General features: G+C 47.2%; 3 protein-coding genes, 1 long non-coding RNA gene and 2 pseudogenes across 4 annotated transcripts; all 6 read left to right on the top strand.

The window, feature by feature from the left end:
- The first annotated feature begins 22,738 nt into the window (after positions 1–22,738).
- Positions 22,739–24,746, top strand: LOC125515227. The gene is made up of 2 exons (XR_007286878.1): positions 22,739–24,010; positions 24,468–24,746. It is a non-coding gene; the product is annotated as an uncharacterized LOC125515227 (long non-coding RNA).
- A 3,125-nt stretch (positions 24,747–27,871) lies between these two features.
- Positions 27,872–30,633, top strand: LOC125515226 (calcineurin subunit B-like). The gene is made up of 6 exons (XM_048680666.1): positions 27,872–28,281; positions 28,416–28,540; positions 29,296–29,392; positions 29,532–29,641; positions 29,980–30,054; positions 30,273–30,633. Exons 1-6 carry the CDS (start codon positions 28,212–28,214, stop codon positions 30,321–30,323), a joined length of 528 nt encoding a protein of 175 aa, XP_048536623.1. The 5' UTR covers positions 27,872–28,211; the 3' UTR covers positions 30,324–30,633.
- A 1,288-nt stretch (positions 30,634–31,921) lies between these two features.
- LOC125512880 (BTB/POZ and MATH domain-containing protein 1-like) lies at positions 31,922–33,457 on the top strand. The gene has a single exon (XM_048677949.1). It carries the CDS (start codon positions 32,084–32,086, stop codon positions 33,137–33,139), a length of 1,056 nt encoding a protein of 351 aa, XP_048533906.1. The 5' UTR covers positions 31,922–32,083; the 3' UTR covers positions 33,140–33,457.
- A 5,646-nt stretch (positions 33,458–39,103) lies between these two features.
- Positions 39,104–40,168, top strand: LOC125512879 (BTB/POZ and MATH domain-containing protein 1-like). Its single transcript, XM_048677948.1, has one exon. The coding sequence runs from the start codon at positions 39,104–39,106 to the stop codon at positions 40,166–40,168; it is 1,065 nt and encodes a 354-aa protein (XP_048533905.1).
- Positions 40,169–40,931: 763 nt separating this feature from the next.
- On the top strand, positions 40,932–47,679 carry LOC125516993 (annotated as a pseudogene).
- A 3,523-nt stretch (positions 47,680–51,202) lies between these two features.
- Positions 51,203–52,458, top strand: LOC125512878 (annotated as a pseudogene).
- Positions 52,459–71,845: the final 19,387 nt, after the last annotated feature.

Below are 71,845 nucleotides of genomic sequence, written 5' to 3'. Positions count from 1 at the left end.
AAAAAATTTCTTTTTTGAAAGTGCAGAGGCAGAAAGACTTTTGCATGACGTCCCTCCCCTACAGTACTTACTGACATACTCCTTCGTCTCTAAATAGATAATGACATTTAAATTCAGTTGAAAATCAGTTATTTTAAAATTTGATAAATATATAGAAGAAATTATTAACAACTACATTGTTGAATAAATACATTATGAAAATATATCTAATGGTGGATATACTGATATTATTCTGGTAATATTTATCTTCATTTATTTACATATAGGCTCGGTCAGATTTAGAAATCATTGACTTTTTGACTTGGTTTATACACCATCTATTTGGAGACGGAGGGAGCTAGCTTGTGAGTTTAGCATTCAGCTTGGTACGATACTCACCTTTAGTCTGCATATAAGTTTTCTCTTAGTAAAAGTACCTCTAGTTTGACCAAACTTTTAGAAAAAGGTATCAATATTGACAATACCTAATAAATACTTATCATCAGATTCATTATGAAAATTAATTTCACATTATATGCATTCGGTACTGTAGATGTTGATATTTTTTAATATAAATTTGCTCAAACTTTACAAAGTTTGACTTGAGACAAATCTTATATGCGGAGTAAAAAACCTTTAGTCTGCATATAAGTTTTCTCTTAGTAAAAGTACCTCTAGTTTGACCAAACTTTTAGAAAAAGGTATCAACATTCACAATACCTAATAAATACTTATCATCAGATTCATTATGAAAATTAATTTCATATTATATGCATTTGGTACTGTATATGTTGATATTTTTTATCTAAATTTGCTCAAAGTTTACAAAGTTTGACTTGATACAAATCTTATACGCGGAGTAAAAACGAGCAGAAGGAGTACTAACACACTGCAATTGCTATTCCTAGTTCTTGCATAGGGCTGTTGTTGATCAACACACACCCCGTGAAGATTCTTCTGATTTAGGGAATCTTTCGTCCTTTTTTGTAATTTCTCTGTTGGTTTACCCCTTTTTCCTTCTTCATTTTTCTTTGTCCTTTTCATTTTCTTCCTTTTTTTCCTTCTAAACTTTATTTTCCTCACTTCTAAAATCATGAACTATTTTTTAACATTTTCCAAACATCTGAATATGTTTTAGAAGTGAACAATTGTCAAATTCATGAATTATATGCGTGAATATTTTTCTAGATTGGTAAATATTTTTTTAAAAAATCATGAACATTTTGTAGTTCTTGAATTTTCTAAAATTAGTGGACCATGTTTTTATTTAATAAAATTTATGAATATTTTGAAAATTCATGAATATTTCAAAATTTGAGAACATTTTTATAATTTTTGTTGTTTTTAATTCGTGAAGTTTTTAAAATTTAGGATGTAGATTTTTTTTAAAATGTACACATTCTTAGTTAGTATTTTTAAAAATAAAAAATACATTTTACATTAGAAAAGGCCAAACTAAAAACCTCGCTGGATAACCGTTCTGTTTTCCTTGGAACTGACAAATTTTGTTACGATGAAGATGTTATAATATTACAAACATTCAAGGGCGGACCAATTGGCCAAACGTGAAGTCCAGAAGTGCAATAAAACAATATGTCGTCAGGAGCAGTTATGCCATCTCGAGAACAGTGGTTGTGGCGCGGTAGCTGTCAAGGTTGTATCCATACAAACATAAATGTCGTCTGATCCACTCCGGGTATATAGCATGACGTATCCACGGACGCTAGCGATTAATGTGCAAGGTATTGCGAACAGGACGATAATAAGTATCAATCATGACGAGCGCACGGACGCATGTTATTTCGGCATTGCGTGGCCGCATGTGCCAAAAATCCGTGTCCCTGTGCGAGTCATCTAATCAACCCCCTCTGTGACTTGGGGTAGTTGTGCAAAATTGATACAAAGTTGAGACACTTATTTTAGCATGAAGGGAGTACTTGTGAACACATATTCCTTTCAGTGGTAACACTTATTTTACGCGAACAGATATTCTGCACTGCATTACCTGGGCTTGTATCCTGAACAGCTCATAGATATAGAGACATAGTTCGCTATTAGATGCGCCTGTCCAAGGCCTGTTGGGTCAATCTCTTATTTGCTTCAGCCATACAATTTCTTAGGTGGCCAAAACTATAATATTCGGGTGAAGGTGTGCAAAGTTCAGACGACTGAAGCTGAGTCTTCGTGTTTAATTACTGAACATCACGAAGGATATGCTCATCGTTTAATTACTGAATATCACAAAGATAAAGGTGTTCAACATTTGCTTCTCATGTTGTCTCGCAACCTGAGATCTTGTTTTGTGACAATTCACAACCACGCTAGCTTACTCCCAGATCGAAATCTTTCATGTGCTGTCTCCAAATAGGGTTACCTTTGGATGAGAGAAAAGTGGAAGAATTTATTTCAGTGGGGTCGTTTTTATTGGGAAGAATTCATGTAAGTGAGCTTATGAAAAACGAAAAGATGGGATTTTTTTTAGGAGAGATGGGATTGTTTAACACTGTATGAAACGATCTACATTAGTTGAACATGCATGAAGGCTAATCTTATGGCAGGATTTGATTTGCCGTTCTCTATTCATGGTATGTGTGAATGCGTACCAAAAGGGATGTTGGACAACGCAGAGGTGCATCGAACCTTCTTACGTGCCAAGCGAGAATGTTGCCAATATAGTTCATTCATCTTGTTTTTCATGGAAATCATATCTAGGACATATGAAGCTTTAGATTTTGTTATCATTCAAGCTCCCAACATTCTTTGCCGTGTTTTCATGGAAACTCTAGGAAGAATTGAATTAAAAAAAATGACTCCAACTAACAATGGCGCTTTGCATTGCCCACTCCACTATTCACATGCAAAACAGCACAAGTGCATTTTTAGATGATAATGAAGGTCTTAATCATCAAGGCTTCAAATGAATACGAGCATACCTCATAAATTATTTCTTTTCCCAAAACCTTATATATATATATATATATATATATATATATATATATATTATATATATATATATAGTGAGACATGCTTGCTATAACCTCACATTTCAGTTCACAAGCCAGAACAATGGCTTTAACTACCCTGGATCATTCTTAACTTGATGAAATTCCTGAAAATTTGTAACTCCCATAGTGATATGGAGTAGTTAGGCCTCTTAAGTGTAACAGATTCAGAACTGAACTACACTGAAAAACTGACAGCAAGGAAACCAAGTTCAAAAATGTGTAACCCCCATAATCCTTAACCAAATTTAGAGTACAAGCACTTGAAGAAAAGATCAAAGAAAACACTACAACTTTATCCACTTTCCCTGTACAGATTCTGCCTCTATAGTATTTTAAAATGCCAATCAACAAATACTATTGTAACTGAAACTAATTGGTTTGGTTCTTGCAGACTCGTCTTGCTGAGCCACGTCTGCATCGCAATTTGACTATATTGAGGACCAGATAAATATATTAGAGACTCATAGGTGTAAACACGTCTCTGATATGTCATTAGAGACATGTTTTAAATCAGTGTCACCAAACATGGTGTCTTCTTTGTTAGTTTCTTAGATAGTGATATTACGTGGAATAGGTGCAGAACAGGTTTCCATCGCATAAACGTTATAAGTTGCAGTAAGATGACGTATTTCTCTACTATTGCAACGAAATTGAAACATCGTACCAGGTCATATTTTTGTAGAGAACCAGTCACTAGCCGTGCATTGTTTGACCTAGTTACTCATCGGCGAGCAAACCTTGTTGGCAGAGACACTAGAAATCAATCAAGAATCTCGTTTAGTTTGTCCATCTATTATTATTCGTAGTCTATCTTTGGTGCCTTGGCGAGTAAAACACTAGCTAGAAGCTCCTTGCAAAAGTTGGTCAAGTTTGCTGTTTTGTCGAGTAGTATAAGACAACCATGTGTCACGACAAGCATATTCTTTTTGTCTCCCAATTTTGCATGGCAACATGCACTAGACGGCATCGCCTTCCGCGGTTAACTATAATTGCGATTCCTGAGAACCAATAACTATTACCTATTTTGATCGTGTGTGGCAGTGGGTCTCGTAAATCGGTGTGCCGTTTTTCGAAGAGGGCGCAACAAAGAGAGGGGCTGGGGTTCCATTATCACCATCAGATTGAAGGACCTGAACTTCATGGTACAAAAAGGAGAGGCCTACCGTATATTTTGGTTGTCACTCAGCTCGAGATCAAGTGGAAGCTGCATGCACTCTTGCACGCATATTGGTTTTCCTGTGGACCTACCCCAGGTTTGGACATAACCGGACAGTTCCTACCTTGTAGAGGTCCCAAAGGCATGAAGCATTCATGCCATTTTGGCACAGTAATATTGTTGGCCATTGAAAACGCGTGAGGAAGCGCGGGATGCGTGCTGCTTTTGGGGCGGTTGAGTGAATGCATGTAAGGCATTATGAGTACTATAAAACACGGGAGCAGAATAATGTTTTGATCATATGTGCTTACAAAATCTCAAACCATGAAACTTGTCAGGTGTCCTTCCTATATAGCGCAGGAAACCTTGACGCCTGTATACAGCCAAACAAGTGCACTAATAGTTTGGTAGTGTCGATTCTGTTCTTGAAGTAGAATGAGATAGTGGAGGCAACCAATGAAGAAAAGTCGCTGGTGAAAACAAAATTGGTTCTGGGTCTCTGAAGGGGGTCATCGATGGTGCACTTGGTATTTTGGGAACCCGGAGTGCCAACGTTCTAGCACCCACTCAACTCCCAGTGGACGGCGTCCCCCTCGGAAATTATACATTCAAGGCCATCACTCCCATCAGTGAGTCCAATAACTATGTCACATCTTGCATGCCACGTACGTCCTTTTTAGGTGCCATTCCAGCGGCTGGAGTGCCCGCATTTATACGATAGACGCACAACCCCAAACAAATGCAGCTGCTGGTGCGGGTCGAAGCACTTGCATCACTAGACTGATTTTATTTTTTTTGAAAAGCATCACTAGACTGATGTGCATGTCATCTGGACACGCAGAACTGGGCCCCGTGCATCCTGCTTTCCGCCTTCTCAAAAACTTCCAAAGTTGGTCCCATCTACCACTATTTACCATATGGAAACCTTATCTTTGGCAAGAAATAAGCACCATCGGTCGACTACAAGTGATTGTTTGTATAGCAAGATTATAGAGAACTAGTTCTAGTTAAATGCAATTTCTGTTGTAACAACCAAAAATCTTGTTTGAAGTGGGCAAGTGAGTTATTGAAAATAATACATACCAATGTATGTGGTCCGGTGAGTGTTGAAGCACGCGGCGGATATCTTTATTTTCTTACCTTCATGGATGATTTAAGTAGATATGGGTATATTTAGTTAATGAAATACAAGTCTGAATATTTGAAAAGTTCAAGGAATTTCAGAATAAAGTGAAGAATCATCGTAACAAGAAAATAAATTTTCTACGATCTGATCATGGAGGTGAATATTTGAGTTACGAGTTTTGCACACATTTAAGACAATGTGGAATTGTTTCACAACTCACACCACCTGTAACACCGCAGCGTAATGGTATGTCCGAACGTTGTAATCGTACTTTATTAGATATGATGCATTCTATGATGTCTCTTACCGACATGCCGCTGTCGTTTTGGGGTTATGCATTAGAGACAGCCCCATTCACTTTAAATAGGGCACCGTCTAAATCCGTTGAAATGACACCATATGAATTATGGTTTGGCAAGAAACCTAAGCTGGCATTTCTTAAAGTTTGGGGATGCGATGTATATGTCAAGAGGCTTCGGCCTGATAAGCTCAAAACCAAAGCGGAGGAGTGCGTCTTCATAGGATACCCTAAAGAGACTATTGGGTACACGTTCTGCCACAAATCCAAGGGCAAAATCTTTGTTGCCAAGAATGTGTCCTTTCTAGAGAAGGAGTTTCCCTCGAATTGGAGAGTAGTACATAAGAGAAAGAAGTTCCCGTGATGCCTACACTAGCCAGAGAGGAAGCTAATGATGATGATCATGAAGCTTCAGATCAAGCTGCTACTGAACTTCGTAGGTCGACCAGGATATGTTCCGCACCAGAGTGGTATGGTAATCCTATCCTGGAAGTCATGTTGTTGGACAACGACGACCTACGAACTATGAAGAAGCAACGATGAGCCCCGATTCCAAAAATGGCTTGAGGCCATGAAATCCAAGATAGGATCCATGTATGAGAACAAAATGTGAACTTTGGTAAACTTACCTGATGACCGAAAGACCATTGAGAACAAATGGATTTTTAAGAAGAAGAGAGACGCTGATGGTAATCTCACCATCTATAAAGCTTGACTTGTCGCAAAGGGTTTTCGACAAGTTTAAGGGGTTGACTACGATGAGACATTCTCACCCGTAGCCATGCTTAAGTATGTCAGAATTATGTTAGCACTTGCCGCATATTACGATTATGAAATCTGGCAAATGGACGTCAAAATAGTGTTCCTTAACGGTTTCCTTAAGGAAGAGTTCTATATGATGCAAGAGAAATGTTTTGTCGATCCTAAGGATGCTAACAAGGTATGCAAGCTCCAGTGATCCATCTATGGATTGATGCAAGCATCTCAGAGTTGGAATATATGCTTTGATAAGGTGATCAAAGCTTTTGGTTTTATACAAACTTACGGAGAAGCTTGTATTTACAAGAAAGTGAGTGAGAGCTCTATAGCATTTCTAATACTATATGTGGATGACATATTATTGATTGGAAATGATATAGAATTTCTGGAAAGCATAAAGGGTTATTTGAACAAGAGTTTTTCAATGAAAGACCTGTGTGAAGCTGCTTACATATTGGGAATTAAGATCTATAGAGATAGATCAAGACGCCTAATAGGACTTTCACAGAGTACATACCTTAACAAGTTTAAAATGGACCAGTCAAAGAAGGGGTTATTGCCTGTGTTGCAAGGTGTGAGGTTGAGTCGGACTCAAAGCCCGACCACGGCAGAAGAAAGAGAAAGGATGAAAGCAATCACCTATGCCTCGGCCATAGGCTCTTTAATATGTCATGCTGTGTACCGGACCTGATGTGTGCCTTTCCATAAGTCTGGCAGGGAGGTACCAAAGTAGTCCAGGAGTGGATCACTAGACAGCGGTCAAAAATATCCTCAAGTACCTAAAGAGGACCAAGGACATGTTTCTCGTTTATGGAGGTGACGAAGAGCTTGTCGTAAAGGGTTATGTCGATAATAGCTTTGACACTGATCTGGATGACCCGAAGTCACAAACTGGATGCGTATTTATTTTAAATGGTGGAGCAGTCGATTGGTGCAATTCCAAGCAAAGCATAGTACCAGGATCTACATGTGAAGCAGAATATATAGCTGCTTCGGAAGAAGCGCAAGAAAGAGTCTGGATGAAGGAGTTCATATCCGACCTGGGGGTAATACCTAGTGCATCAGATCCAATTACTATGTTTTGTGACAACACTTGTGCCATTGCTATTTTCAAGAAGACCAAGCACATCAAACACCGCTTCAACTCCATTCGTAATTGCTTTAAGGATGGAGACATAAAACTTTGCAAAGTACATATGGATCTGAATATGGCAGACCCATTGACTAAACCTCTTTCACGAACAAAACATGATCAGCATCAAGACTCCATGGGTGTTAGATTTATTACGATGTAAACTAGATTGTTAACTCTAGTGCAAGTGGGACACAGTTGGAAATATGTTCTAGAGGCAATAATAAAATTGTTATTATAATATTTCCCGTTCATGATAAATGTTTATTATTCATGCTAGAATTATATTGATCGGAAACTTAAATACATGTGCAAATACATAAATTACACTGTGACCCTAGTAAGTCTCTACTAGACTAGCTCGTTGATCAAAAATGGTTAAGGTCTCCTAACCATAGAGATGAGTTGTCATTTGATAATGGGATCACATCATTAGGAGAATGATGTGAAGGATAGACTCAACCGTAAGCTTAGCATCAGATCGTTTAGTTATTTGTTATAGCTTTCTTCATGTCAAGTATCAGTTCCTTAGACCATGAGATGGTGCCACTCCTGAATACCGGAGGAATGCCTTGTGTGCTATCAAACATCACTTCATAACTGGGTGATCATAAAGGTGCTCTATAGGTATCTCCCAATGTGTCTGTTGGGTTGCATGGATCGAGACTAGGATCTATCACTCCATGTGACGGGGTGATATCTCTGGGCCTCTTGGTAATACACCATCATAAGAAGCTTCATGTGACTAATGAGTTTAGTCATGGGATCTTGTATTATGAAACAAGTAAAGAGACCTGCCAGTAACGAGATTGAACTAGGTATGGAGATACCGGCTATCGAATCTCGGGCAAGTAACATATCGCCGGACAAAGGGAATTGCAATGGGATTAACTGAATCCTTGACATCGTGGTTCAACCGATAAAGATATTTGTTGAATATGTAGGAATCAATATGGTTATCCAGGTCCTGCTATTGGTTACTGACCGAAGAGGAGTCTCGGTCATGTTTGCATGTTCCGAACCCGTAGGGTCGCACGTTTAACATTCGACAGTGCTACGGTAGTATTGAGATATTAATAGCAGAAAGTATGAAGGTTGTTCAGAGTCCCGAATGGAATCCAAGATATCATGAGGAGCTTCGGAATGGTCAGGAGGTAAATATTTATATATGGGAAGTCAGATTCAGGGTTCCGGAAAAGTTCAGGCATTTTCGGTAGAGTACCCGGAAGGTTCTAGAAGGTTCCGGGGGTTCCACCGTGGGGCCCAATAACTCGGGAAGGGCCCACATGGACCGAGGGGTGGGGCTACAGCCCACGTGGGCTAGCCGCACCATTGCCCAAGGCACATGTCGTTTAAATCTAGAGATAAGGTCTTATCTCTAAATTTAAAGGGTTAAATCTAAAGATAAGATGTTATCTCCAAGTTTAAAGGGATTTCTCCCATATGGCCAGCCCTAGGAGGGTTTTGGCCGCCCTCCCTGCCCCTAGCCAATATATAGAAGGGGGGGAGCATGGGGGCAGCCACCCCTTTCAGCCTTGCCCATTGCCTCTCCCAACTCCTCCCACGTTTCTTCGGCACGCGCTTCGCGAAGCCTTGCCGGAATTCTGCTGTCACCACCACCACCATACCACCGTGCTGGTTCCTATCTCATCTACCTCCTCTCCCCCGCTTGCTGGATCAAGAAACAGAGGACGCCATCGAGTTGAACGTGTGCTAATCTCGGAGGTGTCGTCCGTTCGGCACTAGATCGGATTGGACCGTGAAGAGTACGACTACATCAATCGTGTTACAACACTAACACTTTGGTCTATAAGGGTATGTAAAAACACTCCTCTCTTGTTGCTTTGAATCTCCTAAATTAGATCTTGAGTGTTCGTAGGATTTTTTTTATTTTCATGCTTCGTTTTCCATCACATTCACGCACTCATCCTCCCTTTGCATTTCCTGGAATCTTGTCCAGTGACCAAGAGCCCAAGACGCCCATGTACAAGACATAACTAGGCCCAACTAGCTGCTGCTCCCCGAGCCAAACGACATTGCATATTTTGTACCATGGCTAGTGTATGTACCATCATAACCATCGTGGCGGGCACAAAAAGACAAGAATAATAGGGCATGTTGTTTGTGTCTTTAGTTTCCTATAGGCAAGTTTCTTGTCAACCAAAGTGTACCTTGCTCTTTGGTGAAAAAAATGTTTGAGTTATTGTTTTCCTTAATCTATAAAACCCAAGCATGCTAATTTTGTCAACTGAGCCAATGGCGTTGAAGAACGATAGATATGAACCATCTCATCACATAAAATAACGAGTTCATCCTAAAATGTCCTGACTAGGAGGATGGTGTACAAATACTAGTTATCAAACACAATTTCTTTTGTGGCTTTGGTAAACACAACAATTCTTACATGTGAATTCTACGACAGCCAAAAACATTTAAAACTATTATATGATTTTTATCATAGCATTTGTTTTTTTTAAGCCAGCCATGTTTGATGATATTTGATCTAGTTGAAAATATTAGCAGGGAAATTATCGAACTAAGCCAATAGTGTCAGGTCGTCCAATAAACTCTCAATGTGTTTGTAGGTGAAAACGGTTAATAAACATAATAGGATGGCAATGGTGTTGCAACTAAACTTACAATGGAAATGCACATGAAAAATGATAGACATCAAGCATCTCAACACATAAAATAACAACATATCCTAAAATGTGTTGACTAGGAGGATAATGTTTATAAATGCTACTAGCTATCAAACATTATTTTTGTCACCCATTTTATATACAAGATTATTCTTATCATGCTAACGCTACAAGAATTGAAATTAATTTTATGGCTATCATGTGATTGTTTATCATAGTGTTTTTTTGTCAAACCAACCAAGTTTGATGACATTTGATTTAGTTCAAAATATGTCATATATGTATAAATTCGTAGAGAAAGTATCTATACACACCTGCGACACATGACTTAAACAATCTAGAGCTTTTGTATTTGACTATTTTCTAGTGATGAGGTGAGGGTGGTCGGCGAGTACCGCGTGTGTGTTCCGGCGGCTTTGTTCTCCTCGGTTCGAAGGGGCCGACTGAGGGTCCATCAAAGCAAAGGTAGAAGCGGGAGGGGGGCAACCTATCTTCCGTTGTGGTCCGACATCCTTATTTGCAGGCCCGTCGATCGGGCAGGCCAAATTGGTTGGCCGCCTCGGGGCCCCAAAATAATAGGGCCCGGTGTCTATCTATTGTTAGAGAAAATTATATGAAAAGTCCACTAGTCCAGCTAGGAGCCTAGCGAAATGAGCATGTCGCCCGATCACTTGCTGTGGCAGATCCTATAAGCCGAAACCAGTAACATAGACGCCTCACAACCTCAACCGATCATGCCGCTAGGGCTTGTTCCATCATATGATCTCCCTATCCAATCGCTCGCCTCCTGTTGGTTGCACTCGCCGTCATCGCCCTCCGGCACTCCCCCTGTCTTCCTCTTTTCTCCTTGCCACATGGTTGTCGTGTGCTAGTTTACTACTAGTTCCCCAAGCCATGATCCCCACGTGAGTGCTCCAGACCTGTACGATGTAGGCCGGTTTGCTTCATACTTTACATAACTGATTTCTGAATTTTGTTGGCACAGAAGACCCAAACGAATTTGCATCTTCTCACCCCAAAAATCAAGAGACATATTTCAGCGGGAAATTTTGGCAGGAACTGTAAGGATGTTTAATTACTAGATGAAGTAGGTACTACGTATTTAGTAAGCTAAGTTGATGTATTCTTCATGGCATACGTCCATCGTGAAGTAACTTTTCTTTATAACATCATGAAGTAACTATCCGAAGAGGTAGGAATGCATCTGGTGTTCCTAACTATATTGATCGATGCATGCATGCAGTGAAATCAACATAGAGTGATTCGAAAAAGAAAAAAAAATCAACATAGAGTGAGTCCACGCACGTATCGTATATGCCTAGCCTTCTTTTATTTTTCATTGTGTTTTGTTTAGAGCGACCAGTGGCGAATGCAGAAATAATTTTTAGGTGTGGCCGAGCTTATGAAGGAGAAAAGCATGTAAAATGCAACTGACCAAAAACTGCCTAGAATATTAGATATATAAATACTTTGTGTTTCGCAAATACAACTAAAATCCAAATTTAAGTATCATATTCTATTATCCTGCGTGTACTCGTGCTCTGTTCGGCGGAGTTTTACATCATCCCCACCAGCTACGTACTTGTAGTATCAGGTCCATATCCAACACGTAGGTGTACTAGTACCTTTGGTTGAAATTTAGGTGTGGCAGCTGCCAGGCCTTGCCAGATAGCTGGCTCCGCCACTGAGAGCGACCATTGATCACATGGCACTATCTTTTTTCTTACAAAAGCATCTGCCATTGTCCCATCTCTCTCCTCGTGCGTCAGCCACCCTCGCCACACCGACCTCATGTTTGACAGCCTCGTCATCTGTGTTGTACTCGTCTCCTCTCCCCGAAGGTGCCTGACGAAGGGTCACCGAAGCTGAGGTAGAAGTATGTGAGTTGCGAGAATTGCGTGGGTTGACTGGCAAAGAAAGGATGTTCCGGTGAGCGTCTATATATAGGCCCGGGGTGCATTGCTCAGTTCATTATTCGGTAGCCAGTGAGTCTGAAGGGGAAATGGAGCGAGGGATGCTTAGTCACCAGGGAGGGTTCATGCAGTAATTAGCTAGTTAGGTTGATGGCTTGATGCATGCATGCTATGTGATGAATCCTATACAAGTTCATCATTGGCCAATGTAATATCAACACTAATTAAGAAGAATGATTCTTATTTTGCTAGCTTCTTTAAGGATATATTCATAAGTAAGTTTGTCAATGAGCATGATATATCCTGACATGCAGTAATTAGCTAGTAAGGTTGATGGCTTGATGCATGCATGCTATGTGATGAATCCTATATAAGTTCATCATTGGGCAGTGTAATATCAGCACTAATTAAGAAGAATGATTCTTATATTTTGCTAGCTTCTTTAAGGATATATTCATAAGTAAATTTGTAAATGAGCATGATATGTCCTGACATGGATGCATCGATCGTGACGGACGTTCTTTAACTAGCCAGCATCGTTGGGTAGACAGCGTGCGTGTCTTCAGGCATGCATGCACACACGTACTCCTACGCGTAGGTGCACTAGTACGTGACACCGGTCGGCCGGCCGGTCGGGTCGGAAGACAGCACATACGGTGCAAGACATCCATTTGTTTTGTAGAAGCAACCGTCATTAATCCCCCCTTGTCTTTCAAGGCGCTCAAGCCGCCGCCATGGCAAGCCGAGGAGGGAGCGGCGATGGCTGTCGGTGCTGGCCAACTTTCATGCAACTTTCAGTGAGCAGATTTCGAGTTGGCAAACAGATGGCGCAAGAAATTGTGCGAAAAACTTGATGATATTGCGCCGCTGAAAAAGGAGACGTTTTCTCACCTTGGCGTTGGGAACCCTGGTGCCTTGGTGTCGACTTGTTGATATGCTAAGTTTAGGGTATCACAGCGTGCATCGTTAATGGTGGCCACGACAGTGGTGGTGTATTCCGACGAAATCAATATTTTTCTCATGCTATTATTGTGTTGTATAATGTGATCATTTTCCTGTTGATTTTGTTATGTATCAATAAGAATAAGATCGATATACAATACTGGTTTACATATGTTTTGTTTCTTAGAGAGGCCATATTGCTCACGCCACATTCTCTTTCTTTTTGCAGAAGCATGTGCCATTGTCCCATCTCTCTCCAACGTGTGCAAGCCACCGTCGCGACGCCGACCCCGTGTCTGACAGCCTCGCCAATTGCGCCATGACACCCCTGAGGTCATGTTGTCCTCGTCTCCTCTCCTCGAAGGTGCCGAGGGGTCACCGAAGCTGAGATAGAAGCATGTGAGTTACGGGTTGCGAGGAACGTGAGGGTTGGTTAGCAAAGAAGAAGAAAAAAGTTCTGGCGATGGTCTATATATAGGCGGGGGGGTGCATTGGTCGGTTCATTACAGCTAGCTAGTGAGTCGATGGAAGTGGAGCTACCGATGCTTAGTAGTTAGGCTGACAGATGCATTTAGCTAGCTACTAGCATCGAGGGGATGGAAAGGAATGCACGTATGTACGTTTGTACTAGCTAGCTAGCCAGTCACGTGCGCGTTACGTGCACTGTGCACGTGCATGGCAAAGGGCATACTCTTCATATTCTTCTATCAGTTAGATTCAGTCTAATCTTTTTTTTTCAAAAGAGATTCAGTCTAATCTTTGTAGGATAGGGTGCTCATGTTAATCTGTGAGATAGATCATGCATGGAAGAATCATGCATGACCTCATCTTGCATGATACTCCCTGTGTAAAGAAATATTAGACGCTCTTATGTTTCTTTTATGGAGGGAGTAGATGATACTAGCAAGTAGCAGCAAAGCAGCAACAACAACAACTTGGGGCAGGTATCTCGACCATGCATGCATGCATGAAGTCTGAACTCCATCGATCTTTGAATAAGATCACTCAAAACTCATGCATGCATACAGCAGGTTGGTACGGTGTACAACGGAAATGAACCAGCTAGACAAATCAAGCATTCATCTTCATCCATATGATACATGCATCCATGATTGGCTCTGGGCCTCTGGCTGGTTATGTGCGAGGAAAGAAATTAAAGCCACGTGTTGTGTCAATCCGCGGGCATACTACGTAGATTTCTTTGGATCGATCGGAACCGTGGCAAGGATATACTACGGCGACCGGTCGGTTTTGGCGAGCTCGTGTCAACAGCTAGCTAGCTAGCTAGCTAGCTAGGGGAAGCGTCGATCGGCATGCATGGCATTTTGTAGTTGGAAAATACGTACTCCAAACCATGGACGGAGGCGGTGCATCAGTGCATGGGCATGAATTGCTCCGGACAGTTCCTCAAGAGACGTACGCGCGCCCTTAGTTAATTTGTCTCTCCGCCAAGCCAAAAATTAATAGAAATCTTTTTTTTTGACGCGGCGGGTGGATCGCATGCCTGCCGGAGGAGAGGAAGATGGCAACCACTCCGGCGACGGTTCGTTGGCTCGTCTTTGACGGACAGCGCGGCAGCCGCTCCTAGACCTTGTCAGCATGGAGGATCAAGCTGCATGCACTGCACCCAGGAAGGAAGGAAGGAGGGCGGGGTAGAAACGGCAGGAGCTAGCTAGTCCTCCTCGAAGTCCCGTCCCCGGTCGCAAGACGAGGTCGACGGTCCCGACACGGGGGGGGGGGGGGGGGGGGGGGGGGGGGGGGGGGGGGGGGGGGGGGGGGGGGGTTAGGTAGGGTCCCGGGCCGGCCGGGCGGGCTGGTGGGTGAAGAGCAAGCCATGCCCGCATGCATCTCTAAGATATGCATGTGTAAAGTTGGAATGCTAGATGATCATCTTCATGTTGATCGTATCTCTCATACGACTCATGCTCGACCTTTCGGTCTCTTGTATTCCGAGGCCATGTCTGTACATGCTAGACTCGTCAAGTCAACCTAAGTGTTTCGCGTGTGTAAATCTGTCTTACACCCGTTGTATGTGAATGTTAGAATCTATCACACCCGATCATCACGTGGTGCTTCGAAACGACGAACTTTCGCAATGGTGCACAGTTAGGGGGAACACTTTCTTGAAATTTTAATGAGGGATCATCTTATTTACTACCGTCGTTCTAAGCAAATAAGATGCAAAAACATGATAAACATCACATGCAATCAAATAGTGACATGATATGGCCATCATCACTTTGCTCCTTTTGATCTCCATCTTCGGGGCTCCATGATCATCATCGTCACCGGCATGACACCATGATCTCCATCATCGTGTCTTCATGAAGTTGTCTCGCCAACTATTACTTCTACTACTACAGCTAACGGTTAGCAATAAAGTAAAGTAATTACATGGCGTTGTTCAATGACACGCAGGTCATACAATAAATAAAGACAACTCCTATGGCTCCTGCCGATTGTCATACTCATCGACATGCAAGTCGTGATTCCTATTACAAGAACATGATCAATCTCATACATCACATATCATTCATCACATTCTTCTTGGCCATATCACATCACATAGCATACCCTGCAAAAACAAGTTAGACGTCCTCTAATTGTTGTTTGCATGTTTTACGTGGCTGCTATGGGTTTCTAGCAAGAACGTTTCTTACCTAGGCAAAAACCACAACGTGATATGCCAATTGCTATTTACCCTTCATAAGGACCCTTTTCATCGAATCCGATCCGACTAAAGTGGGAGAGACAGACACCCGCTAGCCACCTTATGCAACTAGTGCATGTCAGTCGGTGGAACCAGTCTCACGTAAGAGTATGTGTAAGGTCGGTCCGGGCCGCTTCATCCCACAATGCCGCCGAATCAAGATTGGACTAGTAACGGTAAGTATATTGAACAAAATCAACGCCCACAACTACTTTGTGTTCTGCTCGTGCATAGAATCTACGCAATAGACCTAGCTCATGATGCCACTGTTGGGGAACGTAGCAGAAATTCAAAATTTTCCTACGTGTCACCAAGATCTATCTATGGAGAAACCAGCAACGAGAGGAAGGAGAGTGCATCTACATACCCTTGTAGATCGCTATGCGGAAGCGTTCAAGAGAACGGGGTTGAAGGAGTCATACTCGTCGTGATCCAAATCACCGGAGATCCTAGTGCCGAACGGACGGCACCTCCGCGTTCAACACACGTACAGCCCGATGATGTCTCCCATGCCTTGATCCAGCAAGGAGAGAGGGAGAGGTTGAGGAAGACTCCATCCAGCAGCACGACGGCCTGGTGGTGGAAGTAGCGGGATTCCAACAGGGCTTCGCCAAGCACTTCGGGAGGAGGGAGATGTGTCACGGGAGGGAGAGGGAGGCGCCAGGGCTTAGGTGCGGCTGCCCTCCCTTCCCCCACTATATATAGGGCCAAGGGAGAGGGGGGCGCATCCTTGGCCCTTCCTCCAAGGAAGGGTGCGGCCAGGGAGGAGTCCATCCTCCCCAAGGCACCTAGGAGGTGCCTTTCCCCTTTAGGACTCTTCCTTTCCTTTATCTCTTGGCGCATGGGCCTCTTGGGGCTGGTGCCCTTGGCCCATATAGGCCAAGGCGCACACCCCTACAGCCCATGTGGCCCCCCGGGGCAGGTGGACCCCCTTGGTGGACCCCCGGACCCCTTTCGGCACTCCCGGTACAATACCGATAATGCGCGAAACTTTTCCGGCGACCAAAACAAGACTTCCCATATATAAATCTTTACCTCCGGACCATTCCGGAACTCCTCGTGACGTCTGGGATCTCATCCGGGACTCCGAACAACTTTCGGGTTACCGCATACTAATATCTCTATAACCCTAGCGTCACCGAACCTTAAGTGTGTAGACCCTACGGGTTCGGGAGACACGTAGACATGACCGAGACGACTCTCCGGCCAATAACCAACAGCGGGATCTGGATACCCATGTTGGCTCCCACATGTTCCACGATGATCTCATCGGATGAACCACGATGTCAAGGACTTAATCAATCCCGTATGCAATTCCCTTTGTCCATCGGTACGATACTTGCCCGAGATTCGATCGTCGGTATCCCGATACCTTGTTCAATCTCGTTACCGGCAAGTCTCTTTACTCGTTCCGTAACACATCATCCCGTGATCAACTCCTTGGTCACATTGTGCACATTATGATGTCCTACCGAGTGGGCCCAGAGATACCTCTCCGTCACACGGAGTGACAAATCCCAGTCTTGATTCGTGCCAACCCAACAGACACTTTCGGAGATACCCGTAGTGCACCTTTATAGCCACCCAGTTACGTTGTGACGTTTGGCACACCCAAAGTATTCCTACGGTATCCGGGAGTTGCACAATCTCATGGTCTAAGGAAATGATACTTGACATTAGAAAAGCTTTAGTATACGAACTACACGATCTTGTGCTATGCTTAGGATTGGGTCTTGTCCATCACATCATTCTCCTAATGATGTGATCCCGTTATCAACGACATCCAATGTCCATGGTCAGGAAACTGTAACCATCTATTGATCAACGAGCTAGTCAACTAGAGGCTTACTAGGGACATGGTGTTGTCTATGTATCCACACATTGAACTGAGTTTCCTATCAATACAATTCTAGCATGGATAATAAACGATTATCATGAACAAGGAAATATAATAATAACCAATTTATTATTGCCTCTAGGGCATATTTCCAACATATTATTCTCTGATTTAAATGAATAACCGTCTCGCATTAAACAAGATCCAGATATAATGTTCATGCTCAACGCTGGCACCAAATAACAATTATTTAGGTCTAATACTAATCCCGAAGGTAGATGTAGAGGTAGCGTGCCGACCGCGATCACATCGACTTTGGAACCGTTTCCCACGCGCATCGTCACCTCGTCCTTAGCCAATCTTCGCTTAATCCGTAGTCCCTGTTTCGAATTGCAAATATTAGCAACAGAACCAGTATCAAATACCCAGGTGCTACTGCGAGCATTAGTAAGGTACACATCAATAACATGTATATCACATATACCTTTGTTCACCTTGCCATCCTTCTTATCCGCCAAATACTTGGGGCAGTTCCGCTTCCAGTGACCAGTCTGCTTGCAGTAGAAGCACTCAGTTTCAGGCTTAGGTCCAGACTTGGGTTTCTTCTCTTGAGCGGCAACTTGCTTGCTGTTCTTCTTGAAGTTCCCCTTCTTCTTCCCTTTGCCCTTTTTCTTGAAACTAGTGGTCTTGTTGACCATCAACACTTGATGCTCCTTTTTGATTTATACCTCCGCAGCTTTCAGCATTGAGAAGAGCTCGGGAATAGTCTTATTCATCCCTTGCATATTATAGTTCATCACGAAGCTCGTGTAGCTTGGTGGCAGTGATTGGAGAATTCTGTCAATGATGCAATCATCTGGAAGATTAACTCCCATCTGAATCAAGTGATTATTATACCCAGACATTTTGAGTATATGATCACTGATAGAACTGTTCTCCTCCATCTTGCAGATGTAGAACTTATTGGAGACTTCATATCTCTCAATCTGGGCATTTGCTTGAAATATTAACTTCAACTCCTGGAACATCTCATATGCTCCATGACGTTCAAAACGTCGTTGAAGTCCCGATTCTAAGCCGTAAAGCATGGCACACTGAACTATCGAGTAGTCATCAGCTTTGCTCTGCCAGACGTTCATAACATCTGGTGTTGCTCCAGCAGCAGGCCTAGCACCCAGCGGTGCTTCCAGGACGTAATTCTTCTGTGCAGCAATGAGGATAATCCTCAAGTTACGGACCCAGTCCGTGTAATTGCTACCATCATCTTTCAACTTTGCTTTCTCAAGAAACGCATTAAAATTCAACGGAACAACAGCACGGGCCATCTATCTACAACCAAACATACATAAGCAAGATACTATTAGGTACTAAGTTCATGATAAATTTAAGTTTAATTAATCAAATTACTTAAAGAACTCCCACTTAGATAGACATCCCTCTAATCCTCTAAGTGATCACGTGATCCAAATCAACTAAACCATGTCCGATCATCACGTGAGATGGAGTAGTTTCATTGGTGAACATCACTATGTTGATCATATCTACTATATGATTCACGCTCGACCTTTCGGTCTCCGTGTTCCGAGGCCATATCTGCATATGCTTGGCTCGTCAAGTATAACCTGAGTATTCCGTGTGTGCAACTGTGTTGCACCCGTTGTATTTGAACGTAGAGCCTATCACACCCGATCATCACGTGGTGTCTCAGCACGAAGAACTTTCGCAACGGTGCATACTCAGGGAGAACACTTCTTGATAATTTTAGTGAGAGATCATCTTATAATGCTACCGTCAATCAAAGCAAGATAAGATGCATAAAAGATAAACATCACATGCAATCAATATAAGTGATATGATATGGCCATCATCATCTTGTGCCTGTGATCTCCATCTCCGAAGCACCGTCATGATCACCATCGTCACCGGCGCGACACCTTGATCTCCATCGTAGCATCGTTGTCGTCTTGCCAATCTTATGCTTCCACGACTATCGCTACCGCTTAGTGATAAAGTAAAGCATTACAGCGCGATTGCATTGCATACAATAAAGCGACAACCATATGGCTCCTGCCAGTTGCCGATAACTCGGTTACAAAACATGATCATCTCATACAATAAAATTTAGCATCATGTCTTGACCATATCACATCACAACATGCCCTGCAAAAACAAGTTAGACGTCCTCTACTTTGTTGTTGCAAGTTTTACGTGGCTGCTACGGGCTTAAGCAAGAACCAATCTTACCTACGCATCAAAACCACAATGATAGTTTGTCAAGTTGGTGTTGTTTTAACCTTCGCAAGGACCGGGCGTAGCCACACTTGGTTCAACTAAAGTTGGAGAAACTGTCACCCGCAAGCCACCTATGTGCAAAGCACGTCGGGAGAACCGGTCTCGCATAAGCGTACACGTAATGTCGGTCCGGGCCGCTTCATCCAACAATACCGCCGAACCAAAGTATGATATGCTGGTAAGCAGTATGACTTATATCGCCCACAACTCACTTGTGTTCTACTCGTGCATATAACATCAACACATAAAATCTAGGCTCGGATGCCACTGTTGGGGAACGTAGTAATTTCAAAAATATTCCTACGCACACGCAAGATCATGGTGATGCATAGCAACGAAAGGGGAGAGTGTGATCTACGTACCCTTGTAGATCGACAACGGAAGCGTTAACTTGGTTGATGTAGTCGTACGTCTCCACGGCCCGACCGATCAAGCACCGAAACTACGGCACCTCCGAGTTCTAGCACACGTTCAGCTCGATGACGATCCCCGGACTCCGATCCAGCAAAGTGTCGGGGAAGAGTTCCGTCAACACGACGGCGTGGTGACGATCTTGATGTACTACTGTCGCAGGGCTTCGCCTAAGCACCGCTACAATATTATCGAGGACTATGGTGGCAGGGGGCGCCGCACACGGCTAAGAATATGATCACGTGGATCAACTTGTGTTCCTCTGGGGTGCCCCTGCCTCCGTATATAAAGGCTCAAGGGGGGGGGGGGGGGCGGCCGGCCTAGGAGAGGCGCGCCAGGAGGGGTCCTACTCCCTCCGGGAGTAGGGCCCCCCCCCCCCCAATCCTAGCTGGAATAGGATTCGCGGAGGGGGGAAAAGAGGAAGGGGGGCCAGCCCCCTCTCCTTGTCCTATTCGGACCAAGGGAGGGGAGGGGCGCACGGCCCATCTCTGGCTGCCTCTTCTCTTTTCCACTAAGGCCCACTAAGGCCCATATATCTCCCGGGGGGTTTCCGGTAACCTCCCGGTACTCCGGTAAAATCCCGATTTCACCCGGAACACTTCCGATATCCAAACATAGGCTTCCAATATATCAATCTTTATGTCTCGACCATTTCGAGACTCCTCGTCATGTCCGTGATCACATCCGGGACTCCGAACAACCTTCGGTACATCAAAACATATAAACTCATAATATAACTGTCATCGAAACCTTAAGCGTGCGGACCCTACGGGTTCGAGAACGATGTAGACATGACCGAGACACGTCTCCGGTCAATAACCAATAGCGGGACCTGGATGCCCATATTGGCTCCTACATATTCTACGAAGATTTTTATCGGTCAGACCGCATAACAACATACGTTGTTCCCTTTGTCATCGGTATGTTACTTGCCCGAGATTCGATCGTCGGTATCCAATACCTAGTTCAATCTCGTTACCGGCAAGTCTCTTTACTCGTTCCGTAATACATCATCCCGCAACTAACTCATTAGTTGCAATGCTTGCAAGGCTTAAGTGATGTGCATTACCGAGAGGGCCCAGAGATACCTCTCCGATGATCGGAGTGACAAATCCTAATCTCGAAATACGTCAACCCAACATGTACCTTTGGAGACACCTGTAGAGCACCTTTATAATTACCCAGTTACGTTGTGACGTTTGGTAGCACACAAAGTGTTCCTCCGGCACACGGGAGTTACATAATCTCATAGTCATAGGAACATGTATAAGTCATGAAGAAAGCAATAGCAACATACTCAACGGTCGGGTGCTAAGCTAATGGAATGGGTCATGTCAATCAGATCATTCAATCAATGATGTGATCCCGTTAATCAAATAACAACTCTTTGTCCATGGTTAGGAAACATAACCATCTTTGATTAACGAGCTAGTCAAGTAGAGGCATACTAGTGACACTCTGTTTGTCTATGTATTCACACATGTATTATATTTCCGGTTAATACAATTCTAGCATGAATAAACTTTTATCATGATATAAGGAAATAAATAATAACTTTATTATTGCCTCTAGGGCATATTTCCTTCACTATTAACATTTTTATGCAAGTTGCGACATATCTGTCCATTTATCGGCCTTTTTTTAACCGAGAAATACTCTAGAAAATCCAAAACTTTTCGAACACCCAAAAACTTGGCATGGTGCTTTGAATTGGTCATATAAGGCGATGAAAAAATGGGGTCATTTCAAGAATGTTAAGAAACAACGTGCTCCCATTCAAAGCTTCTGGTAATACCCGACCCCTCCTCCCTCTCCTTCGACATGATCTGTTTTTGTACATCCTTGAAATGACCATAATCTTTTACCACCAAGTGGGCATACCCATGGTAGGCATCCATGTCAAGTTTAAACGTTTTTCAACACCGTATGCAAATTGTGAGACGTCCCGCCATTTACCGGCCTTTTCTGACCGATAAGACATAAGTTGAAAACTAAACCAACTTTTTAGGGTGCCTTGAATTGGTCCGATAAGGCCATGTAAAAAAAACTTGGCGATATTTGAAGGATGTCGAAAAACAACGTGCTCTCACACGAACCCTTCCAGGGCTCACGGCTATCCGACGAGCGGGCTGCTGGACATGGGGAAGACAATAGAGATCTACCGTGGACGGTTGTAGACTAGTCAAGGGCATCTGTGTAGTGCGATTGGATATCTGTCGGTGCCAGCCGTAGACTAGTTTTACCTTAGTCCGGTATATTTCTTTTAGTTTAAAATTTTCGTTCAGTTTATATGAAATCAGCCGTAGTTGCATGAATTTCGTCGTTTAGTTCTAACAAACAACAATTGAAATGTACTAGCGAAGCCCGCGCGGCGGCACGCCGCGCCCGTTGAGACGTAGGTATTGTATGTACTGAAATATTCTGTATGCATGCTATTTTCATCAAGTGGTGATTAAAGAGAAAAAGCTTGCATTCATAACTATTTTACACACGGCATGCATTTAAGATGGAAAAGAGACGGTACCACATTCCGGAGAAGATCTCTTTATTGTCAGTGGACACGATAGACAGTACTATGTGTATATATACATTATCTTATTTCATGCGATAAAAAATAAGACTTCTATGAGCATGAGTTTGTAGTGAAAAAAAAGCAAGACATGCACAGAAACAATTTGCAAATGATACATTTATTATCAGCATGAGTGCTTCATCTTGCCAGATGGAAATTATACATTGTCCTCTTTTTTTTTCAAACAAGACCAGACACATTACATTCATTCGTAGCTTATATCATTCTTGTGGAGTCTTCCGCCGGATTGGTACCTCCAATGAAATGAGGCAAATCATTTGCAAATTGTTCCATGCGGCCTACAAGTGCTTAGCGACACTGCATGCAACAACGATTTTGAACAAATAAAAGAGGCATCACTATGATATGCATTTGATTCAGAACTGATCAATCGACTGCGAGTTAAAAGTAGAAGTAAAAAATTTCATTCAAGCACAATTTTTCCCTCATTGCCCTCCCGTATATTTTACTCTTTTGTGATGTTACATAATGATGTTCCTAGGCATGTTTCATGTAAGTTTTCATATGGGAAGTTTCATTTATTAAAATAATAGATCAAATAATGCCATGTTGATTGCTATCGAGAATGAAAGAAAAATATGTCAAAGAGGAATGCCAAAAAAAATTGTACGGGTCCATATGATTAAAAAATGCATAAAAGGAATGATTTGATTTAGAAGTGTGCCTGAAAAGTGAAAACTAACATGTAAGCTATAGAACACAAATAAGGGAAAGTATAAGTGCTAAAATGTAAAATGACCTAAGAGATAAGGTTTTCCAGTCCTGCTCTCTCTGCTTCTGTGCGGCACACGAATAACTCCATTCAGACAGCGTTGGGCCGAGCACCGCCGTGTGTCGCCGCCCCACGCCCGGCTACCGCATGCAGCAGCCACACCGCAGGTCGCCGCTCACGGCAACTACGCGCACACACGCAGCAGCCACCGTCGCCCCGCGAGCTTCGCCTGGCCGCGCACTGCCGCAACCACACGTGAGCTTTTCTGACACCCACCGCCCACGGTCGACCTGCGAACCACACACGCACCGTCGCGAAGTGTTGATTGATCCCCTCCATGGCCTCGTGCTCGCCGTCACAGCCCGTCGCCCTGGGGACGGAGAGGGGCAAGATCCGTGGAGCTGCGCATGGGGTCAACATATCGTCCTCCTGCTCCTCAATTCTGGTCGGGTATCGTTTGGTCCGTGCGGCAGAGATGGTGAATTCCTCCTTGGGTGCCCCAGGTTCGGTTCCTTTGCTTCGCTTGCTATTTCTGGTTGTCGTGTGTTTGTTCTACCTGAATTGAGCTTCTCTGTAGAGTAATGAGTTCCTGGATTGATGGTAAGGAAGTAGAAACATGTACTTGAATACTTGACTTGTTTCTTAGTAAGAATAGTGGTCAAATTCGGGATTGTTCGCTGAAAAAATATAACTTTTTATTAATATTGTTGTCTAGGTTGATGGATTGGTGCATTTGTTGTGCCTGACAGAGAATTTCTAATTTTGATAATTTGGCCGATACATTATCTTCTCCTTTTGGATGTTTGTGAATTCCGACATGTCCAATGGGAAAACAAATGCTCAGTTTAGTGACTTCACCTCAAATTCGGTTTTACCTGTTGAATGAGCAGGTTGTGATTTATCTTCAATTTCTCACAGTGGCCACTTACCTGCTGTAAAACTCTTGTTTCCTTTGTGCAGGGTGGTGCGGCCTTATATTTCAAGAAATAAAATCTTATGGTTACATGCTATCAGTTAAGGTGAATCCGTGAAAGGCCGCTTGAATTGTATGCCTCGCTCAGGTAATGATTCCTTTGTGCAGAGAGCTCTTCTTGATGGCCCCATAAGTAGTAATTAATTTGCTACTCAGAAAAAGCAGTGGCTATTTGTGTTATGGGACACTGATTGCTTCTTGTGTTAAAATGACGATATGGCTTTATATATGCGAAATAATCATCCATGTATTTAAAGGTCATCCAAGTACATATTTAGAACCTGTTAGGGCCCTTGTGTGTACGCGCTTCTCTAGTATGACCAGGTATTAGTTGACAAATGAATATACATCAAAGAGCGCCACTTTACTTGCAGTGCTTCGAGCCTTGTAGGCCTCGACATAAGTCCCTTGGCCAAGCTTCACTGTGATGCCTAACAAACTATTTCACAAACATCTTTGTTAAATGATAAAAGCAACAGTGCAAGTAAATAAAGTCATTTTCCCATGTATAAACTGACTTCTTCCAACTGCCCAAAAATGGAGTACTAATACACAGAGAAGGTGTATAATTGTTAAAGCCACTTTACAAATTATTTTGGGAACAGATTAAACATAACAGACGATATACACCGGTTGAATGGGTATTATACATGTCAGGAATTACCAACAGTACTTCTTCTTCTTCTCTCAAAGCTGTCAAGAAAATACAGCCAAATAGAAAGTTAGAAGGATTTTGAGCTCTAAACTCCAGGTATCAATCCACTTGACTGTCTACCGATCTCCGGCCAATTAATTTATGAATCAACGGATTTATCTATAAGGGAGTAACTATCTGTAAGATAGGACTTGTTTGCATTCATTTCATAGATAATAAATCTGTAAAGAGAAGTTAGGAGGCAGCATACATATCTGAATATTCACACTTCATATACAGCCACAATATATCGTTGATTCAGAGGTAGGACAGAAGACCGCCCGGCCAGATCTCCATATAGCTGCAAAAAGGTTGAATAATTTGTGAACTCCGTCAGACAGTAATATTAAAAATTCCTTGTTTTATTGATATATTCACATCTAGAGGAAGGAGATACATGTCAACAGGGGAGGAAAAGCAACCATCAATTGTGCAAAAGTTACCTCTCTAAAGTGGCCTCAGTCCAAAGACACTGTCTGTAGTAAAATTTAGAACACAAAACTGATGAATGCTCTGTGAAGTAAAATCTAAAACACATAAAATGGCACGGGAGGTGTGGAGCCTGTCCATCTTATTTAGATGATCTCCAAAAGAGTAGTGTTTTCGTCCTCTTGTGGAGATTTAAAATGCAATTACCCTAAAAAGTGAAGTTAACTGGTGGGTGAACACGTGCATTAAGTAGATCCAACTTCATTAGTTTTGAAAAATAAACCAATTCCCTTTTATGATAATTTTATACTTCATATTTGTTTAGACATTGTCAATTCAATTTTTGGTACGCAATAGAGCTAAAAAAGAACTGTTTGTACATCATACATATATGCATGATATTATAAACCATTGCGAGATTTCTTTTGTTATTGAAATGCTCCCTATTGTGAATTTAATAGCAGTTTAGGATAAAGTAGTGGATCCCTAGCTGATGGTGAAAAAACACACCCTATTCCTATTGAGCTGCCTAGAAAGAAGCAGCCCCAAACACACATCATAGACACGTAATGTAGGGTACACTTCATAAGTCAAAACCAGTATTATACGCGTGCTAATACATTAAGTGCTAGAACAAATCACATCACATGTCACCAAAAGCAAAACCTATTCATCCAAGGACCTTTTCTATTGATCTTGGAAGCGTCTCCCTGCTTGCGGAGATATGCATGATGGAGAGTGGAAGGTTTCTTTTTAAGAAGTTATAGAGAGAGCAGTGACCCTCACCTAGCTAGCACACACACGGACTAACTGTACATACCCACCACACAGCAGCAGCATACTACTGCTCCTGCGCATGCAGATGGCGCAACAGCAGGCTGCGCGAGCACACACGCAGGCAGCAAGGTGCATAGACAAGAGAGGGATGAGCACACAACCTTGGTGCGCTTGCCATCGAGGTGTTCACCCGGGGGCGGAGAGAATCTCCTCGCGTCGCCTTCAGCGCTAACCTACCCGAGGCAACAGTTTCCCTGAGCAAAGACGTGGACCAGAGACTTCAAGGTGCCAACGGCAGGCGCGAGGTCGCAGCAGTCGTGACCTCGAAGTGGCGGCAGGTTGGGAGGGCCACCGCTGCTCCACCGGAGGAAGCCTCGGTCATGTGGCAATGGAGATCCACATGAGCAATAGCGGTAACCTCCATGTGGTGGTGATGGCGATTCAGGTCCTCCCTAATACGCGGCCTAGTGGAGGCTCGCCGCAGCCGCGCCCGTGCCCTGATGGCGCACGCCAGTGGCCTGGCCTTGACAACGGCGGATGACGGCGACCGAGCGACGAATGGCGACATAGCATAGCAAGCATGCATGCCGTGCGACGAATATCGATGTGCCTGGAGCAAGCGACGAGAAGAGTAGTTTTTATAGGCTCATACGGCGACGGAACGGTGGTTGAGCCGTGCACGGTTTTGACGGGAGCCTTCCAGAAAAATAGAGAGAAATCGAGAGGAAAGAAAACCAAAATATCTTAGAGTGGATAGGAATAAAATGGTATGATGCCCACGATTTAAGCGGCGGCCGTCCATCACGCATGCATGCAGATCCTAACAGAAAGGAAAAATAAAACCATCTCCACCGCGGGATGCATGCATTGCATTGCATGTGTGCTGTTCACCGCCCGACAATACGGCAGGTTTCACACCGTATTCCACCGAAATCGTTAGATCCACACGCGCAGCAGAAAATCACGTTAAGAAAATTTACAATAGAAACCTACAGCCACATGCGATTTCTACCCCCAGCCTCCCAAACTAATTCACGTGTCAATACTTCATAGGTTCCTCAGTCCCGATCGGCCAAGTGGTGAGACGTGAGGGCGAAAACTTTGGCTGGAATAGATGCTTGGGTAAGTTCATGGACTGGTCTCTGTTCGCGGATGGATGCCAAAGGCAGAGATGCGCCGAGTGGGGCGGAAGGAGGGGAAAAAAGTCGCTGGCGCAATTCCCAAATCAACCACAAGTCAGGGTCCGTTGCGGGACGCGCGACCGGGAACCGCCCACCCACTTTGCCTGCCTGCACCGCGCCGCACCGGGGCCGGGTCTCAGGTGGCGTGCCGTGCCGTGCAGCGCAACAGGCAGGGGCCATCCGATCCGATCCGACGGAGACGGAAACCCGCACCAGCGCGACCACCACGAGGACAACGACGCCCAAAATCAACGACAGCCGCGATGATGGTCAGCCCCCCCCCCCCCCCCCCCCCCCCCTGTCCGCTTGGCACCGGAGCTCGTAAATGGGCGGCGGTCCCGGTCCCGGGTCGCCATCGGGCGGCGTTGCGGCGATCTTGACGAGATCACCGGCAGCGGCACCACCGATCCCATCCCCCTCGGAGAACTCATCAAGAAGATCGATCGGTATAGGTGACGGACACATATGCGGCCGATATATACTCCCTCCTCCGCACGTCTCCTTCCAAATCAACCACTCCAACCAGGCCGGGCCGATCCCCTGCTCCAATTCCTAGAGAAGCAGTCCCCTTCCTCACCCCCACTCGGCCTCGACTGACGCGGCGAGGGAGAGGGGAGGGCGAGTCGTCGGAGGAGCCGGGGACGGCGGCGATGGGGAACGCGTCGTCGATGCTCACGCAGTACGACATCGAGGAGGTGCAGGAGCACTGCAGCTACCTATGTGAGCGCCCGGGATTCCCCCATCAATTTCCTCCTGCTCCGTCAATTTTGGCTTCGATTTGGTGGTGAATTGGTCGATTCCTGACGCGTCTGAGTGTTTTTCTTCCCCCCAAAATCGAACGAATCGAATCCAAGTCTCGCAGCAGGAGATCGTGTCGCTGTACGAGCGCTTCTGCCAGCTCGACCGCAGCGCCAAGGGCTTCGTCTCCGAGGACGAGTTCCTCTCCATCCCGGAGTTCTCCACCAACCCGCTCTCCAAGGTCCGTCCCTCCCCCGTCCTCCCCCCGTCGCCGAGACGCCGAATTTTGTTCCCCTGCTCGCTTTGTCCCTGTCGTGCCACCTCCAGATGACTGACTGACTGACTGTAGAGTACTAGCGCGTGCCCACGAAGCAGACCCTTCTTGTTTTTATGCGCTGTCCTTGGATTTTACACACAGCACTTGCCTGTACTGCTATTTTCCTAGTAGTATTGTATACAGCTCTGTCCCCACTCAATCAAGGAACTAGGTGCATCTGAAAATGTTATTCCCACTGCCTCGCAGAACCTGTACGCAATCGATGGGCATAGCGAGTTTTACCGCTGTTTAACACATGTGAAACCTGAATATCTCTATGAAGCGAACCATCTTCCACGTCTGCTTGGAAAAAGCTCTGGCTATCTTCGATTTTGGATACCAATGGAATCATATTTTTCAGTAAACAAAGGCTTATCAAAGTTCAAAGACTGGTATAATGCTTTTGCCAAATACGTAACACTTATCATAGACTATGAAAATCCCGTATAAATCATTTCTACTGAAGATTTGTAGTTTGTTTTTCTTCCCCAGTAAAATTCACTGTATCTGATTTGTATATATAGTGTAGTTATTCCAGCAAAACACAACCCTCCTTGCAAATAACGTAGTCTGTTCACTTTCTTTACTCAGTTTGACTGTTTTAGCTATATTTCGGGGATTCAGCAGTGTCAACTATAGACGTGAGACTGATTTTGAGCTTCCACGTCTTCTGTTTGCAGAGGTTGCTACGTATGGTTGATGGATTGAACTTCAAGGAATTTGTTTCTTTTCTCTCTACCTTCAGCGCAAGGGCCAGCCTTCAGCAAAAGATTGAGTGTAATGCTCATCACGTTTCTTTTCCTCTTTTTGCTGTCTATCTTGAAAGGAGTATATGTTGGTTTGGGTCTCTCTGATCCTTATGATGACTACTAATTTGCTGGTCGGGTGTTGATTTGCTTTGTGTTTCATTGAACAGTGATATTTAAGGTGTATGACATTGATGGCAAGGGGAAAGTATCCTTCAAGGACCTGGTAGAGGTTTTACGGGACCTAACTGGCTCATCCATGTCAGAAAAACAGAGAGAGGTTCTCATTTGATTCAATCCTGTATTTCATTGCATAGTACATTCACTTGCACGTACACTTTACTAAATCAACAAGAACAAATGTGGCTCTTTCCTTGTTTCCTTTTCAAATAATTAGCACCCTGCCATCATAAACACATCAAGTGTGCAAAACTTGTTTCCAAAGTGAAGGGGACCCTGACACTAAATTGTTGGTTTCTTCATAGCAGCAAATGCTCAAGAGAAGCATGCTTTGCAGTGCAAATTCCTATGTTGATATTTACTAGTATTAGCTTATTTACAGCACTATCTATAATCTCATCAACAAGTACTGACACTATTTGAGTTGATGTGTTTCAGCAAGTACTAACAAAGGTGTTGGAAGAAGCCGGGTACACACAGGATTCCACGCTATCATTAGAAGATTTCGTGACGGTACACAACTAAACCTTGCTTACCATTCTTATCATGATGTGGCATATTCATCTGAATAAGGAAATGATAGCTGATGTGGTTGTACAGTTATCCAGTGTAGCTACCACTAGTACTTCATCTAAGACACAGTTCTATGGCATTTCTTCACTCTATATTGCTCTTGTTCCGTACTGCTGGACCTAAAGCGAAACCGAACTACTTTTGTGACGTGATTTCAGATCATCGACCACCCCGGCCTGAAGATGGAGGTGGAAGTGCCCATCGACTAAGTGAACGGCGAATGCGGATTTCAGCAGATGAGGACGCAAGAAGCTCTCCTGTCTGCTGGAAACAAGTGTCCATAGCCAATAGAGCGTGCGACAAAATAGAGTGGGAGCTCACCGTTTGAGCTCTTGTGTGCCTGTCCACACACATGCCCAAATCTTACTAGCTTTGTTAATAGTGCAATTCAGCGTCAGTTTAGTCCATTTTTCTTTCTGGTTTGAGGGGATTAATTATTGCATGCAGTGTCAATGTAGAGTGAATCTTGTTGCAGTTTCCAGACTTTGAAAACAGACTTGGGACTTGTTTGTGGGATCACTGATGCCATGGTCTGGTCCTTCAGACCTTCACCACAGGAGGCCAGAATCTATACGGAAAACCAACCGTCTTGGGTTCATATGAACCAGATACTTGTAGGCTTCGGCCAAAGTTCGTATATAGAATCTGAACTTTTGTGAGAAAAATCATGAATGGCAACGCGCAACATGTGAAAATTTATTACTTAAAATATAACTTCTGCAGAACAAGTTATGCTACTTCTTTTCCCGGCTAAAAAAGGGTCACATGTATGCGTCTTGATATCCTCAAATTGTATGATTGGTTCGAAAAAAGGATCTGAAACTTTTTCATATGCATTCGCTCAGAAATTCGTTTCAGCCATTAGGTCATCTCCAACATGGACCCCTACTTTGTCCTCAAATGTTTGAATTGGACGGTTCGAAACATGGGCCCTTAATTTGGGTGGGGCGTCCGCGATTGACCCCAAATCGACGGGCGGAGTAAGGGAGCCTGGATGTACTCCATGTCAGACTCTTACAACCCGGACCCATTCATTTTGATCGAGAGATGCCTTGGTTTTTCACCGGCTACCTCCACTTCCCAGTGCTTCCTCTTACCCTTATCTCTACTTTTTAAGTTGTCGCAAACCTCCCCTCGACGCCCCCACCTCACCCTGCACAAGCCACGGTGAGTTGGTGACTCCTTAGCAGCGATCCCTCCACCTTAGATGCTCCTACTTCCTCATCGCCAGCACCGCAACGTGCTCCAGCCATTGTGTACCCCTCTCCGATGCGTAGATTGTATTCATGCTACCGCCGCCGTCAATGAAGAGGAAGCACACACCGCCCCATGCCAAGAAGGGCCAGACTCACCGCTTCTCCTCCAAGCAAGCGCACTGGAGGAGTGTGCCGCTCATCTCGCCAACTGTGCAATGAAGGAGGAGGCGCTCGCCGCCTGGTACACAACACGAGCCAAGGGCGCGAGTTGCAAAGCCCATGACACCCTCAAGCAGAAGAAGGTGGTTAGGATTAGCAACGGTGACACCCGCTTCTATGCCAAAGAGGAAATCGCCGACGCTCCAATCCTAGCCGTGCCAGTCGCCGCTTCAGCCAACACCGACGATGCCGGCTTTGATGTGTCCGAGAAGGAGGTGTCTTCCATGGCTAGAACTACGATGATTTATTAATAAGTTTAGAATAATTATATTATATTTGTATGCCAAATGCAATGGTGTATTTGCATTTTAAGGAGAAAAAAATTGAGGGTGTCGTTTGAGATTTACCCTTAGAAGACTTGCAGACGATGCCTTGTGGGCCCCGGTGGCGAGTCTTCCAGAGTAAGGCATCAGCTCCATCTCCTTCCTCCGTTCGTCCGTCCCCCTTTCCCCTTTCACGCCGCAAGAAAACCCTCGCCCAAATCTACAGCAACCAACGCCCCCGTTTCGTCTACGAGAGCTGCGAGCTCACAATCCCGCGGGAGCAGCTCGGCCATGGCGTCCTCCGTCGCCGGCGGGGTGCCGTCGAGGTCCGCCATCGTGGCCGACACGACCAGCGGGCACCACCTCCTCACCATCCACGGCTACTCCCGCACCAAGGACATACCCACCGGAGAGCGCGTCAAGTCTCACCCTTTCATCATCGGCGGCCACCGCTGGCGGATCGACTACTACCCCGGCGGCGTGCGCCCGGAGGTCGCGGACTACGTGTCCCTCTCCCTGATACTAGAGGAGGATGGCCCGGCGCCGGTGAAGGCCCAGTACGACATCTGCCTCGTTACCAAGGAGGAGGAGGCGGAGCAGGCCGCGTCGATGGCGTCGGCACCGGTCGACGAATTCGCTCCCCGGAAGGGCTGGGAGTACTCCAAGTTCGTCAGGAGGGTGGAGCTGGAGAGCTCAAAGTATCTCACCAACGATTCGTTCACCGTCCGGTGCGATATCGTTGTCGTCCATGGTTACCGCGCCGCGGGCGGCATGGCGGCCCTCGTCTCTGTGCCCCCATGTGACCTGCGTGAGAACCTTGGCAGGCTCCTCGACACCGGGATGGGCGCCGACGTGGTGTTTGAGGTCGGCGGCGAGACCGTCGCGGCACACCGGTGCGTGCTCGCGGCCTGCTCTCCGGTGTTCGCCGCCCAACTCTTTGGACCCATGAAGGAGGGTAATGCCGGCGTCGTGCGCGTGGAAGACATGGACACGGAGGTGTTCAAGGCGTTGCTCCGTTTCACATACGCCGGCTTGTTGCCGGAGGAGTTCAAGGAAGACGTAGTCGTATGCCAGCATCTGCTCGTTGCTGCAGACAGGTATGGCATGGGGCGGCTGAAGCTGATCTGCGAGCAGAAGCTGTGCGAGTACATCGACATCGGCACGGCAGCAACCATCCTGACGCTGGCCGAGCAGCACCGCTGTGAGGGGCTGAAGAAGGCCTGCTTCGATTTTCTTGCCGCTCCACCAAATCTGAGGGCTGTCGTGGCCACCGACGGCTTCCAGCATCTGATCGCGAGCTGCCCTTCTCTTATGGTCGAGCTCATGGCTATGTCCCCTACACATTAGCTGAGTGATGGATATGCCTCTGAGTGTTGTAGCAATGGTGAAACATGGTTTCTAGGCTCATGTACTAATCTGGGTACCTCTCTCTTGGTGTATCCCTGGCTCTACCTAGTTAACAACCGAGATGCAAAAGTTAGCCTCATTTCGCCCCTGTTTTATCAGTTCATTGCATCTCTAACTATGCCTATTAACCAGGAAGTGCGTTGGAATCAGAGGTGATAAAATGCTCAGGTTTTTAGGCAATGGTAGCTTGTGGTTTCAGGTCTTTGTTATCTGATATTGTGCTTGTGGTTCCATGGTTTCTGAACCTTATTGAGATAATATTATTATGTTCTTATTATCACCTACTGTGCTACATGATTTCATCTGCATTTCTCAAGGAGATGTCAACACATTCTTTTATCTACTCTGCTTGTTAATCAAATGGTATTTTGTTATCAGATACTAGCTTGATCATGCATCTACACTGGCCCTGTTATTTACTCCATTTTGCCCTCTCCTTGTTTGTCAAAAAACAGGGTTGACACTCACACTAGTTGGAAATGAATTTATTACCAAGGAGTTCTGCAGCTATAACAATTTATACACATACCTTTGAGGTTTTGGTGATGTGGGAACAGGGGGATCATGGAAATTCTGTCGATCTTGAGGGAGCAGCAAAGCCATTTCATATCTTATATTGAAAGCGGGACAAGTGCTTCATTTGTAAAAAAAGGGGGGGGGGGGGAGCATGTGTTTTGTGTTGGTGATAGGTAGCGTCAACAGAAACACAACACTCTGTTCTAATTGATGTGGTGTTGCGGTTTCCCAATAGAACTGAAGTCTCGCAGCAGGCATGAATAGTTCTGTTGGCTGGACCGCTGCGCCAAGAGGTTCTTCTCCGAGGACGAGTTCCCCTCCATCCCTGAGTTATCCACCAACCCAGGTACGCAGACTTTTGGTTGCATTGTCCCTTTTTGTACTAACTGATTGATTGCATGTGCCGATTGATGGAGTGATCTCTTTTTTATGTACTGTCCTTGGATTATGCTGTTGCTACAATGCTACTTAGCTTAACTGATTCCCTATGTTTACCAAGAGGCGCTGATTTACATAACCCTCAGCGCTCCCCTGTAAATTATGGGAAAACTTAAATTAGGTTTTATACTATTTTCACACAAACATGTAGCCCTGAGACCCAACACAACTACTCCCTCCGTCCCATAATATAAGAACGTTTTTGGCACTAGCTTATATTTTGGCATGTAGCAGACATGTCAGTTGTGTCGTCTAGACATCGAGTGTTAGATGCTCCATAATTTCTGGAAATAACCATCTTGATTTGAAATCAACTGACAGTCACTTAGTAGCAGCCAGTAGTAATAGCAAGCTAACTGAATCTGATTCATTGTAGTGATATGCCAACCTCCTTAATTCAACTCAGTCGGTGAATACCTTCTTGTTGATGATCATGGTCTACGTCAATGCTAGTCACTTCAACCTTTATGATATGGAAGGATTAGCATAAGAAGTCTTGTCATGGTTTGTGTCCGGTCATGTGGAACCTGAAAATGTATTTCCTGAACATCACTATGAATGAAAGCATCTTCCACATCTGAAGGCATCATAGTTTTCCTTGCTCTAACTTTGGAGATTCTGCAGTGGCAACTATAGATATGGGTCTGGTTTTGAGTTTCCATTTCTCTTTCATGCAAAGGTTGCTACAGATGGACAATGGATTGAACTTTACGGATTTTGTTTCCTTCCTCTCTACCTTCAGCCAGCGCAAGGGCCAGCATTCAGCAAAAGATTGAGTGTAATGCTTAATCATGTTTGAATTTAGCTTCTTTTTCTATCTTTTGATTTTCGAAATGAGTACATGTTGATTATGGACTCATTGCCCTCATGATAACTCATTTTGTGGTATTGATTTTGTTTTATGTTTCATGGAATAGTGATATTTAAGGTGTATATATTGATGGGCAAGGGGGGAGGAGGGGGGGGGGGGGGTTGGACTCATTGCCCTCATGATAACTCATTTTGTGGTACAGGTTTTATGGGACCAAAACTCTAAGGGCTTGTTTGGTTATCCGATATCCCTCCGGGATCCCCGTCCAAAACCAGGGCGCGCCACCCATGGGGCAAATCAGCCCGAGGAAAGCCCACGACGCATTTGGTTGCTCTCTGCCACGGGCTTTCCTTCCCCATCCGCGTCGTTTCCCCGGAGAAACAATCCACGCCTGTAGGGGTCGGAGAGAAAACCCTCGAGGCGATGACGCAACGCTTGTCGATCTCCTTCGTCACGGATCGAAAGCAGCGCCTCCACCTCCTCCCACCCCCGGACCACCTCTTTCTTCTTTTTCAGCTTGTTGAAATATTGGCATTTCTCCCCACTATCATCACCAAATAGGAACGGGTGATTTCCCGTGGTGGTCGTTGGGATCCCAACTCCCAAATGCGCAGGGAAAACCCATCTGGGGGTCTACTGCCCAGGGCTAACCATCCCCAAGAACCAAATGAGCCCTAACAGGGTCATCCATGCCAGAGGAACAAATATGTGACCGTTTCCTTGTTTCTTCTTCAATAACTGCCATCCTTCCATCATAAACACATCAAGTGACAATAAATACTTTTCTGAAGCGGTCCATGCCACTCAATCGTAGGTTTCTCAGTAGCTGCAAATGTTTAAAGTAGCATGCTTGGCAATGCAACATTGTCAGAGCAGCAAACAGAGGTTCTCACTTCATGCAAATCCTGTATTTCCTGGCGTAGTGCATTAACTCACAAGTAACTAAGTAAATAGACAAAAAAGTGTGACATTTCCTTATTTTCTCTTCAAATAATTAGTATCCTCCCATGATGAACGCATCAAGTGAGCATAATTTCTGAAGGGGACCCTGACACTAAGTCGTACTCCCGCCGTTCCTAAATATAAACCTTTTTAGAGATTTCAATATTGACTACATACAAAGCAAAATGAGTGAATCTACACTCTGAAATACGTCTATATACATCCAAATATAGTTTTGTATTGAAATCTCTAAAAAAGTCTTATATTTAGAAATGGAGGGAGTAGGTTTCTTCATAGCTTCAACTGTTCAAAGTAGTGTATGCCTATGCTGTGCAAATATAATACTCGGTGTAATGCTGCCTTTTACTATTCGTTCAAAAAATATAATTATTTAGGAACTCATCCTTTCTTACTCAAGAGTTCATTATCACTTCCATCCTTAAGACTTAGCATGTCGTAAGCGTTTGCTCTGACCATTTACAAGGAAGAATTTCAGTGTCACATCGAACTTGTTGTGTTTTGTTCTTTTCGAGCTCATATACAGCAGTAGCCGGGTACGCATGGGATTGCACGCTATCTCAAAGTAACACGATTTGAATTTGCGCTTTTCAGCAAGTACTAACGAAGCTGTTGGAAGAAGCCGGATACGCATGGGATTGCACACTATCATTAGAAGATTTTATGACGCTACATAACTGAACCTTGCCTACCACTCTTATCCGAGCTGTAATACCATGGCAGGTTCATATGAACAAAAACAAACAATAGCTTATGTAGTTATACTGCTATCCAATGTGGCTACTACTAGTATTCATCTATAGACTACATTTACAGTTCTATAGCATATCTTCTCTGTATATTGCTCTTGTTGTGTACTGCTGGATTGGAACCGAAATTTAACGCAATTTGAATTGACGCCTTTCAGCACCACACTATCATTAGAAGATTTTGTGACGGTACAAAGCTAAACCTTGCTTACCTTTCTTATCATAGCTGTAATGCTGTGGCAGTTTTCTCTATATTTACAGTTGCATAGCTTCTTTGTCCTTGTTCTGTACTGCTGGAAAAACATAGCTATATAGTTTCAGATTATGGACCACCCTGGCCCCTGGGCTGAAGATGGAGGAGGAAGTACCCATCGACTAGTGAGTGGCGCGTGCAGGTTTCAGTAGATGAGGATGCAAGGAGCTCTCTGTGTCTGCTGGAAACAAGTGTCCAAAGCAAATAGAGCGGAAACACACCGCCGGGCTGCTGCAGACTGGGGTCCACCACGCCGCTTCGCCGGTGCCCTAGATCCGCCGCGCCCAACCGCCCCCGGGTTGTCGCAGCCCCAGATCAATCGCCGCTGAGTCGCCGCCCGCCCCGGATCCGCCGGTGAGTCCTTTTCTGCCCCTTCAATTCTGCCCCTTCAAGTTAGATTTAGCAAACGATTTCCATTCATGCGAGCTTCGTCGCGATTTGTAGATGGATTTGAGCCCTTGCGAGGAACTTTTGCTAGAGGATTCGTCCTCGTCCGACGACGCGGACATAAAGACGCTGCTCGAGAACAATGGGCAGCTGATGATCGTGGGGGTCCTCGCCGTGAAAGGAGCTCGAGGATAGGAACAAAAAGAGATGGCAAAGATCGACTCTTGGCCGTCTTTGCATCCCTCGCAACCGCCATCCTGAAAACACGGTGCTGATGCAATATTCAGATTTTAATTTATATTGATTCCATATATCTATGTAATATTTGTATTTTGTTTTACCAACCTTGCGAAGCCTATTCGGCCGCAGCCCGTGCCAGCACACAAAACATGTTTTCTGCAGCCCTTATACTCACTCTAAAAGTCTGCGCGATAAGGGCTCTGCTAGAGATGCTCTTATGAACCATATACTTTAGCTTCGGACAAAGTTCGTATGTAGAATCTGAATTTTTGTGAGAAAAATCATGAATGACTACATACAACATGTGTAAATTTAGAACTTAAAATATAGCTTCTGCAGAACAAGTTATGCTAGTACTTCTTTTCAAGGCTAAAAAATGGACACACGTATGCGTCTTCATATCATCAAATTTTATGATTTGTTTCAGAAAATTATTTGTAACTTTTCCATATGCATTCGCTCAGAAATTCATTTCAGCCATTAGGTCATCTCCAACGCAGACCCCTACTTTGTCCTCAAATGTTTGAATCGAACGGTTTGAAGCATGGACCCTTATTTTGGGTGGGACGTCCGCGATTGACCAAAAATCGATGGGCCGAGTATGGGAGTCTAGACAGTCTAGACCCATTAATTTTGACCGACAGACGCCTTGGTTTTTCGTTGGTCACCTCCCCTTATATCTACTCCCTTCGTAAACTAATATAAGAGCATTTAGAATACTAGAATAGTGATCTAAAGTCTCTTATATTAGTTTACAGAGAGAGTACTTTTTAAAGTTGTCGCAAACCTCCCTTCGCCACTCGCACCTCACCCTGCACAAGCCATGGTCAGTTGGTGACCTCTTCTTAGCCGCGGTCCCTCCACCTTAGATGCCCCTACTTGCCTCATCGCCAGCGCCGTAACGTGCTCCAGCCATGGCGTACCCCTCTCCACTGCGTAGACTGTGTTCATCCTGCCGCCGTCAAGGAAGAGGAAGCACACGCCACCCATGCCAAGAAGGGCCAGACGCTCACCGTTTCTCCTCCAAGCGGGGCGTACGTGGGAAGTCTGTCGCTCATCACGTCAACTGTGCAACGAAGGAGGAGGCGCTCGCTGCCCGGCACGCAGCACGAGCCAAGGTTGCGAGTTGCAAAGCCCATGACGCCCTCAATCGGGCCGCCTAACAGAAGAAGGTGGTTAGGATGAGCAGCCGCGACAAATCCCCACTGCTCCAAACCCAGCCACACCAATCGCCGCTTCAGAAAGCACCGACGATGCTGGCTCTGATGTGTCCGGGGAGGAGGTGTCTTCCACGGCTAGAACTACGATGATTCAGTAATAAGAAGTTTAGACTAATTATATACAGTATTTGTATGCCAAATGCAATGGTGTATTTGCATTTTAAGGAGAAAATTGAGGGTGTCGTTTGAGATTTACCCTTAGACGACCTGCAGACGATGCCATGTGCGCCCCGGCGGCGAGTCTTCCAGAGGAGTCCATCCGCCGCCGTTTCCCCCATCACAGCGCAAAAAACCCTCGCCCAAATCTCAATCCCGCGGATCAGCCCGGCGATGGCGTCCTCGGGCGCCGGCGGAGAGCCGTCCAGGTCCGCCATCGTGTCCGACACGACGAGCGGGCACCACCTCCTCACCATCCACGGCTACACCCGCACCAAGGTTACGCCCACCGGGAAGTGCGTCATGTCTCGACCCTTCACCATCGGCGGCCGTCGCTGGTGCATCGAGTACTATCCCAACGGCATACGTCCGGAGGTCGCGGATTTCGTGTCCGTCTCCCTGGTGTTGTACGAAGACGTGGCGGCGGGGGTGAAGGCCCAGTACGACATGTGTCTCGCCGGCGGGGAGGAGGAGGCGCTTCAAGCGGCGTCGATGGCGTCGAGATCGGTGGACGAATTCACCTCCTGGGGCGGCTGGGAGTACGCGACCTTCATCAGCAGGAAGGACCTGGAGAGCTCCGAGCATCTCAGGGGCGATTCGTTCACCATCCGGTGCGACATCGTCGTTGTCCGCGATTGCCGCGCGGTGGACGACGCTGCGGCCTTCGTCTCCGTGCCCCCATGCGACCTGCGCCAGAACCTCGGCAGGCTCCTCGAGACCGAGATGGGTGCCGACGTGGTGTTCGAGGTCGGCAGTGTCACTCTGCCCGCGCACAGGTGCGTGCTCGCGGCCTGCTCGCCGGTCTTCGCTGCCAAGCTCTTTGGACCCATGAAGGAGGGCAATGCTGCCGGCGCGGTGGTGCGCGTGGAAGACATGGAGGTTGAGGTATTCAAGGCGCTGCTCTGTTTCGCTTACACTGGCTCGTTGCCGGAGACGCCCAAGGAAGACGAAGAAGTCACCTGCCAGCATTTGCTCGTCGCGGCGGACAAGTACAACATTGGGCGGCTGAAGCTGATCTGTGAGCAGAAGCTGTGCAAGCACATCAACGTCAGCACAGCGGCGACCATCCTGGCGTTGTCCGAGCAGCACGGTTGTGGGGGGCTGAAGAAGGCGTGCTTCAATTTTCTCACTGCTCCGGCGAATCTGAGAGCCGTCGTGGCCACAGATGGCTTCCAACTTCTGAACATGAGCTGCCCGTCTCTTATGGTCGAGCTAATTGCCATGTCCTCCGCGCATTAGCCGAGTGATGGATGATGCCCGTGGGTGTTTTAGCAATGGTGAATCATGATTTCTGTACTAATGTACTAGTAATCAGGTAGCTGTCTTAGTGTATCCCTGCATCTATCCTAGTTAGGAATCGAGATGCAAAATTAGCCACATTCTGCCTCTGTTTTGTCAGTTCATTGCATCTCTGCAACTGTGCCAATTAACTAGGAAGTGCACTGGAATTGGAGGGCATAGAATGCTCTGGTTTTTAGGCAATGATAACTCGTGGTTTCAGATCTTTGTCATCTGATATTTTGCTTGCTTTAGCATTCCGTGCTCCATGGTTTCTGAACCTTATTTGAGTTGTGTTATTGTTATCACTTCTTTTTGTGGGAAGTGTTATTATTGTCACTTACTGCAGTGGAGGTTCCATGATTTCATCTACCCTTTCTCTCGAAGGAGATGTACAGTAGTATTGCATTGTTTCAGCAATGTCAACCTTCCAATTTATCATGGGAGGCTATTTTTCAATTGGATGTGCTCACTGAACCTCCACTGGGCAGCGGTTAGTTATCTGGTTATACTATTTTCTATGCATACACAGAAATTCTTTGGATGAGTAATGAAAAACACTTGTGCTGAGTGAACCTTCACTGGGAAACTGTTAGCTATCTGTTTATATTATTTCTCAAGGAGATTTCAACACATTCCCTTATCTACTCTGCCTGTTAATCAAACAGTGGTTTCTTATCAGATAGCTTGTCAAAAAACAGGGTGACAGTGACACTAGCTAGAAATGAAGAAAACGAAGAGATTTATTTCATGGAATTCTGCAGGTATAACAGTCAATACCCATACCCTTGAGGATTTGGTGATTTGGGAACAGGGGCATCATGAAAATTCTCTGTGAAATCATGAAAACCAGTTTGCGTCTAGGGTTGTCGTTGTCGGTATTTGTTAAGTACATGTTAGGGACAACAGTTTGATCCTGCAAGAGTTATCACATTGGTTAAGGCCAGTCGCATCACAAGAAATTCGCATGGGAGTGATGGGATGCAATCTCAGCTCAGAAAAATTAAAACATCCAACATTTTCTTGTTCTGAATGTGGTCCAGGTTCCGTGTGAAATTTTAAGTCGATCTTCAGGGAGCAGCAAAGCCATTTCCTATCTTATATTGAAACCAGGCAAGTGCTCATTGGTAAAAAAAGAAGAGGGGAGCATGTGTTTTGTGTTGGTGATAGGTAGTGTCGACAGAAACACAACACTGTTCTTTGATTAGCAGAATTTTCGTATAAAAAAATTCTAATTGATGTGGTGTTGCTGTTTTCCCAATAGAGCTGAAGTCTCGCAGCAGGCACGAGTGGTTCTGCTGGCTGGACCGCTGCACCAGGAGGTTCGTCTCCGAGGATGAATTCTTCTCCATCCCTGAGTTCTCCACCGACCCACTATCCCAGGTATGCAGAGTTTTAGCACGTGTCGATTGATGAAGTGATCTTGTTGTTTTGTACTGTCCTCGGACTAAGCTGTTGCTACAGTGCCACTTAGCTTAACTTATCTCCTATGTTTACCAAGAGAGGTACTGATTTACATAACCATCAGAGTTCCTCTGTAAATAGTGGCAAAAATTAAATTAGGACTACATGTAGGAAGTGTACTTGAGGATTTTACACTATTTTCGCACAAACATGTAGCCCTGAGACAAATACCCAACACAACTATCAGACATGTCAGATGTGTCGTCTAGACATCAAGTTTCAGGTACTCCATAATTTCTGGAAATAACCATCTTGATTTGAAATCAACTGACAGTCACTTAGTACTAGCCAGTAGTAATAGCTAGCTAACTGAATCTGATTCATTGTACTGATGTGCCAACCTCCTAAGTGCAACTCGGTCGGTGAATACCTTCTTGTTGATGATCATGGTTATGTCAATGCTAGTTACTTCGACCTTTATGATATGGAAGGATTAGCATAAGATATGTATGGTTGATGGATTTAATTTTACGGATTTTGTTTTCTTCCTCTGTACCTTCAGCCAGCGCAAGGGCCAGCCTTCAGCAAAAGATTGAGTGTAATGCTTAATCAAGTTTAAATTTAGCTTTTTTCTCTCTTTTGATTTTCGAAATGAGTATATGTTGATTATGGACTCATTGCCTTCATGATAACTCATTTTCCGGTATTGATTTTGTTTTATATTTCATGGAACAGTGATAGTTAAGGTGTATGATATTCATGGGCAAGAGGGGAGTGGGTTCAGGGACCTGGTAGAGGTTTTATGGGACCTAACACTCTAACAGGGGCATCCATGTCAGAGCAACAAAGATGTGACTATTTCCTCATTTCTTCTTCAAATAACTGGCATCCTTCCATCATAAACACATCAAGTGAGAATAAATACTTTTCTGATGCAGTCCATGCCACTCCATCATAGGTTTCTATGTAGCTGCAAATGTTTAAAGTAGCATGCTTCGCAGTGCAAAATTCTATGTCAGAGCAGCAAACAGAGGTTTACATTTCATAAAAATCCTGTATTTCATTGCGTGGTACATTAACTTGCAAGCAACTAACTAAAAAAACAAATGTGACAGGTTCTCTATTGCTTCTTCAAATAACTAGTATCCTCCCATGATGAACACATCAAGTGAGCATAACTTCTGAAGGGGACCCTGACACTAAGTTGTAGGTTTCTTCATAGCTTCAGCTGTTCGAAGTAGCATATGCAGTGCAAGGACAATACTCTGGAATGCAACCTTTTACTATTAGTTCAAATAAAATCCGCAAACAAAAGTTCCTCTGTAAATTATGGAAAAATTAAATTAGGACTCCATGTAGGAAGTGTAGTTGAGCATCTTGCACTATTTTCTCACAAACATGTAGCCCTGAGACAAATACCCAACACAACTAGCAGACATGTCAGGTGTGTCGTCTAGACATCGAGTGTCACTGTGTCAGGTACTCCATACTTTGTTCTCAAAAAAGGTACTCCATACTTTCTGGTAATAACCATCTTGATTTGAAATCGACTGACAGTCACTTAGTAGTAGCCAGTAGTAAAAGCTGGCTAACTGAATCTGATTCATTGTAGTGATATGCCAACCTCCTAAATGCAACTCAGTCGGTGAATACCTTCTTGTCGATGATCATGGTCTACTCTACGTCAATGCTAGTTTTTTTGAAAGACCCAGCAACTCGCTGGCTTCATTGATTTAGCAGATAGGAGAGTACAAAGGGGTGATCAAAACGATCAGAGAAAAATAAAGAGGGGAGGGATGGCCATGCAGACAGCTATCCCTCCAGAAACCAAAAAAAACTAAATCTCTCCCAACAGATCCCCGAAAGGGGACTCTAATTTCTTGGCTCCTGCTAGCCTCCATTGCTCCAAATTGCTGCTAATTCTTGCACATACTCGCTGAAAACAAGGCAGCAAGCCGCGGAAGGTGCAGTCATTCCTCTCCTTCCATATTTCCCACAGAATCATAATGATTATCGATTGAATTGCTCCTCTGCTTTGTGGAGTTGCCCGGTTGATGATTTCCTGAATCATTTGCACAGAGTTAAGGAGACCCCTGTCCGAGGGAGTCAGAGAGGAGCAGCCAGATCGCCCTGCCGCGTGCAGCCAAACTTGACGCGCAAAACTGCAGTCCCAAAACAAGTGTGTAGACGTTTCAAGGTTACGGAGACATAATTGGCAGAAGTAGTTATTGGTCCAACCCCTCCTCTGAAGCCGGTCATTGCACCACAATCTGTCTTGGAGCAGCAGCCACATGAACATCTTGAGTTTGTTAGGAGCCCACACTTTCCAGATCATATTGTTGAGATTGGACAGAGCAACCGGCTGGAACTGCTTATTGTATGCAGAGCTTGCAGTGTAGCTGCCATTGCTTGTGCCATGCCATCTTATAAGGTCGTCTACGTCAGGCCGCAAGACAGTGTTTGCAGTGTGGATCATGCGCCAAATGGACAGGAATTCCGGAGCTATGGCCATTGTGTCTCCATGCTGTAGGTCTTTGATCCATTGATCATTCCAGGGAGATGACTCGACGCTTCTGTTCTTCCTGCGGGCGTGATGGAAGACTGCTGGGAATGAGATAGCTAGAGGAGAATCCCCTATCCAGTTGTCATTCCAGAAACTAGCCTTGCGGCCGTTTCCGATCTGAACTCTTGTAGCCAGGCTGAAGATTCTTCGTTCCTTCTCCGACGCCGGGATTTGCAGCTGCGTCCACGGTCTTCCGGGCTGCTTCCACGCTAGCCACTGCCATCTGAGACGAAGGGCTGTGCTAAATTTGTTTAGGTCGAGGATGCCCAGCCCACCTTGCCGCACCGGGGAGCAGACTTTGGACCAGGCTACCTTGCACTTCCCGCCTGTGAGCTCATCATCCTGGGTCCATAAGAACCGCCTTCTAGCCTTGTCAATTTCTCTAATGATCTTCTTGGGGATCTTGAGGACTGTCATGGCAAAAGTTGGCAGAGCGGAGAGCACACACCAGACTAGAACCCTCCTGCCTGCCAGGTTGAGCAGCCTTCCTTTCCAGCCCGCCAGTCGCGCTTTTATTCTGTCTAGGATGAATTGGAAGTGAGACAATCTAAGCCTGGTCGTCGAGATCGGTAGCCCGAGGTAAGTCATTGGGAAATGTGTTAGTGAGCCTCCGAAACTCTGTAGCACTTCCGGCAAAATCACATTGTCGCACCTAATGGCAGCCACAGATGATTTACTTTGGTTGAGGTGAAGCCCCGAGGCCTCCCCAAAATCTGCGAGTAGGCCTAGCAGTGTTTCCACCTCGGGCTTGGATGGATTGGCAAAGATAACTGCATCGTCGGCGTAGAGGCATACTCTCATGCTTGTTCCCCGACCCGGCAATGGAGCCAGCATCCCCTTCTCGGTCGCCGTAGCCAGCAGACGGTGGAGGGGGTCGATGGCCAGGATGAAGAGCAACGGCGAAAAAGGGTCTCCCTGACGTAGACCCTGACGGTGCAAGAACTTCTCCCCAGGCTCGCCATTCATCAGGACGGAGGAGGAAGCCGTTGACAACAGCATGGTGGTCCAGTCCCTCCAACGTGAGCTGAAACCCAATCTTTGCAGGAGCTCCAGAAGATATTCCCAGGAAACTAAATCGAACGCTTTAGCAATATCCAGTTTGAATAGGAGAGCCGGTTTTTTTTCATTCTGACGCAGCCTTGCACATACTGATAGCTATCATGGATACATTTGCCCTTCTGGAAGGCGGTTTGCGCCGGGGAGATCAGGTCCTTGAGCTTGACAGCCAGCCGCAAAGATAACACTTTTGCAATCAGCTTGGAGATGGAGTGAATTAGGCTGATGGGCCTGAAATGGCACAACTCCGTTGCCCCGTCCTTTTTTGGCAGCAGTGCAATGAACGCGGTATTGATTTCCTTTAGATTTGTTCCCGCCAGGTTGTAGAACTTCTAAAAAACTGCCATGATGTCGTGCTTGACCGTGCTCCAACATGCCCTGAAAAAGCGCCCAGTGAATCCGTCCGGTCCAGGCGCCTTCTCCGTTGGCGAGGCCATCACCGCCGCCCACACCTCCAGTTCGGAGAAAGGGGGGTCGAGCCCCGACATGTCAATCTCCGGCAGGTGCAGTTCTTCCCAATTTAGGGTGCACGAGCGCTGTCGAAGCCGTCCTAGTGACACGTCAATGCTAGTCACTTCGACCTTTATGATATGGAAGGATTAGCATATGAACTCTTGTCATGGTTTGTGTCCAAGTCATGTGGAACCTGAAAGTGTATTTCCTGAACCTCACTATAAATGAAAGCATCTTTCCACATCTGGTTGGAAAACGGCTCCAGCTTAGGTTAGCTTCAGTGGATATGAAAGGCATCATAGTTTTCTTTCCCTGTAAAACTAGGTGTCTCATATGCCCTATCTCATGCAGTTCTACCAAACAAAACAAAAAAACCCAGCTCTGTTGATTTTCCTTGCTCTATGTTTGACCGTCAAAGCCATACTTTGGACATTCTGCAGTGACAACTATAGATACGGGTCTGGTTTTGAGTTTCCATTTCTCCTCTTTCATACAAGGTTTCTATGTATGGTTGATGGGTTGAACTTTAAAATTTTCTTTTCCTTCCTCTCTACCTTCAGCCAGCGCAAGGGGCAGCATTCAGCAAAAGATTGAGTGTAATGCTTAATCCTGTTTGAATTTACCTTTTCTTTCTACATTTTGATTCTCGAAACGAGTATATGTTGATTATGGACTGATTGCGCTCATGATAACTCATTTCCAGTATTGATTTTGTTTTATGTTTCATGGAACAGTGATAGTTAAGGTGTATGATATCGATGGGCAAGGGGGGAGTAACCTTCAGGGACATGGTAGAGGTTTTATGAGACCCAACAATCTAACAGGGTCATCCATGTCAGAGCAACAAAGATGTGACCGTTTCCTTATTTCTTCTTCAAATAACTGGCATCCTAATTTCCATCATAAACACATCAATTGAGAATAAATACTTTTCTGAAGCGGTCCATGCCACTAAATCATAGGTTTCCCTGTAGCTGCAAATGTTTAAAGTAGCATGCTTCGCAGTGCAACATTCTATGTCAGGGCAGCAAACAGAGGTTCTCATTGACTCAGCAAGTAACTAACTAAATAGACAAAGAAATGTGACATTTTCCCTATTTTCTCTTCAAATAATTAGTATCCTGCCATGATGAACACATCAAGTGAGCATAACATCTGAAGGGGACCCTGACACTAAGTTGTCTGTTTCTTCATAGCTTCAACTGTTCGAAGTAGCGTATGCCGGTGCTGTGCAAAGATAGTACTCGGTGTAATGCAACTTTTTACTATTAGTTCAAAAAATAATAATTATTTAGAAACTCATCCTTAGTCAAGAGTTCATTATCAGACATCGTTAAGACTTTGCATGTAGTAAGCGTTCGCTCTGATATAAGGAAGAATTTCAGTGTCACTTCGAACTTCTTGTGTTTTGTTCTTTTCAAGCTCATATACAGCAGTACAATCTCAGAGTAATGTGATTTGAATTGGCGCCTTTCAGCAAGTACTAACAAAGGTGTTCGAAGAGGCTGGGTATGCATGGGATTGCGCACTATCATTAGAAGATTTTATGACGGTACACAACTGAACCTTGCTTACCACTCTTATCTGAGCTGTAATACCATGGGCCATGGCAGGTTCATATGAACAAAAACAAACAATAACTTATGTAGTTATACTCTTATCCGGTGTGGCTACTACTAGTACTCATCTATAAACGACATTTACAATTCTATAGCATTTCTTCTCTGCATATTGCTCCTGTTCTGTACTGCTGGACTGGAACCGGAACTTAACGCGATCTGAATTGACGCCTCTCAGCAAGTACTAACAAAGGTGTTGGAAGAAGCCAGGTACACACGGGATTCCACGCTATCATCAGAAGATTTTGTGACGGTACAAAGCTAAACCTTGCTTACCTTTCAGATCATGGCTGTAAATACTGTGGCAGTTTTGTCTGAATAAAAGAAAAACATAGCTTATTTGGTTATACTCCTATATTATCCAGTGTGGCTGCTAGCACTCATCTACAATCTAGTATATTTACAGTTGCATAGCTATATCGTTCTTGTTCTGTACTTTTTTTTTCAATAAAGGGTGGATTTTATTAGCTCAATATGAAGCATCAAGGGGATACAAACACAAAGAGCACACACCCAGCCTCTGCATAGCTAGGATGCACACAGCCAACACAGATGCGCACACACAAAAATCTCATCAGCAATTAGCAAAGTCATACAAGATCGAAGCTATGCCAAGGCGAATAGAAAACAAAAAGAAAGTGAAAAAAAGAGCAATGATAATCCATGCCGAGCAGGTGTTGAGCCAAAAGAAGATGGCGCAAGTGCACGTGATCTGTATGTGGACATGACCACTCAGACTCAGACTAAACGTGACACAAAGCAGCCTGCCAAAGACCGTCCGCGGAACCAGAACCTCTGTTAACGTTGGAGTGACATCAGTCGCAGCTCAAATGGCGAGAACAGATGGTGCTGCCAAAATCTCATGGAGACGCTCTGGCGATTCCATGCCTCCGGTGGAAGTGTTTGTTGATGGTAAAATACACCACGAGTCTACACTGCGCCGCCATGGTTGCAAGAAGTCGTCAATATCGTCGAACATTACCCGGCCATCTGCACCGCTGATCACCGGAAAGCGCATCAAGTTCCGCCCTTTCGTCTTCAGCGACCACCGCTGGCGGATCAAATACTACCCCAACGGCATGAACTCGACAATTGCGGATTTTGTGTCCCTCTCCCTGGTGCTATACAAAGACGTTGCGTCGGGGGTGAGGGCCTAGTCGACATCTAACTCGCTGCCAGGGAAGAGGAGGCACATCAAGCGGCGTCGACCTCACCTCTTTGGCAGGAAAACAGAAAAAAAAAATCAACCCCCCTCCCCCCGGTTTGTCGAGCCGAGGTTGTCATCTCTCGCAGCTTTGTCACGTGGCGTTGCGGCACCACCGCGTCCTCTTGTTGCTCGCATCAACTTCTGCTTAGTTTGACCATGGTCACCAGGGATGGAGGCAAGAAGTTTATTTGAGGGGGTCGATATATGTATGATCGTTGGAGGGGGCTATACATAAAAATTTAGGCATTAACTCTGCAAATCCATATATTACATAGGCGTAATTTAAGGGAAAAATCCAGCATGGGGGAGCCATGGCCCCAGCTCGCCCCCTACTGGATCCGTTTATGACTGAATCTGTTTCTGACAGTCGCAACACTATCTGAAGCCGGTTGTAACTTGACGAAAGTTCATATCTACTCCCTCTATAAGATGTTTACTGATCTAAAATGCCTTGTATTAATTTACAGATGGAGTAGAATTTTAAAAGAAAAATTGTGCATGACAGCACACAAAATCTGAAATTAGAAAAATTGTATGATCATTTATAGTAGTATAATGTTTGGACCCTGATAACGCCTCAATGTTGAGGATTTAACCATAACAAATCCATCGTTTCCGATGGCAATTTTAGGGCGTGTTCGGGAGCCCTCCATGGCTGGAAAATCTGCAACTCCGACACCACAAATCCAGCGCCTGCTTCTCCCAATCAATCCCGGATTGGGCGATCCGTTCGGCGTCACAACTTCTCGCTCGCAACGAGGTAGCGACCCTGAAGCCCATAATATCACTCTTTGTGGCCCATTAGGAGCAGAATAGCAATCCAAAAGGTTTGGAAAAGATGGGCTGGGCCATAGTGACGTGAGGATGACAATTTTAGTTGGCAAGCATAGCTAATCCGTGCTTTTTGTATTTTTTGCCAGAAAATTGCTGTGTGTGTCAACTAAACTTACCATCCTCGCGTCACTAAAATTACAATTGAAAATATTCGATTTGCCATGGTCAAATTCTGAACTTTCTGGATTTATGGTATCCATGGCGGCTTCCATCCTCGCTTCACTAAAAAACAGTCAGGCTCATTGTAATTTTTATTATGTCTGAGTGTTACGCATTTCCTGTGAATTTTTATAACAGATCTTAATCCTTCCGCAAAAAAAGACTAGGTAAACGTTGGGGCGCGGTGCGCCGGCCGAACGATTCGGCCGGTCGCTCGCGAGCCACGCAATGGCCGAACGATTCGGCCTGTCGCTCGCGAGCCACGCAATGAGCCCCCATCGTACGCCTCGCGCATCACCCTAGCCCACCTTATCTTCTCCCTTTTCCTTCTTCCCCCGGATCCCCTCCTTCTCTCCCAGCCTAGCGCGCTGGTGGCCACGCTCCTCATATTTCTCCTTCGGATCCCGCCGCCGGCTAGCCCAATCCCGTGTAGGGCCCTACCTCTAACCTCAGCACGCCTTTGCCCACTTCTCTGCAGCCCCCCGGCTGCAAGTTCCTCCCGCCCTGGTGAGCCTGAGTTGGAAGCCGGCATGGATACGCCATCTGCGAGCAGCTGCACATGTGCTGGAACCACCCATCGAAGATGCTACAAGCTTGGTAGCGCCTGCACCTATGTTGCAACCGATGACCCAAGAAACTGCAACCGATTGATTCAAATACTTCAATCGGCTGTGTATAAAGCTTCAACCGGGCACCACGACTGAAAAAAACTACAATCATTTATATGAAAGCTTCAATCGTGGTTTGCAGAAGTTTCAACAGGCCACCCATACAAACTGAAAAAGCTACAACCGTTCATGTGAAAGCTTCCAACGGTATGTGAAAAAGCTTCAACCGACGAAATAGACAAATTTCATGCGACCACTACGAAAGAAAAAATGCTACAACCGTCGAATTTGGAAAGCTTCAACCGTGAATTGAAAAGCTTCAACCCGCTTTATACAAAGCTTCAACCAGCTGTATAGAAAGCTTCAACCCCGCGAGTACAGAACGAAAAAGTTGCAATTGTTGACATGAAAAGTTTCAACCCTATTTCTGAAAAGCTGCAACCAGAGACCGCGACAAAAAGCTTGAATCGGCACCTCACCATTGATGCAACTGACTACTGCGGTGGCTTCTCGGCGGAGCTGCAACGGCGATGAACTCCAGGGACCGGCAGGGTCGTTTTTTTGTTGGGTCCATTTGTTTTGCTGCATGAGAGGGGGTGGGCTATGGGGCACCTGTGCTCCAACCGGTGAGCGGCGAGGGTGAGCGGCGAACGGCGACGGGGAGGACGGCAAGGTAGATGCCCACGGCTGGGTGTGGGATGGCCCGCGGCGCTTGCCGTGGCTCATCTCGATCGTGCTTGTGATAGAGGGAAAAGATGACGCAGCAGGTACCGACGATGCAGGAGGGCTGATCACTGCCCAAAAAATAATGCTGCTTGTGTTTTCTTTTTCTCATCTCGAAAATGGTTGTATTTGTTGGCCAAGTTTCAAAAGTAGGCGTCTTCCTATCCTCGATATTTATGATTGTTTTAACAAAAAGAAAGGTTAACTTGTTGATACTACGATTTTTCCCATGTGGGGCCCGTGGCGAGTCTTCATCTCCGTACGTTCCTATTTACCCTTTGGTTTTCTCAAAATTACCCTTTGGCTGCGCAAAACCCTCGCCCAAATCTGCAGCAACAACCCACATCAATCTAGTGGAGTAGGTTGGCAATGGCGTCCTCCGGCGCCGGCAGAGGGCCGTCAAGGTCCGCCGTCGTGGCCAACACGACGAGCGGGAACCACCTTCTCACCATCCATGGCTACTCCCGCACCAAGGTCATTCCCACCGGAAAGCGCGTCAAGTCCCGCTCTTTCTTCATCGGCGGCCACCGCTGGCGGATCGAATACTACCCCAACGGCTCGAGGCCGGCAGTCGCGGATTTCGTGTCCCTCTCCCTGTTGCTACACGAAGACGTCACGCCGGGGGTGAAGGCCCAGTTTGACATCTGTCTCGCCGGCGGGGAGGAGGAGGCGCTTCAAGCGGCGTCGATGGCGTCGAGATCGGTGGACGAATTCACCTCCTGGGGCGGCTGGGAGTACGCGACCTTCATCAGCAGGAAGGACCTGGAGAGCTCCGAGCATCTCAGGGGCGATTCGTTCACCATCCGGTGCGACATCGTCGTTTTCCACGGTTACCGTGCGGCGGATGTGGCGGCGTTCGTCTCCGTGCCCCCTTGTGACCTGCGCCAGAACCTTGGCAGGCTGCTTGAGACCAAGATGGGCGCCGATGTGGTGTTTGATGTTGGTAGTGAGACCATTGCCGCGCACCGGTGCGTGCTCGCGGCCTGCTCACCGGTGTTCGCGGCTGAGCTCTTCGGACCCATGAAGGAGGGTAATAATGCCGCCGGCAGCAGCGTGCGCGTGGAAGACATGGATGCGGAGGTGTTCAAGGCGCTGCTCCGTTTCGCGTATACTGGCTCGTTGCCAGATATGCGCAAGGAAGAGCAAGATGTCACCTGCAAGCATCTGCTTGTCGCGGCGGACAGGTACGGCATGGAGCGGCTGAAGCTGATCTGCGAGGAGAAGCTGTGCGAGTACATCGATGTTGGCAGCGTGGCGACCATCCTCATGCTAGCCGAGCAGCACCACTGTGAGGGGCTGAAGAAGGCGTGCTTCAATTGGATAATCTGAGGGCCACCGTGGCCACCGACGGCTTACTACATCTCAGCGAGAGCTGCCCGTCTCTTATGGTCAAGCTCATGGCCATGTCATTGGATAATGCCTCTGAGTGTTCTAGCAATGTTAAAACATCTTTCTAGACTAAAAGTAATCGGGGTAGCTCTCTTAGATGCAAAATTATACCCTTAAAAAAAGATGCAAAATTAGCCTCATTTTGCCCTGCTTTGTGAGCTTATTGTATCTCTGCAACTATGCCAATGAACCAGGAACTGCGTTGGAATCAGAAGGCATAAAATGCTCAGGGTTTGAGGCAATCTTAGGCTGGGGTTTCAGGTCTTTTGTCATGAGATATTGTGCTTTGTTTAGCGTTGGGTGCTCCATGATTTCTGAACTTTATTTTACTCGTGTAATCATCACTTGGTTCTTGTGGTACTGGATTTCATCTACCCTATGCTTATAAGGTGATGCTAATTAGTACTCCCTCCATCCGGAATTACTTATGCGACAAATAATTCGGGATAGAGGGGGTATCAAATTGTTTCAACAATGGCACCCTTGCCTGTATAAATCATGGATGACTCTTTCTGGTAGATGTGCTGATTGAACCTTCATTGGCATTCTACTGTCACTTATCTGGTTATGTTATTGTATAGAATGCTTTGGATGAGTAACGCAAAACACTCATGCTTTTCTTTTTCTGAAAGAGATCTCAAAACAGTCGCTTATCTACTTTGGCTGTTTATCAACATGTACTTTGTAATTGGATCACTTGATCATTGCAGCTACACTGGTCATGCTATTTACTTCTGCCTTCTCCTTGTGCGTCAAAACAATCAATACCAAGAGATTTATTACCAAGGAATTCTACAGGTATAACAATCATTACCCGTACCCTCGAGGATTTTGCGATTTGGAATGGTGGTATCACGAGAACTCAAATCATGCGTGAAAACCAGTTTGCTTCTCAGATTGCCGTTGTCGGTAATGTGTTAAATGTTAGATGTGTATAGTCCCTTTTCGGTATATCCTCATTGTATAAGGGTTTCCTATATTTTACCACACTTGTATATGTAATGGCCTTTGGCCCTCAGTGAAAACTAGTTGCTGATTATCCAACAATGTATCAGATGCTAGGTTAGCCCCTTCCTCCCGCACGATGCAACTCCGTGCACCTCGTACCTAGTCTCCGGCAGCCACGCTGCTGTCTCCGGCCAGCTTCTCTCCATCCCCTGGCGCAGCTCTGCTCCGCCCCGACTCGGCCGCTGCTCCGCGCCGTGCTTCACCCCGTCGCCGCAGCTCGGATCCGTCCCGGCCGTTGCAGCTCTGCCCCCGCCCCTGGCCGTTGCAGCTCTGCCCCGCCCCCGGCCGCTGCAGCTCTGCTCCGCCCCGGCCGCCGCTGCTCGGATCCGCTCCAGCCGCCGTGCCTCCGTCCCGGCCTAGTTCGCTTCCGGCCTCCGCAGCCTCGCCTCGGCTCGGTCCGGCCTCAGCCCGGCTTGCCCGGCTTCCCGAGCCCACTCATTGACTCCAGGAGGCTAGGAAGCCTCCTCCCCGAGCGCTACACTGCCCGCTCGTGAGCGGGGCTCTGCTTGATCCCGATCCAGAACGGGCCTCAAAAGGATCAGAAGCAGAAGAGTGACTTCCTCATGTCCTCTTCAGGCTATGTCGCTATCTCTCGGTGCTCGGTGATCTTCGATGGCACCAACTATGCTGAGTTTGCGGGTTTCATGCGTATTCACATGCGCGATCTTCTGCTGTGGGGCATTCTCTCTGGTGAGGTACCCTGTCTGCCCTGCCCTGTTGCTCCGGTGGCTCCTGTTCTGCCGGCACCACCGGTGCTTGCTGCTGATGCTTCTCAGGCCGATCGGGATGCAGCCAAGGCTCTTGATGATGCTGCAGTTGATGCCTATGATCAGCAGGTATCCGCATATTCTGATACTCTTTCTGTCTATCGAGATGATCTGTCTGCTTACACTCAGTGGTGCAATGATGATGCTCGAGCTGCTGCTGTTCTCACTGCGAGTGTCCTCCCTCAGTTTGCTTCGGAGTTCATGGGCCTCGGCTCTGTTGCAGCGATGTGGTCCTATCTTTGTCAGCGCTATCAGCCCTCTGGCGATGCTCTATACCTGTCTGTGGTGTGTCAGGAGCATGCTCTTCAGCAGGGTGACTCTTTTGTTGATGAGTTCTATTCACAGTGCTCTGCCATCTGGCGTCAGCTTGACTCACTGCGGACAGTTGTTTGTGGCACTTGTCGTTGCTGTCAGTCTACACGGTCTGACTTGGAGTTTCAGAGGGTTCATGAGTTCTTATCTCGTCTCCGCTCTGAGTTTGAGCCCCGATGGGCTCACTTGCTTGCTCGTGGTCGTGTTCCTATCTCGGAGGTGCTTGCTGAGCTTCGTGCTGAAGAGACCCGCCTTTGCTCTCCTGGGTTACTTGTGGTTCCTTTAGTGTTGGCCGCCCAAGCTCCTGTGTCATCTGCTTGTCTCACCGCTCCACCACTCCTGCCTACTCCTTCAGGGGGGTGAGTCGCCCTCCTTATGCTGAGAAGAGTACGTCGTGCCGTGACACCTTCTGTGGTTACTGCTCCCGTTCAGATCACCCAGAGTCTGATTGTCGCCAGAAGAAGCGAGACCAGAGGCGCTCCTCTTCCAGTGGCACTCCAACGTCTTTCTCGACTCCGTCACTCACTGACCAGGATATTGTACGCCTAAAGCGTCTACTTTCTTCTTCTGGTTCCGCTGATGCTGTGACTGCATCCACTTCTCCACCACCGCAGGCATCTACACAGTCAGGTACATCTTCGTGGGTTCTGGATTCTGGAGCCTCCTTTCATATGTCTTCTGATTCTTCCGTGCTGTCTTCTCTACGACCTCTTGATTCGCCTGTTAATGTTCTTACCGTTGATGGCACACCTCTTCCTATCATGGTCTTCTTTCCACTCTATCTTGTTTTGTTCCTAGTGTTTCACATGTTCCTTGCCTTACCATGAATCTTTTTTCCGCTGCCCAACTTACTGATTCTGGTTATCGCGTCATTCTTGATACCGAATCTTGCTCCATTCAGGATCGTCGCACCAAGGCTTTGGTTGGTGCTGGCCCCCGACGCCATGAGTCAGAGGGCCTTTGGGAGGTTGACTGGCTTTATGTTCCTTCCGCTGACACCACTTCTGCCAGCTCCCATGCTCTTGCTGCCTCTTCGTCTGCGTCCTTCCAGCAGTGGCATCATCGCCTTGGTCACATCTGTGGCTCTCGCTTGTCTTCTTTAGTTCGTCAGGGCCTCTTAGGGTATGTATCTGGAGATGTTTCTTTACATTGTAATGGTTGCAGACTTGGCAAATAGACCCAGTTACCTTATCCTACCAGTTAGTCGGTATCTCGGCGTCCTTTTGACTTAGTTTATTCTGATGTCTGGGGTCCTGCTCCCTTTGATTTGAAATGTGGTCATCGCTACTATATCTTGTTTATTGATGATTTCTCTCGCTACACTTGGCTCTACTTCATGAAATCTCTTTGCGAGATTCTCTCTATATACAAATGATTTGCTGCCATGGTTCACACCCAGTTTTCTACGCCCATTCATACTTTTCGTGCTGACTCCGCTGGTGAGTTTATCTCCCAGCTGTTGCATGGTTTTCTTGCGGAACAGGATACTCTTGCCCAGTTCTCATGTCCTGGTGCTCATGCTCAGAATGGCGTTGCCGAACGTAAGCATCGTCATCTACTTGAGACGGCTCGTGCGCTGATGATTGCCACTTCCCTTCCACCCCACTTTTGGACTGAGGCTGTTTCTGCATCCACCTACCTCATCAACATTCAGCCATCGACTGCTCTGCAGGGTGGTATTCCTATGGAGTGCCTCACTGGTCATTCTCCTGACTACTCAGCTCTTCGCATGTTTGGATGTGTGTGCTATGTCCTTCTTGCCCCGCGAGAACGCACAAAACTGACTGCTCAGTCGGTTGAGTATGTTTTCCTTGGCTAGAGTGATGAGCAAAGGGCTATCGCTGTTGGGATCCTGTTGGTCGTCATTTGCGCATCTCGCGAGATGTGACCTTTGATGAGTCTCGCTCTTACTATCCACGTCCTTCTTCCTCGAGCTTCTCTGTGGACGATATTTCTTTTCTTCTTCTCCTCGATACACCCTGCAATGTGCCTCATGTTTCACCTCCTCCTGCACCTCTCATTCCTTCTCCTTCACCACCGACACCATCTTCCCCATCCTCCTCCTCCACCTCTCCACCATCGTCTCCAGTTCGTCGCCCTCTCTCACCGTTTCCTCTTCACTATACTCGTCGCCCTCATTCTGAGGCTGCTTCTCCTGACGCGCCTTCCACCGTGCACCTCCCTTCACGCCTCCTCCGGTTCATAACCTCCGTGCTCAGCCTCGCACCCCGCCTGATCGCTACTCTCCTGATCGGTATGGTCTCTCTGTTATTGCTGAGCCCACTTCCTATCGGACTGCCATGACTCAGCCTAAATGGCAGCTTGCGATGGCCGAAGAGCTTGCTGCCCTTGAGCGCTCTGGCACATGGGATCTGGTTTCTCTCCCTTTCGGTGTTCGTCCCACCACCTGCAAGTGGGTCTACAAGATTAAGACGCTGATGGTTCTCTTGAGCGCTACAAAGCGCGCCTTGTGGCCCGTGGTTTTCAGCAGGAGCAGGGACGCGATTATGATGAGACACTCACTCCTGTGGCCCACTTGACCACTGTCCGCACTCTTCTTGCTGTGGCTTCTGTTCGTCATTGGTCTATCTCTCAACTTGATGTTCAGAACGCTTTTCTCAATGGCAAGTTGCATGAGGAGGTTTATATGCAGCCACCACTGGGGTACTATGCTCCTGATGGTATGGTCTGTAGACTTCGCCGCTCCCTCTATGGTCTTAAACAGGCCCCTCACGCCTGGTTTGATCGCTTCACCTCTGTGGTGACTGCCGCTAGTTTCTTGCCCAGTGATCATGATCCTGCGCTGTTTGTTCACACGTCTCCTCATGGTCGGACTCTTCTCCTTCTCTATGTTGATGACATGATCATCACCGGTGACGATTCTGACTATATTGCCTTTGTTAAGGCTCGCCTTTGCGACCAGTTCCTCATGACTAATCTTGGTCCACTTCGCTATTTTCTTGGGATTGAGATCTCCTCGACCTTTGATGGCTTCCACATCTCCCAAGAAAAATATATTCAGGATCTTCTTGCTCGCGCTGCTCTCGGTGATGAGCGCACAGTTGTGACTCCTATGGAGCTCAACGTTCAGCCTTGTGCCTCTGATGGTGACCCTCTTCCTAACTCCACTCGCTATCGTCACCTTGTTGGCAGTCTTGTCTATCTTGCCATTACGCGTCCTGACATCTCCTATCCCGTCCACATCCTGAGTCAGTTTGTTTCAGCCCCCACGTCTGTCCACTATAGTCATCTCCTTCGTGTTCTATGATATCTTCGTGGCACGATCTCTCAACGCCTTTTCTTTCCCCACTCCAGCTCTCTTGAGCTCCAGGCCTACTCTGATGCTACCTGGGCTAGTGATCCCTCTGATCGACGCTCGTTGTCTGCTTATTGTGTCTTTCTTGGTGGCTCTCTTATTGCCTGGAAGATAAAGAAACAGACTGCAGTTTCTCGCTCGAGTATAGAGGATGAGTTGCGGGCCATGGCTATGTTGACAGATGAGGTGATCTGGTTACGGTGGTTACTTGAGGATTTTGGTGTATCTGCTACTACTTCGACTCCCTTACTGTCAGAAAATACCGGTGCTATCAGTATTGCGCGTGACCCGGTCACTACTAGGAAAAGGGCTAAAGATGAGATTGACACTAATGGCGCACTGTACATGTGGTGCGCCATTACTAAATACTAATGGCGCACCATGTGTTGGTACGCCATTAGTGTGCAAATACTAATGGCGCACCACATCCACGGTGCGCCATTAGTAAAAGTTTTTTTTATTTTTTTCAAAACTACTAATGGCGCACCACATCCACGGTGCGCCATTAGCAAAAAAAAAATTTTAATTTTTTTTTAAAACTACTAATGGCGCACCGTGGGAGTGGTAATGGCGCACCTGCCCATGGTGCGCCATTAGTATCTTCCCGCCTTCAAAATTCAAATTAATAAAAAAAATAAAAAAAAAGTTAGTAATGGCGCACCTGCCCGCGGTGCGCCATTACTATGCCGTATATATGGCTGGGCGTGGTCCTCTCCTCCTTACCTCTTCATTCTTCTCCTCCACTCCACCTCTCCTCCACTCCATCTTCTCCTCTCCTCCACTCCATCTTCCCTTCTCTCCTCCGCCATACTACCTCCGGCGACCTCCTCCTCCTCCTCTCCGGCGACCTCCTCCTCCTCTCCGGCGACCTCCTCCTCCCTCCTCTCCTCCCCTCCCCTCCCCTCCCGGTTTCTTCTCCCTCCTCTCCGGTGAGCTCCTCCTCCCTCCTCTCCGGTGAGCTCCTCCTCCCTCCTCTCCTCCCATCCCCTCATGGTTTCTCCTTCCTCCTCTCCGATGCTCCGGTGAACTCCTCTCCAGCGACCTCCTCCTCCTCTCCGGCGATGTAGGCGAGCGCCTCTCCGGTGACCTCCTCCTCCTCCTCCTCTCCGGCGATGTAGGCGAGCGCCTCTCCGGTGACCTCCTCCTCCTCCTCTCCAGCGAACTCCTCTCCGGCAAAAGAACACGACAAAACAACGTACAAGATCCAAAAACAGGAACAAAATTTGAAATAATATCGTGCCAAAAAACGAGCAAAAAATAGGCAAAAAAAATCACGATCCAGATCCAAATTCAAAATTCAAAAAAATAGCAATGGCGCACGGTGGGGGTTAGACGGTGCGCCATTACTATTTTCCCGCCTTCAAAATTCAAAAATACTAATGGCGCACCAGTGGCCTATAATGGCGCACCAGTGGCCTATACTAATGACGCACCGTGGCCTATACTAATGGCGCATCAGTGGTGCGCCATTAGTATACCAGATACTAATGGCGCACCAGTGGTGCGCCATTAGTAAAAAATTCTAGTGGCGTGATACTAATGGCGCACCAGTGATGCGCCATTAGTAGGCAAAACTGGTGCGCCATTAGAAGCCCTTTTCCTAGTAGTGGGTGAAGCATGAGCTCACCAAGCACATCGGTGTGGATGCCCACTTTGTGCATGCTGTTGTGCAGGATCAGACTCTCGCTCTTCACTATGTGCCCTCTGAGTTACAGTTGGCGGACTTCTTTACGAAGGCACAGACTTGAGCGCAGCATGGTTTTTTCCTCTACAAACTCAGTGTTGTTGATCCACCATGAATTTGAAGGGGGGGGGGGGGGTTAGATGTGTATAGTCCCTTTTCGGTATATCCCCATTGTATAAGAGTTTTCTGCACTTTACCACACTTGTATATGTAATGGACTTTGGCCCTCAGTGAAGACTAGTTGCTGATTATCCAACATTAAATACATGTCAACTGTTAAGGACAACAATTTAATTTGCTTCAGTTTATCAGAAGAAGTGTTGTGTTGGTTAAGGCCAGTGCGAAATTGTAAGACAATCTTCAGGGTGCAGCAAAGCCAGTTATTTTTTGTCAGCAACAGTGGTTTGCATGATTTGCTCTCAGTTTCATATGACATAAATTGTACAAGAGAATCTGGCTACTACCATACAGTTTTATTTTTTTCATATCACATACTGAAAGCAGCACAACTGCTTCCTTTGTAAAAAAGGGAGAGCATGTCTTCTGTGTTGTTCGTGATAGGCAGTGTCAACGAAAGCATAGCACCTGGTTCATTCCATTACCAGAATTTCCGTGTACAAAATTTATAATTGATGTGGTGCTGTTGTTTTCCGAATCAAACTGAAGTCTCACAGCAGGCATGCATGAGTGGTTTGCTAGCTGGACCGCAGCGCCAAGACGTTCGTCTCCGACGACGAGTTCCCCTCCATCCCCGAGTTCTCCACCAACCTGCTCTCCCACTCTCCCAGGTACGTGGAATTTTTTGCTGTTTTGTGCCTTTTGGTTGATTGCATGTGCCGACGATAAGTGATCTTTTTTATGTACTGTCCTTGGATTATGCTGTTGCCACGGTACTAACTACTTAGCTGTACTGACCCCCTACGTTTCGTGCATAGTTCTGCAACCAAGAGATGTACTGATTATTATAAACAACATTGTCGGAGGATGTGTGGAGGTGTGTCTCCGTCAGATCTCATGGGATTCGATTGGTGCTGGTCTTCAGTGGATCTCTTTGGATCCAGTTTTTGTCCGTCTTCGTTCGTGTGATTTCAGGTTTGATCTTTCCAATCTACAACTCTCTTCATCGGTGATGGTTGCTGCTCTGGTGTGTTGGTCCTTTGGGGCCTTAGCACGACGACTTCCCGACTGTCTACTATAACAAGGTTTGCCTGACTCCGGTGATGGAGGGGCGATGACGGCGGCGCGCCTTCGGCTCGCTCCAGTGCTTGTAGTCGTCGCTAGGTGGTCCATAGACCTAGTTGTAATTTTTATTACCTCTTGTGTTCTCTGTATTGCCATGATTGATGAATAGATTGGAAATTTCTCTCGCAAAAAAAAAACCATAGCGTTCCTCTGTAAATTGTGAGGTGTATTCTCACAGACATGTAGCCGAAGGACAAAGACCCAGCACAACTGTCAGATGTGTCGCTGAGATATTGAGTGGCAGATACTCCAGAATTCCTGGACAACCATCTTGATTGTAAACCTTGTTGACGATCATGGTCAATCTAAATGCTAGTAACTTAATCTTTTGTGTGGTGTATAAGAGGAACAGCCCACACACTTACGTGTGGGCAAAAACAAGTAATGTCCACACACCTCTTTTTTCCCCTCCCGATTCATCTCACACGCGTGCGTGTGGGCGAAATAGATAACGCCCACACGACCCGTACGTCAGTCCTCGTACCTCGAAAACGTCTAAAATGGAAACGGTAACTGGACGGGGTCCCTAGAAAACGTCTCTGGTACTGGAACGCACTCTTCTTCTATTGGGGAAAGCGGATTGATCAACCGATGAACGTGCCTCTCCTGGTCGGGCCTTAGTGATCTGCCGATGGCGATCTGAGGATTTAAATCTGCGAGGCTCTGGAGATAACCCATCACACGTTGGGTTAAACGTTCTTGAGCGATGACGTACTGGACAAGGTTGGCCAGGAATGGGTCTCTCTCAATTCGTCCACCGGGAAAAGATGTTACTCCTTCGGGTGCTGCACGGCTCGGAAAGTAATAATATCCTCGTTCGCTGGCATAGGGTACCGCGAATCGAAGGCGAGCAAGCGCTTCGTATGCAACAGCTTCTACGGCCATATGCGGGGTTGGCATAGATTTCCCCACGAAGGAGACCTCCATTGGGTCTTGGTTTGAGTTCACGGGAGGGATGTGTACTGCTGCCCAATATCTCGAGGTGGAAGGAGTAATTCTCGATTTGAACAGCTCGTACTGGGGTGGCTGGGTAGCGCCCATGGTACTGCAGGTAAAATCCCACAATATCTTGACAAAACTACCCGGGGTTGCATCTGGGGTTCTCAGATAAATACTAGGGCTCGGCATGGCAAGAAATGGTTGTGAGGATGGTGCACAAGATGAGGGGTGCTTGGCAAGGTCACGCGGTGGCCTTTTTATAGCACCGGAGCTGGGTCATTTTACCGTGGCGAATGGTAATGAAATTTCCAGCTCTGCTCCAAGGGTCGGGGTCAAGCCACAGATACACACATTTCACTAAAGTTACGTGTTACTGTGGGGGTTGTCGGGGAGGTTTTTGGTAACTGTGTCTGGGATAGAAATTTTATACCGCATGCTGGCATATCCATGCAAGGCTACTATTTAAAACAGAGGCACGACAACAGGCGGCGTTTATTTACAAAGTCACACGATTACAAAGCAGGGAATACACTGAGACTCGACACTACTCGAGTGACTTAGTCTACCTCGTTTACATCCAAGCGGGTGTGCCTTGTGGATGTCGAGGCTTCTCCATGGGTCTCACCGTCGGAATTAGCTGGAGTGGGTTGAGGGGCTGCAGGCTCGGGGTAGCGATGGTGACCATCTCGGGGATTGTTGGCCACAACCCCGTTGGAGTGTGCTCCCAAGAGGCGACGAAGCACTTCTGGGGTCATCAGAGTACCCTGGCCGACGGCTGGGGCAGACCTCAGGGACTCGATCGGGTGTCCGGACAGCACGACTGGGTTGTCGGCGTTGGGCTCGTTCTCTCCTCTCACCGGGGCTCGACGAACCAGCTCTCCACGAGCTGCGATTAGATCAATGGTGATTTGATCGAATAGTTCCTCTAGTGCACCTACATAGCGCACTAGATGCAACAATGCAGGATCTGTCTCGTGATCTCCGTTGGCAACTTGGGGTGGCCTACCATACCCTTCACGTCTGGGGTAGTAGTGGAACGAGCGACAGTTAACTCTGGGTGACAAGTGCCGGAGATGAACTATAGCTTCTCGAGCAGCTAGTTGGATGGCTTGTGGCTCGAAGGAAGTTGTCCTTCCAGTGAACCTGTAGGGGCGCTCGGGTGCTAGACCCTTACCGTAGATGTGCACAGTGGCCCAGAATTGTCGGCTCTCACCGCTCATGGGTCCTTGGTACACAACATATTCCGGGGGCTCTTCTAACGCTTAGGCACGACGGGTGAGGTTTGCGAGTGTGGTCACAAAGCCTCCAAGGTTGGTTGCTGTGGTCTCATTGTGCACGACGGGGCCAGGCATCGGGGCTCGGTTTGGGGTAGTGGCTGTGCTGTGCTGGGTTGAGGCTAGCGTGCCCTTTTTATAGGAAAAAGGGGATGGAGTCTTCTTTCGCACGCTTGCGAATGAGACGCCTTGGGTGCTGGTCACTGGTGCGTGATCGACAGGCTAGGTTGATAGGTTGGGCACCGACTGCCAAAAGGTGTTGGGTCACTGTGTGGCTATCTTGCACGAGAAGCTTGGCTGGGGTTTGGTTATGGTTTGGTGGGTTGGTTTGCCTAAGTTTATTGACCTGGCTAAGATAGGATTAGCCAATGGTCAGCCTGGCTCTGATACCAAGTTTGTCGCGACCAGTTTTCCGGGTATTAATTTCCAGAAAATGGCCCTTGTGCTCACCAGCCCCAGGATTACTGTTAGCTGATGAGGCACCAACTTGATACAGAAATTCCAAGCAAAAATACATAATACGCAGTACAAGACCATTCTGGTCTGTGAGTACAACAAATGGTTTCTAGTGGTTAATGGCGGAAGCGGTTTGTGGATCATCGATGCCTATGGGACTCCATTTCCCACAGGAACAGCTGACCAGGCCAACTCCTATCTTCACGAGGCTGCTATCACCGTTGCTTAGTTTCTGGGGCTGTCGTCGCAACGCTCCTCTCCAAGCAAGCAATCTGGCCAAGACAATAGCCAGGGACAAGCCAGTGAGTACTTTTGAATGTACTCGCAAACATTATGAACACGGGTATAATATAGCAAATGATAATCATGCTCTGAAAATATTCTATATTCACAACGTCAGTCATGAAAATAAAATCCCGATGCATGCAAGCAGGTTATTTATATGCAACAGGAATATGTAATGACAGAATAGTAATAAAAAGCATCGATCGGATGTCTGAAGCGACGTCTCGAAAGGATAGTAAAAGTGAGCATGCCTCAATCGGGCGTCTTAGCGACACCACATAAAGGGCGTATAAGGTAAATAAAATAACAAGCAGGCCACAGTCGGGCGTCTAAGCGACACCACATAAAGGGCTTATAAAGTAAATAAAATAACAAGCATGCCACAGTCGGGCGTCTAAGCGACACCACATAAAGGGCTTGTAAGTAAATGAAATAACGAACCTGCCACAGTCGGGCGTCTGAGCGACGCCCCATAAAGGGCTTATATGAAAATGAAATAACGAACATGCCACAGTCGGGCGTCTGAGCGACGCCACATAAGGGGCTTATATGAAAACATAATCATAGTGAATATCCAGGAGGTGGTACCGTCCCAGGGATATTCCTTATTTCAAACAATGCAAACGGTTAGTCCACAATGATAATAACCATAACCATCATATATCACAAGTCATAATCAATATTCGAGTTTAGTAGTTTCTCCTCCGAAGACCGACACTAAGACCGACACTTGACCCATCCCAGACTGTAGTCCTTAACCATGGACACAGCTATCCGAATATGTTTAATCTCTGCAGAGGGTGTACTCTTTACCCACGAGTAACGGATTCCTTTAGTCCATCGGGACTAATTCCGTCTACGGTCTTTTAATTGAAAACACACCTGACTTGCACACACCAGCTTAACTCACCGGTGTCTGGAATCACCCACGACACTTGTTAAGCAAAACTCTAAGTGGGGAGGCTACAACCTCGCGTAGCATGGGATCAAATTTATATCGCGCGCTCTAACGGGTGCCCCCCTCTCAGTCCCAACCGGAAACACCCATGCCCCCGGACCAGGTGGCCTGCCTACCGGCTACAACCGGTATCTTCCACCATGGCCTCTGTGTACGGTGTGTGCTTGAAAGGGGTTGACGACTTACTGAACCGTACCCTACCTGTGGCAGGGACAAGTGGTAGTACGAGGCAAGTATGGGGGTTACTGGAACAAGACTCGATCTACGGTCGACTCAGGAGGTTTATAAATTCCCTGCATGACATGTATAACCAAAATATTTCAACCAACAAATCAACACTCATTATACCTTACTATGCCATACCGGACATAACCGTCCCGATAGAGACCGGCGACAAGCTCACGCCTACCCAAGGCAGAGGCTTTCCCCGGTTCCTTTCTGGCATGCATGCAAGGCACGTGAGGATGATTACCATCACATGTATATTCATTTCCAACAGCAAGGAAATCACTAATATGCATCCATGCAAAATCACATGAAATACAAGTTCTCCGAAATAAGGTGGTGTTATAAACGTGTCAACTAACACACCAAAAATATTATGCCGGGGTTTAGAATGCTTGCCTTCAAGGTGTGGAGAGGTGGGCGTGCTCTCCAAAACTTTTGTAAGTTTTCTTCCTCTCTCCAAAATCCTATTTTCAATAAATTTGAATTAACACACAATTTCAAAACAGCACAAAAAAGTTGTTTGAATTTTTTTCAAATAAATCTTAAAATAAACTAGACAGAATTTGAGAGATGTAGGAAAAAGAATCAACTCATTTGGAGTTATATTTAAAAAGATATAACCAGTCAAAGTCTAGTCAAATCTCTGGTTTTTAAATAAAACAGAAGAAGAAAAGAAAACGTTTCGAAATATACACGTCAAACACGTACTTTGGAAATACTCTTCCACTTACACCTGCGTGGACCGGCGCTGGGTCACTAACAGTGGGCCCGCCTGGCCCACTGGTCAGGTTTGACCAGTCCACGCGCGCGTCGTCTCCCCCGACCGAACAGAGGCGGAGCTCCGGCGAGGCTTGCCGGCGAATGGAGGCGTCCCTCGGTGATCTGAGCGCATGGGTGTGCTCAGGAGGTCGAGACGAACTCGGGGGTACCCGCCATGGTCACCGACGTGGACGGAGTCGCGGACGGCGAGCTTCGCAGCGGAGATGGCTTCGGGAGCAAAGTGGGTTTGGGGCTACGGTGGTTCCCGATCAAAATCGAGCAGGGGGATGGGTTCACGGGACGAAGAGAGAGCTCCTGGTGAAGAGAGTGGAGACGGGGAGGCCCTGGTTGCGGTGAACGGAGCTGGGACGTGGCGGCGGCCGAACCGGCCAGAGTTGGGGAAGACGGCTTCCCCCCGACGATTGCTGGCTGTGGGGGTGCCATGGGGGTGGCCTGAGGTCGCCTGAGTGCGGGGACGAGCTCGGGGCTTCCTTTTATAGCGCGACGAGGTCGGTTCCGCGGCGGTGGATAAGGCTGCCGGCGACCGACGTTCTGTAGCTTGCAGGGCAACGTGGCGGGGCTGGGGATGGCGGCAGGAGCTAGCGGACGAGCGGGCACTGCTCCAGGGGCGAGCTGGCGAGCGGGAGTGGCTCGGGCGGCGCCGACCTGAGCAGGGCTGTCGGGCGGCCGTGGTGGCTAGCCCCTGGCTTGCCGGAGACGTGGCGAGGGGCTCTTGGCGCGTTGCGGTGAGAAGGGGAGCGTGTGGCGTGGTTCTGTAGTGTGGGCCAAACCAGGGGCGCGATGCGGCGGCTCGGGTGCGCGGCTGCAGTTGGCGCGCTCTGGGCGCGCCCAGTGCACGCCCACCATCTGCTTGGCGAAATGCCATGGCCTGCTAGGTGGCTTGGTTGGAGCTGGGGATTAGCAGGTCTAGTCTAGGGGTAGCTGGGATGCTAGTGGACATGCTTGTTGGGTCAGAGGATCAAGTTCATAACACAAACTTACAATCATGCCAAATCTGTTCATGCCCCCAGGGTGTTTGACAAAATGCCAGAGGCATCTAGGCAGTTCTTGGAGTGGTCAAAAACTCCAGATGGTGGTCTCATTAGGTGAAAGAGAGGTTGGTGAGGTTAGTTTGTAAAAAGCACAAACTTGTTAGTGCAAGTTTTGCAAAACTACAGTTCTGTACAGAAGGTAAATGGCATTATTTCATGAACCAAAAACATTCCAATGGGTTCATGCTCCTGGACTTAGGGGTTTTGTAGGATGTGCTATAAGCAGGAGAAAGAATCAAGAGAAAAAGAGCAAGCAAAAATATGGTTGCTGTACAAACCATCAAGTTGGACCAGAATGAATATGAGGTTGATTCACTCAAAATTTTCAAATAACATCACTGGGTTTTTGCATAAAGTTGAATCATATGCTACTACTAATATCCCATAATTTTGGTGAAGGCTAGATAGAAATATTTAAATGGGTTGTAGTGCAAAACTGCACTCTGGACCAGAGAAGAAAATTGGGTGTAGAGCTCAAAATATTTCATGAATAAAAGATATTTTTGTTTAAAAGTGATTTAAAAACATCACATGACATCTCCAAATTTTGGTTGAAATTTTAAGTGAATTTATCAAATGGTTGTAGTTCAAATATGGCCATATAACCTTGAAAAACCATTTTTGAAGAAAATAAAAATCAAGCAAATTAATTATGTAATTAGTTCTACTAATAAAATAAGAGTTTTTCTTGAGAGGTTAAACAAGTCTAGTAACCTATTTGAAAAGTTTTCTCTTTGGGGAAAAACTCCATAATAACAAGAGAGAAAAAGGTTCAAAAATCAAAAGGGAGCCCAGAAAATAAAAGTTTTAATTTCGTGGCAAAATTTTAATTTATTAAAACAAGGTCAAAATTTTGGGGTGTCACAGATTCGAAAACGTTAGGGGTTTGCCACCTACTAACACTAGGCATTTGCCATATATGGTCTGGTTTTATTACAGTTGCCATGATTTGAAAACCTTAGGAGTTGCCACCTACTAATACTAGGCAGTTGCCGTGTAGCGCTACAAAAAGACATGGCAAAACAACATGTTTGGGTAAAAAAGAGAAAGTTATCATCTGCTTACAAGCACACTAGGGCAGTTGCCGTATACCCTGCAAAATACATGGCAACTGACATGTTTGGGTAAAAAAAAGAGAGAGTTGCCACCTGCTTATAAAGCACACTAGGGCAGTTGCCATATACACTGCAAAACACATGGCAAGTAGCAACTTGGGTGTGGGAGATGAGACGGGCGTGTGGGCGAGATGGCAAATGCCCACACACCAGCCCTTGTGTGTGAGTGGAAAGTGGCGTGTGGGCGAACTGCTAAACGCCCATACACCAGCCCCTCCCGTGAGGTGAAACGGCCGTGTGGGCGACCGGGTAAATGCCTACACACCAGCCCAGTCCTACGTGGCACTAGAAACATATCAAGATTCGTGCGCTCATCAACGGAGGCGGATCCATGTGTGTGGGCGAGATGCAAACGCCCACATGTGTGGGCGTTAGTGTTTTCGATTTTTTATGCTAGTATGAAAGGATTAGCATAAAAAATCTTGTCATGGTTTGTGTTTAAGTTATGTGGAACCTCAAAATTTATTTCCTGAACATCACTACGAATGAAAACATCTTCCACTTTTTGTTGGAAAAACGCTCTAGCTTAGGTTACCCTCAGTAGATACGAATGGCATCCTAGTTTTCAGGATAGGACCTACTCGTATGATTTAGCAGCATATTTCGTTCCAAAAAAACGTAATATCAGTAGACCATCAAATATAGCAAATCAGCCAGCAATAGCTAGCAAGCCGGCACTCCCCTGCTCCGCTCCCCCGCTCTAGCGCTCCGCGAGCCCAGCTGCGCCGGTGGCCCCTCCGGCCCCGGCGGCCAACCCCCCCCCCCTTGTCCACGCGCCTCGTCGGCCGCCGCCTGATGGACGTCTCTCCCCCTCCCCCCGGGGGTCAGCACCCCGTGCCGCGCTGGCTGGCCTCCAGCCCGTCCTCGGCCGGATCTGGATCCGTGGCATCCTCCTACCGTGACGCCCTCCTCGCCTCTCCCGCGCTCTCCGTCGACGCCCCTTCTCCCATCCCAGACCCTTCTCACCGGCCAGGGCCGCGGTCGGAGATCCACCGTGCGTCTCTGCCCCCCCCCAAGGAGCCTTGGCAGGTGGCCACGGATCGTCGCCGGAAGACCCCAGCGCCCGCGCTGCCCTGCTTCGAACCACCCGCGCTCCCCGGCCTCCTCCGACGGCGCGTGCCCCCGCTGTCTCTCCCCCGGCCACCCCCTCATCGATTGTCGTAAGGACATCCACTGCCGCCGCTGCAGGTTCTTTGGGCACAAGGCGCGTGCTTGCACCGTGCCCCGTGCGCTCGTCCACGGACCCGGTCCAGCCAAGCGGTCGCGTGCCCTTTTTCCCGCCTCGGCGTCCCCCTCCTCGTCTCCGGCGCCCTCCCCGCCACGGTCGACGTCGCCCGCCGGGGCGGCCCAGTCCCCGCCCCCCTCGGCCTCGTCCCCGCTCCAGGATGCTGCTGGATCTTCGCGACCTTCTTCATCGTCCTCGGCCGCGGCGCGATCCTCCTCGTCCGGCACACCTACGGTGATGTCTGGCCACCCCGCTCTCCGCCGCGACGTGCTTCATCCCGTGCTCCGCCGAGATCGACGCTGCCGAGGCCGAGCTCCAGCGCGCCCTGGTGGCCTCGGTGGCCGGTCACCACACCGGGGTGTCCTGCACCGATGTCACAGGCCTGATCAGCGGACGCTTCGAGATCCCTGCCGATGCGTTCTCGGTCCACCGGCATGGCCCCGTGGAGTTCCTGCTACACTTCCAGTGCATGGAGGATCGTGCTCGCGTTGCCGCGGGCGTCGCTCGTGGGCCGCGTTTCCGCCTCCTCATGCATCCCTGGAGCCGCCTCGCCGGTGCCCACCCGGTCTCGCTCCGCTTCAGGGTCGACCTGGAACTCTCCGGCATCCCTCACCACGGCTGGCAAAAATCGTCCGCCATTTCCCTGCTCGCAACCCGTGATGGCTCTGACATGTCCATCTTTCGGCTATCCGCCTGGACCCCTAACCCCGACTTGATCCCTCGGGCGTCTGACCTCTACCTCTCGGAGCATGGCGCCGTTCTCCCCGAAGCCAACCCCGACGTCGCCGAGCGGTTCGCCATGGAGGTCCTGCGCTATCCAGTGACCATCCATGTGACGCGCACCACTGACTTCCGCCTCCCGGCCCCGGCGCCGCCGCCACTGCCACCTTCTGACGACGGTAACCCGTTCGGCGCACCTCCTTCGCCGCCGTGCCTTGCCGCCTGGCCACGCCACTTCGACTTCCCGCGGCGTTCTGGCAACGTTGGCGATGCGTGGCCTGCCCCGAGCTCTACCTCCAGCACCTATGGCGCTGGACGGCGCTCCCGTCGACGGCAACCCCCCTCCCTCTGACGGACGCGGGATCCTCGGCCCCCACCCTCTGCATGCTGACGCCCCGGCCCGGGCCCATGCCAAAAGCCGCCTTGGACCCGCGCAAAGCCGCCTTGACCAGGGCACGGAAGTCGCGAACCAGTCTCCCACTTTGTCCGCCCCGGATCCACCCAGTCGCCCTCTGCTACTGACCCTCAGGCCCAACCACGACCCTGACGAGGCTTCCTCTCCTGCGAGTCTGTTCGCGAGCCTTCCGGGGCCCCACTCCTGGCTAGCTCCAGGGATGTCGACACCCCCGCCTCACCTTCCCCGACAGCCCGGCAGTCAGCGGATCAGGCGGATCCCATGGCCGCCAATCAGACGACGGCTGCCCCGGCCCCTCTGGTGCTTCCGCGTGACGCCCACCTGCCGGACCCCGAGGCCGCCAGCCAGGCCTCGGCTGCCATCCCCGCCCCGATGCTGCCGGATCCTGACACCCCGGATCACGTGCCTTCCCCTCCACCGCTGCTTGCACATGCGGATCCCGAGGGCCCCACCTGCGCGCCATCCCCCCATCTCCTGTGGCGGGCCACCGCTCTCCCAGCCAGCTTTCCGCTGCGGCCACCCCCTTCTCGCCAACTGGACGAACCGCCACCACTCCTTCCATGCAGGCTCTTGCATGCGGCGCTCCAACTGCCTTCGACGACCTGACGCTGCAGGATTTTCTCCTTGGGATACAACTCCGCGACACACCGACGCTGCCCATCCCAGGCCCAAAGCGGAAACGAAAGGAGCTTCCTCCCAACTTCACATCTAGGAGGAGCCACCGGATCGCCAAGAACGATCGGGGCCTGGATTCTGAAGCAAAGGCGAAAAGGTTGCTCCTACTTCGTCTTGGCTTCATCCGTGAGGGGGAGCCGGCCTCCACAGCAGCTCTCGAGCGATACAGCAAGCTCTTTGAGCAGCCACTTGCCGAAGATGTTGTTCAGGCCTTCGCGAACTACTACGGCTGGCGCATCCCCTCTGGCGCGCTTTCTGACCGAGGCGGTTCTCCCTCGGCTCCTCGCGCAATCTCTGACAGCTAGTCGCTGCGCGTTTCGCCCCAATGCCCCCACTCTTTTTCTATGGATTGTACTCTTAAAACTGTCTTCTGGAATGTCCGCGGGTTAAATTGTCGGGCCAAACTGTTGGGTAACGTAGTAATTTCAAAAAAATTCCTATGCACACGCAAGATCATGGTGATGCATAGCAACGAGAGGGGAGAGTGTTGTCCATGTACCCTAGTAGACCGAAAGCGGAAGCGTTAGCACAACGCGGTTGATGTAGTCGTACGTCTTCACGATCCCACCGATCAAGTACCGAACGTACGGCACCTCCGAGTTCAGCACACGTTCAGCCCGATGACGTCCCTCAAACTCCTATCCAGTCGAGTGTTGAGGGAGAGCTTTGTCAGCACGACGGCGTGGTGACGATGTTGATGTTCTACCGACGCAGGGCTTTGCCTAAGCACCGCTACAGTATTATCGAGGTGGACTATGGTGGAGGGGGGCACCGCACACGGCTAAGAGATCAAACAGGTCAATTGTTGTGTCTCTGGGGTGCCCCCTGCCCCCGTATATAAAGGAGCAAGGGGGTGCGGCCAGCCTAGGGGAGAGGCGCGCCAGGAGGAGTCCTACTCCTACCGGGAGTAGGACTCCCCCTCTTTTCCATGTTGGACTAGGAGAGAGAGGGGGAAGAGGCGGAGGGGAGGAAGGAAAGGGGGGGCGCCGCCCCCCTCTCCTTATCCTATTCGGACTAGGAGGGAGGGGCGTGCGGCCCTACCCTGGCCGCCTCTCCTCTCTTCCACCAAGGCCCACTAAGGCCCATTAAGTTCTCGGGTGGTTCCGGTAACCTCCCGGTACTCCGGTAAAATCGTGATTTCACCCGGAACACTTCCGATATCCAAACATAGGCTTCCAATATATCAATCTTCA

This window comes from Triticum urartu, chromosome 6, assembly GCF_003073215.2.
Source record: "Triticum urartu cultivar G1812 chromosome 6, Tu2.1, whole genome shotgun sequence".
NCBI classification, from domain to species: domain Eukaryota; kingdom Viridiplantae; phylum Streptophyta; class Magnoliopsida; order Poales; family Poaceae; genus Triticum; species Triticum urartu.
The sequence above is the reverse complement of the archived record's forward strand: the minus strand, read 5'-3'. Positions and strand labels throughout refer to the sequence as shown.

Bases quoted from the DNA above. Each gene is read 5' to 3' on its own strand.
- LOC125515226 (XM_048680666.1), top strand. From the start codon at position 28,212: ATGGGGAACGCGTCGTCGATGCTCACGCAGTACGACATCGAGGAGGTG. The intron at 28,541-29,295 runs GTCCGTCCCTCC...TTCTGTTTGCAG, and splicing joins CCACCAACCCGCTCTCCAAG to AGGTTGCTACGTATGGTTGA. The intron at 29,393-29,531 runs GTAATGCTCATC...TTCATTGAACAG, and splicing joins CCTTCAGCAAAAGATTGAGT to TGATATTTAAGGTGTATGAC.
- LOC125512880 (XM_048677949.1), top strand. From the start codon at position 32,084: ATGGCGTCCTCCGTCGCCGGCGGGGTGCCGTCGAGGTCCGCCATCGTG.
- LOC125512879 (XM_048677948.1), top strand. From the start codon at position 39,104: ATGGCGTCCTCGGGCGCCGGCGGAGAGCCGTCCAGGTCCGCCATCGTG.